The 70,473-nt window shown below is 33.8% G+C and overlaps 7 protein-coding genes across 15 annotated transcripts; 6 read left to right on the plus strand and 1 right to left on the minus strand.

Annotated features, from left to right (window-relative positions):
• Window positions 15,145–18,240, plus strand: LOC18613073 (homeobox-leucine zipper protein MERISTEM L1). The gene is made up of 9 exons (XM_018117951.1): window positions 15,145–15,159; window positions 15,311–15,706; window positions 16,125–16,241; window positions 16,420–16,623; window positions 16,789–16,960; window positions 17,047–17,285; window positions 17,432–17,512; window positions 17,618–17,948; window positions 18,050–18,240. The coding sequence occupies exons 1-9, from the start codon at window positions 15,145–15,147 to the stop codon at window positions 18,082–18,084; spliced, it is 1,590 nt and encodes a 529-aa protein (XP_017973440.1). The 3' UTR covers window positions 18,085–18,240.
• On the plus strand, window positions 20,298–22,907 carry LOC18613074 (homeobox-leucine zipper protein MERISTEM L1). The gene is made up of 8 exons (XM_018117958.1): window positions 20,298–20,747; window positions 21,050–21,163; window positions 21,373–21,498; window positions 21,661–21,835; window positions 21,933–22,168; window positions 22,280–22,378; window positions 22,461–22,788; window positions 22,888–22,907. The coding sequence occupies exons 1-8, from the start codon at window positions 20,298–20,300 to the stop codon at window positions 22,905–22,907; spliced, it is 1,548 nt and encodes a 515-aa protein (XP_017973447.1).
• LOC18613075 (probable inactive histone-lysine N-methyltransferase SUVR2) lies at window positions 23,595–32,663 on the plus strand. 6 transcript variants are annotated; one of them, XM_018125758.1, is made up of 11 exons: window positions 23,595–23,724; window positions 24,962–25,174; window positions 25,260–25,292; window positions 25,397–26,009; window positions 27,081–27,289; window positions 27,494–28,207; window positions 28,360–28,610; window positions 29,077–29,143; window positions 29,243–29,293; window positions 31,220–31,316; window positions 32,159–32,663. In XM_018125758.1, the coding sequence occupies exons 2-11, from the start codon at window positions 24,992–24,994 to the stop codon at window positions 32,185–32,187; spliced, it is 2,247 nt and encodes a 748-aa protein (XP_017981247.1). In that variant the 5' UTR covers window positions 23,595–23,724; window positions 24,962–24,991; the 3' UTR covers window positions 32,188–32,663. The 6 variants fall into 6 exon arrangements, with proteins under 6 accessions (XP_017981247.1, XP_017981231.1, XP_017981241.1 ...); XM_018125742.1 differs by having other exon boundaries at window positions 27,081–28,207; XM_018125752.1 differs by lacking the exon at window positions 32,159–32,663 and adding an exon at window positions 31,468–31,719 and having other exon boundaries at window positions 27,081–28,207.
• Window positions 33,153–35,246, minus strand: LOC18613076 (glutathionyl-hydroquinone reductase YqjG). The gene is made up of 3 exons (XM_007050121.2): window positions 34,393–35,246; window positions 34,048–34,297; window positions 33,153–33,443 (listed from the first exon to the last, which is right to left on the minus strand). The coding sequence occupies exons 1-3, from the start codon at window positions 35,181–35,183 to the stop codon at window positions 33,255–33,257; spliced, it is 1,230 nt and encodes a 409-aa protein (XP_007050183.2). The 5' UTR covers window positions 35,184–35,246; the 3' UTR covers window positions 33,153–33,254.
• LOC18613077 (60S ribosomal protein L23) lies at window positions 35,373–37,005 on the plus strand. The gene is made up of 4 exons (XM_007050122.2): window positions 35,373–35,545; window positions 35,650–35,934; window positions 36,222–36,263; window positions 36,802–37,005. Exons 1-4 carry the CDS (start codon window positions 35,533–35,535, stop codon window positions 36,882–36,884), a joined length of 423 nt encoding a protein of 140 aa, XP_007050184.1. The 5' UTR covers window positions 35,373–35,532; the 3' UTR covers window positions 36,885–37,005.
• LOC18613078 lies at window positions 51,756–58,611 on the plus strand. Of its 4 annotated transcripts, none has more exons than XM_018129992.1 (10): window positions 51,756–52,224; window positions 52,390–52,488; window positions 52,583–53,040; window positions 53,353–53,554; window positions 54,414–54,584; window positions 55,694–55,794; window positions 56,178–56,246; window positions 56,355–56,395; window positions 57,191–57,306; window positions 58,143–58,611. In XM_018129992.1, exons 1-9 carry the CDS (start codon window positions 52,057–52,059, stop codon window positions 57,271–57,273), a joined length of 1,392 nt encoding a protein of 463 aa, XP_017985481.1. In that variant the 5' UTR covers window positions 51,756–52,056; the 3' UTR covers window positions 57,274–57,306; window positions 58,143–58,611. The 4 variants fall into 4 exon arrangements, with proteins under 4 accessions (XP_017985481.1, XP_007050186.2, XP_017985480.1 ...); XM_007050124.2 differs by having other exon boundaries at window positions 58,394–58,578; XM_018129991.1 differs by having other exon boundaries at window positions 57,191–58,611.
• Window positions 60,550–62,080, plus strand: LOC18613080 (acid phosphatase 1). The gene is made up of 3 exons (XM_007050126.2): window positions 60,550–60,978; window positions 61,266–61,475; window positions 61,717–62,080. The coding sequence occupies exons 1-3, from the start codon at window positions 60,599–60,601 to the stop codon at window positions 61,892–61,894; spliced, it is 768 nt and encodes a 255-aa protein (XP_007050188.2). The 5' UTR covers window positions 60,550–60,598; the 3' UTR covers window positions 61,895–62,080.

Below are 70,473 nucleotides of genomic sequence, written 5' to 3' on the forward strand. Positions count from 1 at the left end.
CATTCCATAATGATGTGATGGCGCATCAAATAGTTTATATGGTCTATGAAATGAATGTTTGTTGCTTTGCACGATTGTACGGTTTATGTGTGAATGTAAAAAGCTTGCTTAGGTTTAGCGGGCTATACCCGTCTAGGTCCTTATGTCGATCATAAACCCTAGAAATGGATCATGACACTTTATGAGGAGAATGAAAGTAATAAAGTGAAGGTAATATGTACACTTTTTCTTATAAAATATCATTGAGAAATGCATTATTAACATTCATTTGAAGAAACGTTGAACATTTGAAAACAACAAGGGCTAAACAACTGCGTACATAGGTTATATGGGCAGCAGAAGCAAAGGTTTGTTCATAATCTATTCCAAACTCTTGGGTATAACCTTTGACCACTGAGCAAGCTTTACAATGTTCAACACAGCCATCTGAGCTGGTTTTGATTTTATAAACCATCTATAACCAATAGATCTTACTTGGAATGAGATTGACTTAATCCCAAATATGGTTTTTCTCTAAAGCTTCCAGTTGGTCTTCCATAACTTGTAGCTAATGAGGGTTAGTACTAGCCTCATGATAAGATAGAGGCACATGCAAGGCTACAATAACAAAAAAATAATAATAGTCACTAAGATGATAATGAGTTTTTCTTACCGGAGTAAAATGATGATGGTTAGGAATAGATACAGAATCAATAGTAGGAGTAGATTCTGTAAGAGTAAGAACAAGGGTAGGAATATAAGGAAACCTATCAAAAGTCTTTGGAATGGAAAAATAACTCAAGATGGGTTTGTATAAACTGATAAAAACTACAAAAGGAAGATTGAAATTTTGATAAAGAATAAAACACTTAGTCTTCCCAAAATGTGACATATTTAAAGCTACATAACTTATTTGAAATAGGATCCCAACAATGATGACTTTTGTGTTCGATCCTATAACCAAAGAACAACAAAGTTAGGCATGTGGTTGCAATTTGATATGTTCATGTGGTTAGAGCATAACAAAAAATAGACACATCAAAAAGGTTTAAGAATAGAATAATCAAGAATCTTAACAAATAGATATCCAAAAGGACAAAGGTTATTAAGGGTTAAAGTAGGAGTATGATTTATTATATATATGCCAATTAATGCAACTTCACCTTAAAACATTTTGAGACACGAGGAAGAAAGGAGTAGGGCACAAATCGTATCAAGAACATGACAATATTTATATTCAGCTCTACCATTTTGCTGAGATGTACTAGGATAAAAACGATGAAAGATAATGCCCTATTGATCAAGGAATTGAAAAAGTGAAAAATCTTGGTATTACATTACATTATCAATTTGAAGGATTTTAAATGTGTGAGAAAATTAAGTTTTGATCATCGTGGCATACTTAATATAAATTTAAGATAACTCAGATCTTTGTTTAAAAAAATAAATTCAAGTAAAATGAGAATAATTATCAATAAAAATAAAAAAATATTGATAATGATTCATAAAAGAAACAAGAAAAATGCCTTAAAGTCAGAGTGAACAAGCCTAAAAAGGGAATTAGACATGGAAGTACTATTATTAGACAACAAAGCTAGTTGTTTAGCAAGTTGACAGTGCTTTGAAACCCCGCTTTTCACTTAAGGTTGAAATGTATCTTAACCTGGTGAGTTGGTAATTTCACACTTTTGAACTTGATTTATGAGCCCTAATAACTTAGAAAATGTCTGCTTTGATGGCCAAATAAGATACTTGAAAGTTTGGACCATTAAAGGGTCAAAAGAATTGGTTTTAATCTTAAAAGCTGCATTCTGGAGCAAAGGTATCGATACTTGTTTATGAAGTATAGATACTTGAAACCCAAAAATGCCTCTTGATGAACATGTATTGATACTTGTTCCTAGAATATCGATGCCATTAACTAGAAACCAAAAGAATTAATACTTATCCAAAAGTATCAATACCTACGTTGCAGATTTGAAAAAAATAAAGGTATACTTTTCCCCATTTGGCTAAAAACGTTTATTCTTCAAAACCAAACTACATTTTCCTTTTTTTTCTCTTTAAACACACTTTCATCCTTGCAAATCATTTCAAAGCTTCAAGTTTTAGATTTGAAGTCAAATTTTAATTCTAAGTTCATCTAGAGGCAACGTTTAACCATTTCCAAACAACTAATCTTGGTTTATGATTTCTAAAAATTTTGGTTTATTAAAAATTTATTTATTTTCCTTAAAAATCTAGGTTTTGGATTTTTTTTGGTACATTAAAGCTCACCAAGGTAAAGTTATTCTAAACCTTTTTAATTTGAAGTTTAATATCCTAGTTAGGGTTAGATTTTGGTGTTAATTTTGGATTGAAGATTAGGTTAAGAAGTTTATGAAAGGATAATTGGTTATTGTTAAGGATAGAGTTAGGGAACAAGTTATTAACAATAAAAATTGGATGTTAGGTGTTGATGAAGAAGTTGGCATTTTTGGAGAAGTCGAGCTTTCGATGAAAGATGCTAAGAGGAAAGGCATGCTTCAACGAGGTAGGTAAATACGACATTTTTAAAGTATTTTGACATAATTAAGCATGCCTATTCTACAATCTCACATAAAAATGTATTTTTGATAAAACATGAGTTCTATAAAGGTTGTGTTATGGACTATGGTTTTCTATGTATGTTTTGATGAAAGCTATATATACTATTTGCCTATTATGTATTTATTTTTGTGCATGGGGAACAAGCACCTTTAATGTTTTGATACCTTAAAGCCTTGATTATTTGTCTATGGATTGATTGATTGTGTTACTTCAATATTCAAAATGAAAAATAAAATTTCTTTGAATGGACCATAGCATTGGGTCATTTTGTCTTTGAGATATTTGGTTATGAAAAATAGAATATTCTTGTCACGGCTTCTTTGGTTTTGTTAGTGAATGAATTCACTCTTTTGTTTTTCAATGAACTTTGGTTAATCTTTAAACTTGGAAAACGTTTTAGTGGAGCCTATTAAATTAAGGACTTATAGTTAGTGATAGTAGATGTTCGCCATTATGCTTAAGGCTTTGTATCCTTTGCGATCGGTGACAATAGGTACCAAACCACCCTAGTGCTATGCCACAACTTTGTCTTGGTAGTTGATGCAATCTTACCCTCTTTGTTATTAGTCAATGGTTATATGCTCGGGACTCACTTTATTATTAGTTCTTCTTATTGGTGCTCCAAAACTTAATTTAATTTGATTTTGATATGTGAATTTTGATGGCTTTGAATAGAAATGATTATTGGTCTTATTTGAGAACTTAGAACTGTGTTTTATGTGAGAAATTTTGATTGTGTGAAGAAAGTATGGAGACTTCAAGGTGACGTATCAATACTTTCTCCTTGAAAATTCTCAAAATTGCATTATGTTTGAAAAATATCGATAATTTGTAAATTTAAGAGTTATTTGGGCATAATTTTGATATTATTTTAGCTTAATTCTTGCAATAATGCATAGAAATTAGTAGGTTTTAGTTAAATTATTTTAAATTAATTAATTTAGGTGAGTCAATCTAATCTTATTTAATTTTATACTTAATTTGGTGTTAATGTGATTAAGATAAGCTGTTTTTTATTTATTCATGCTTTTGTAGGTGTTTAATGAAGGAAGAATTTTAATGGAAGAAGGGAAGCAGTTTCAAGGTGTAAACCTCCACTACATATGTTTTTGTATTTCAACCATAACTCTTTTTAGAGATCTCCAAATGAGATCATTCTTAGACCATTGGAAATTTAAGAGCAAAATCTACAACTTTCATGTTTAGCACTTCACTTAGTTCACCCGGGAAGTTGGTTAAAAATCTTGTCGAAGATGAAACACTATAGTAGTCCTAGAGCATTTACAATTTCTGCTAATTAATAGGTCAAGGCGATGGCTCACGTAGTCTAATGAGGAAATTCTGATTGAAATTGAATTCTTTCTTCACCCAACTTGTCCTAACTTCAAAACCCTATAAAAACAACCTTTTAGATGACTTTTAATGGAAGAAAAAGAAAAACACCAAATTGACAACTGAGAATTAAGCCACAAAGTCATTGAAGCTAAGAAGACTTTGTAGTATTGAAGAAGAAGATTTGGAAGATCAAGGTTATCATTCTTGAGTTTTATCTTTTTATTGTTTTTTTTATTTTTCTTAGTTTGATGTTATTGTTTAAACTTTATTTGATGATGATGTGTGACTTGATAGTGAACTAAATTATTAATCTAAGATTATGATTGAACTCAATACGTAGTTTGATTTATTTATCTCTCTTTTGCTTATGTTTGATGGATTTAAGTTGCTTATATCATTACAACAAGAAGAGTTTAGGAGCCAAGATGAATTATCTGAAGTAATAGAAAAAGTACTGTGGAAAAAAGAACTGGAAAATACAACCTGTTTTAGTAAGATCTCTATTTCACTTATAATGAGAGTGGTATTTCCTTTGATGTAGCAGCAACATGGTTAAAGATCCAAATTTTAAGAAACTTTTGTTAGATTTAGAGGTTCTACTTTTAGATCTTGGTGTATGCATAAGACATTGTCTAATAGATTTCCCAACCTTATGACAATACTTGCATTCAATCGTGGCGCAATCAAAAAATATTGTGACCTTGTTGTTAACAATTCATATAGAAATTGACTCTAGCTTGCTAGGTCGATGGCTTAGTATTTGTAGTAGAAAGATCAGTATCAGTTTGTGGAGATTTATTTACACCAAGACATGTCTCTTTAAAATAATTTCTTGAATAATAGTATCTAATGTTGAAAGTGAACTTCGATGTAGTAATGAAGCCTTGACAATTTCATATTCTAATTAAAGAGTCAAAAGAACTTGAATAAGATGAAGATGATCTTCACTAATTCTAACTTGAGTTAGCTGGTTCCAAATAGGTTGAGCTTGGGTCAAAAATCATTCACGAATATCTAGATTCCTATTTTAGATTGCGAAGAGTGTCCACAATTAATAACAGTGAGCAATCCTAGAAATTTTATACCTGGTGGTAAGAAAATCCTAGATCTTTTGTGTTGTCTCAATATCAACAATCTTCAAGTTGTTCTACAAACTAGTCATTAATCTCATCAACCCTATGAGTAAGTTGAACAATGTCTCGAGTGATAATACACTAAAGTTCATGAAATTAGAAAACCTTTCAAAAAAAAGTTTTAATTAAGTTAAAAATTTCATATTACTCCATCTGGAAGTTAAAATTAGTATATATTGATGTCATAATTGAAACTATGAGATCAAAACTAAAAAGAAAAAAAAATAATCCCCTTACAAAAATGATGACATGGTAGATAGATGATGTGGCATATGACATGGCAAGACATATGAAAAAATAGATTATATAATGGACAACATGGTAGATGACATGGAAGAACACACAATGATTAGATGACATAGTGGAACAAATGACAAATGACAAGACAGGACACACCATATATAGATGACTAGTAGAACACGTGACAGATGACGTGGTATTATACTTGGATTACTTGTGTACCTACTTAATTTCTTAACAACAAATGTTATATCTGGTCTTGTGCACACCATTGTAGGTATTATGCACTCAATTACTTTTTCATATTACAATTAATCAGCCACTCTACCAACATTAGGCATTAATTTAATTTGAAAATCTATTGGTGTAGATGCTATAGTAGAATCATTAAGATTAAAGTTTTGGAACACTTTTTCAATGTAGTGTAATTGTGACAAAATTAAGCCATTTTCTCATTCATTGTAAAATTATTTGACAAATATTTCTTTGTCTTTTCAACTTGTTCCAAATCTATGCCAATTATCAGCATGTCATCCACATATAAGCAAATTAACTTATTTACCATTTTAGAGTTGGCTATATATACACTTATCAAACTCATTTATTTTATAGCTATTGGCTAAAAGAATTTCAACAAATTTTTTATGCCATTGTGTTGGTGCTTGTTTAAGTTCATATAGTGATTTGACAAGCTTAAAAACGCTATTCTTTTTCTTGAAATAATAAACCGTTCTGGTTGTTCCATGTAGACTTTCTCTTTTAATTCATCATTTAAAAATGTTGTCTTGACATTTATTTGGTGAATTATTAACTTATAAATTGATGTAAGTGAAATTTGAAGTGTAATTGTAGCAATTTTAGCTATTGGAGCATAAGTATCAAAGTAGTCAATTCTTTGCTTTTATGTAAAGCCTTTGGCTATTAACTTTATTTTAAACCTATCTATGGTTCCATCCACCTTCATTTTCATTTTGAAAATCCATTTACAACCTATTAATTTGGAACTTGGTGGAAGATCAACCAACATCGAAGTGATATTTCCTATTATTGAGCTCATTTTATCATTAATTGCTTCCTTTCAAACCTTTTAAAATGTAAAGTCTTGAAACTTTATTGTCTTGAAACTTCATTTTGTTATATTTAACAAACTCTAATTCCAAATTAAAATAATAAAGAATTTTATCGTTTATATTTTCTCACATCTTTATCATAAGGAATATGTAGAGATCTAGTCTAAAGTTTGTTGCCTTTCTAACCCATTTGTTTTTCCTTATTTCCAGTCAAGATTCATCATTATTTTCTATTTGTTCTAATGGAATATGATTTAATTGAATTGATTGTGGGGCTGTAGTTGTCTTGAAATAGATTTTTATCAAAAATTGCATTTCTTAATTCAAAAATAGTGTTAATTGAAATTGAATCATTTGGCTCAATTATATACTTCATTATGTTGTGCATATCTTATGAATGTACATTTTATGCCTCATTCACCCAATTTCTTTCTTTATAGTTCTAAAACTTTAACTACAACTTTGCATCTCAAACCTTCAAATAATTAAGATTTGGTCTTTTTTCCTTCCTCATATGAGGTAATCTTATTTTCTTTTTTAATAACTCTATTTGATATGTGACAAGCTGTTAATAAAATTTCATCCCAAAAACCTTGTCAAAGATTGGAATCTGATCATATTGCATTACCATTTTAGTCAAGATCCTATTTTTCTTTTCTACCTCCATTATGTTGTGGTATGTAAGGTGCTGAAATTTGATGGATTATCTTGGTGGAGTCAACATAACTTGGTTTATAATGTTCACCACCTTGATCGAGTTTAAGCACCTGGTAAAATATTCACAATGTAAGTCAACTTTTGACTTACAAATTTTAAATCTATCAAGTATTTTATCTTTAGAATTTAATGAATATACCAAATAGAATCTTGAGTAATCATTAATAAATATATATTTTTTTGAAAGATCGTAATCATTAATAAATATATCATAATATCTCTTTCCTCATATTACAAGTAAGCTTTGTAAATCACATTCAATATTATGCACCAATTAAAGTATTTAGAACAATTTCGATATTAGAAATGAATTTATAATGATCACAATAAGCAAGCAAGTTTTATGATATTATATAATTTTATCAATATTTGGAATCAATTCCATATTAGACATAGCAAGCATTTTTTTTTAATTAACGTCTCATAAACTAAGATGCTAGCTTTATTCTTATTTTTAACATAACAAAATTGATAGAACTTAATGAGTTTTGAAAGTGAAAAATATTTTTAAGTATGAAGAAAATCCTCAAAGGATTGTTAAAGTTGAATTTAAAGGAAAAACTTATTGAAAAGCTTTGATTGTTTGAACATAATTTTAATATGGATGATCATACTCTTAATTTTTTCAATAGTTTGTGGTTTTCAAAATTAAATCTGCCAACCTACGAATCAAGTTTTCAAAAGAAATGACTTGATTCTTAAATGAAAAGGAAGCAAAATATATTTCTTTGGTTATATGAAGAATCAATTCTGGGGAAGAAGAAGTTAGTTCTCAAACAAAAATCAACAGGGAAGAATTGATTTTGAGAAAAAAAAATGTCGATTCTTAAAAGATAGAAGAATCAAAATTTATAAGGAATCAACACCTTAAAGACAAAGAATTGATTATCAAGAGACAGAATGCAGAAGGAGAAAACAAGGAAGAAAGAATCAATTCTACATAGAAAAGAAGTTAGTTTTTAAAGCGCTAAAGGTACAACTCAAAAACTTGGTGACCAAGAAAGGCATAGCACAATTGGACAAAAGTGGAGTGGCAAAGATTAAGTTTGAATTCAAATTTTGGTGCCAAACCACAGTGAAGAACCGACACCTTGAGGTAAAATGATTGATTCCTCAAGATTACAAAGGTGTCACCTTCAAGCCCAGTTGTAGAAAAACTGATACCTCAAAATAAAAGAATCGATTTTTCAAAAACAAAAAGCTACAGACTTTGCGAAGAACTAACAACTCAACTACAAAAAGTCGATTCTACAGAAGCGATAGATTTTGCAAGCTAACTGGAACGTACAGAAATAATTCAAAACCTCAAAACTCACTCCAACGGGCAAAAAATCTCAAAGGCTATAAATATCCATATTGAGGACGTTAAAGAAAGAAGAGAAGAAGATTTGAACATTTTGAATCATCTTTGAAGAAGAAAAGAGCAAAAAACCAAGAAAAATAGTTGTGACCAAAAGTTCCCATCTTTAAACAAGCAAAGAGCCTAATGTTCACATCTTTAATCTTTAGCTGATCCTTCTTGAGCTTAGACTTGAAGGGAATTCAAACCATGCTAAGACAAATCATACATAGTGGAATATTAAAATTTTAATCCCCTAAGCCATGAGTCACTTTAATTGAAATTAATCTAGAAAAACCACAAGAGAAAGATTTTGACATACCTAAAAATTTGATGTGTGCTTTCTTTGGTGGAGTCCTCCTTGGGTTTCATTTTTTTTTTTTTTTGAGTTTAGTACATTAACTAAGACTTATCAAACCATAATAGCACAATTGTCCTACCTCTAATAATGATCCATATAGTGATTTGCTGAAATCTCTTCATTAAGAGTGTGTGAATCCTTAAGCCAAAATTTGTACTAGTAAACTCTCAACTTTGAGCTCCCTTGTGTTTCTCTCATTTTGGCTGCCATCCTATCTCAATACATGAGAAAATAAAAATAGAACTCTTTTGTACATTCACTAGGCGGTTAAAGGATTCTTTTATAGAGTGAATTGACCTACTTCATATCCAACAAGGATTAGAAAATGTCTTGCGCTACTTGGGCTTTTGTTTAATACTCCATCAAATCATATTTGATTTAACCCAATATTTAATCAGATTAAGCCTCTATAAAATCAATTAGATCACATCCAATTGAACTCAAATTAATTTCAACAATTCACTTTATGTATATGACCCATTAGGTGCCCAACATGTTGACAATAAATATAAATTAATTTAATTAAAATTTTATATTTATATTTATAAATCACGAGCAGCATTTAACAATACATGTTGCTTGACTCAGTTTCTACTTTTTAACTTATCTATGTTAGTCCTGTAGCTTCCATATGTTGGTCTCAAAGAGCTTGCTAGAAAGTAGGTGAATAGCACTTTTCAAATTACACAAAAATTCTTTCCAAGTAAAGAGCTTATTGAGGGAATTTGATAATGGAAGTTTAAGGCTTGTTGGAGGAGTGATTTAAGAGTTAAGAATAAATGAAAAATAAGAAAAAGTAAATAAAGCGCAATTATTTATAGTAGTTCGGTTCCTTTGACTTACATCTACTACCCTAATCTCTCAATTAAGGATTTATAAACCAATTCAATAAAATCAGTGGAATTTCCAAGCGTTTACAATAGCTTTTCACAAGCTCAACCACAACTTTTAACTATGGTTTTTCTCGAGATCAACTAAAACCCAAACTAACTTTTCTAAAACTAAGTTAAAACCTACAACAACAACCAAGCTAACCCAAGCTTGATCAACCTCATAGAGTGTCTCGCATACTCTAAGTAATCAAGAAATGAAGAAAAGATGGAGTACAATTGATCATCAACCTGATCTACGATGTACAAAGTTAAGCTCAACACTTTTACAAAGGATGGGAGTGAAATATAAGTGTAAAGAGAACGTTTTTGGTCTTTTAAGCTCAAAATCACTTTGGATAGCTTCTCTCTATAATTTTTTACTATAGAAGAAGCTTTAAATACTTGAAAAATCACTTCTGACCGTTGGAGATAGAAATTAGCCATTTTTGGCCATTATTTTGTCTTTCTGTGCTTAAATTCAAATGTGCAGACATCGCTTCATTAATAGGTTAAAGGCAAGCTTTAACCGATTAAGTATTCTCTGACTTGCACACAGCTTTTCTGCATTAACTAATTAACGACAACTTTAACTGATTAATAACTTTATGTTTCAAGCACCTTCAAGCATTATTTTTGACAAATGTCTTTTCAACAGATTAATACTCCCTTTAACAGATTGAAGCTTCTCTCTATTCATCCTTAATTGATTAAAATGGGTTCCAACCAATTACGAATTCTTCAACTTTAACTATCTTGTTTTAGTGCTTTAAACGGTCATCAATATTTTGAATTTGAATTTTGGCACTTTAACTTTGACCTTTAACCAATTAACTCATTTCCTTTAATCAATTAAAAAGCTTTTGTTTTGCATCCAACAGCCACTTAATTGATTAAACCTCGTGTAATCAATTAAGACCTTTCTGTCTGTCCTTAGTGTAGCATCCATAATTGCTTTAATTGATTAAGGATTTGTGTTAATCAGTTAAGACTAATCTATCTTCTTCAAAGCTCTTTCTTCTTTGCTTGTTTAACTAATTAACCCATCTTGTAACTGAACAAGTATCTTGACTTGCTTTCAAATACCAAATATATAAATGAATTTAAGCTTTTGTCTGCACACTAAATAATATAATTAGACACTAATGAATGAGAATGTTTTGTTATCATAAAAAATGCACGAAATCAGCATTTTCTCTCTCTTATTTTTTTATGATGACAAAACACTCTTAGATTAAGAGTGCAATGTCTATGTTCACTATAAATGCTTCAAATCTTTATGCATAATGAGTTGTTCCTCCTTAGTTAATGCATCTAGTTTTCTTTAAAATTTTGAAATAAAATATTTATAATATCCACAATATCTAAACAAGATATACAATATCTATAATAGGAAAGCAAGATAAATTGAATATCCATAATAACTAGCACATAATATTCAACAAAACCATAACTAAGCATCACACACATAAATTAAACATAAAGACCTATCAAAATCTATTTAACTTAGTCTTTTTTCTCTTATTTTTTGTCATCATTAAAAAAGATATTCAAAACTCCTCCTTAATGAACGCATCTAGATTTTCCTTTAATCTTTAAATCAGACTTTAATTCATGTGAATTGTAAGAACCCATACACCTAAGTCATACAAGCTCATAGATACAATTCAAATGTATGAGAGTTAAATCATTTCAAGAACTTGTCAATGATCACTCAAATAATGTTCAAACAAATTTGATCATTCTATCATAATCAAAACTATAATAATTTTAAAACCAACACCATATTGACCTATCAAGATTGCCTTAGCCAAGGACTATTAGTCAATATAAGCCAAGAGCAAATGAGATATGTCCCCTTTAAATCACCTGGGGTGATGAATCAACTCTAGTCTACTCATTCATCTTTGCATGCTTCATGCCACACCCAAAAGCATCCTGTTTAGACATCTAGTCACCTTCAGACCCGTAGAAGTGAAATCAAAGCATGACAATTCACATACAAGATGATCTAGTATCGCAAGTCTAAGGATTACTTACACTACTGACGCGTGAGAGTATTTCCATAGACACTTGAGTGAAATACCAAATGAAACTCTCATAGCTGGTCATGTTCAGTGAACTTGTTTCTTAACAAGCACTCACATATTATCCCCAAGTATCTCACATACTTCAACGTATGAAATTGGTTATTTACTTCCAAAGTAAGGAGGTTTAACATGTATTAGTCTTTGAGTAATGTCAATGTCCTTATTCTTAACAATACAAGGACCAAGAACATATTTAAAAATAAGGCTTTGATGCATAAGAATCTCATACTTATAACCTTTATAATTTCTTTGCAAGGTTATTATGTTCCAAGGACTTTATCTACATAAGTCTTTTATAACTCTTTATAAATAAACTCATGGATAAAGGAATACCTCATACATTATATAAAATATCCACAATATATTTAACATGAAATATGGCTAATTAATGTAGTGTTTTACAAGCATAAAATCGATTAGCTTAATAAGACCTGCCTTGATTATCCTTATCTTGGTGAAAGCTCTCACCTTTCTAAACCTAAACTTCTTTATCAACCTTGTTAGAGGTTTTTAGTTGGTGGTTCACTTGAATCAACTGTTGTATTGGTTATACCTTTAAGCAAAAGTTAGAAGGGTTTTGTTTGATCCTTTAAAAGGCTTCATCTTATGTTAAAGTTGTGCTTTAACCTAAAAAAGGTAGTGTCTTGGCATTGGTTATGTCGAATCTATAAAAGGTAAGATGTACAAGTTACGCTTGATCTTGCAAAAAAGATATTATAAATGTTACGCCTGATCTTGTTGAAAAGGCAAACTAATAGTGAATTCAAACTCCTTATGATATCAAGGGAAAGGACATAGGTATTGAAAACCCGAACCTCTATAAAAATCCTATTGAGTCCTTTTTACTTTTCTGCTCTTTACACATTAAGTTCATAATTTGTTTTATTGTTTCATTATTTCATATTTGAACTGATTATCGAAAAAGGGGAAATTTTTACTTAACATTCAATTCAGCCCCCTCTTAATAGTTTTACTTTAAATTTATCTTTCTAACATATGATGCCATAAATCAAGAAAATTATATAATAAAAAATAATCATTCTATTCTTTTAATTACTAATAAAATGATCATGAAGATACTTTTATTCATATAACCATTTCTTCTTGAAAATGTAACAATCTTTCTTCAAGACACCTTATTTTTCATAATGGAAACATGCATCATTTTCTTTCTTAAATTTTTAGGCATTAACAGAAAGTTCTTTCTTCTTTTGTGAATTTGTAGGACTATCCTTTCTCCATTTCATAAACATTTGACACATGAGTCTTTCTCATGTTCTTTGCACTACTGCTTTTCAATTTGAAGATGACTCATAAATTCTTCAAGAGACAAATCTTCTTTTGATGTATTAAGGTGTTCTCTTGAAGTCTTTCCATGATGATGACAATTTACCAAAGTTTAATAACATAACAATAGATTCATGCATATTCATTTTATAAGGTTTGAAGTTGTTAAGAATCTTTTAAATTTTAGTAAATTTATAAATTATAGGTTCATTATCAACTATCTTACACTTAATAGATACATGATTGAAACCACGTAACTTTATTAAACTATGTAATAATCAAGAATTTAAACAATTCATGCAAATCAATTTAATTAAGAAAAAAAAACTGATATGGTAATCTAGTGAAAAATCATTTTACCATTTTTTTCTATCAACATCAAATTGGTCTAATTTCACCAAGTCAAAAATCAATTATCTTAATGTTCTACTTGCAGCAACCATTATTAAACCAAATAAAAACTTAAGATTGTTAGAACCAAGGATTAGAAAATCGAAAATATAAGGGAATAACTTCAAGGCATGTACCTATGTAATTTTCCATAAAATTTTATTCGGCCCAACCTATTATTTATTAAAGTGCATAAAAGGATTACGAGCTATAAACCTTAAAAATACAATAAAGTTTAGTGATTGACTTCGTTTTGCATTGATAAAATCAATCCATTGAGTACTCACTTACGTCTAACAACATTATCAAATTCTTATTAAATTTTTTTAAAGCAAAACATGGAGAAGCAATTTGAGAAGAATTTGGAAAAGGTGGAGAGAATTACTGCAAATTATTTCTGTTGGTCAATTTTCAAAAAATCAAAGAGTATAAATGAAGTTATGTCTCTTCATGGAAATATAACCTTTTGAACAAATAAAACTGTTTGAACAAACTTAATTATAAATATAATTTTTTGAACAAACATAATTATTCAAAAGATTTTTTTTTCTTTACTTTCATTCTTTTACTATTATTGGTGAAAATGTCCAACAAACACTTACTCCTACTCCTCCAAATTCAATAGATATTATTTTTAAAAAAAACTTCATTTTCAATAAGCACGAAGCGTATGATTAATAACTGTAATGCAAAAACCTACTTCATTGCTTTAACAAGATGCGAGTCTTACAGATTAAAATTGTTGATTGAAAAGAAATATATTAAAATGGACTTTATTGAAAGAATATGAAAAAAAATTGACAAATTAAAGGCGAACACGTGTCTATTTATACAGCCGCCTTAACCTATTGGAAAGAATCGGCGGGATCGTAACAGAAACCTGAAACGAATCCGTGTCTCCCTATAAAGCCCTCTTCTCTCCTCTCCTCTCTCTCGCTCTCTCCATTGAAGAAAGATAGAGTTTTTCAAGGTGTTTTCTCACTTCGCATCTATCTGTCTCTTTTCCTCAGTTCTCTGTATCTCCATTAAATCCATCTTTTCTTTTCTTACCCAGTTTTCTTGGCCTTTTTCATCGAAGAAAGATAGAGTAGTTTTGTTTTGTGAAGCATCCATCAGAGACCATATTCTTGAAGGTATTTTCTAAGTTCTTAACTATCTTTGAAAAGCTTCTTCATTATCCTCGGCAACTCTGCTAACCCTTTTTTCTATCCGCTTCATATACGTTAGCATTTCTAGATAGAAGTTCTGTATTACATTAGTATTCTTTTCTTTTTTTTGATAAGCTAGAAAGAATTTTATTCATTCTTGAAAGAGAACATCAAGATATCAAGGAATGGCATTCTGCCATTTCCACATCATGCTAAACATCCAGCATAAGCAACCATGCTCCAGACCGTAGAGAGCAGTGCATGCTCCGCTCCCTTTTACATTGCACCTATCCTATTTAATGCAGACTCCCGATAAATAAGTATTCTTATAGGTTAAGTCCTGCTTTTCTTGTCTCTATTCAGTATTCTTGGCCCATTCTGTAAACCTTTCGTAGCTCTCATCTGGTTTCAATTAGTGTATTTTATCTTTGGACGGCTAATCTTATTCAGTTTCCTTTTTCATTGAGTTTGACAAGCATATTTCACATTGGAGAGCGAATAAGAAACTTTGGAAACTGTGTTTTTATAAAGTTTAACTTTCGTTCTGATATATTGTGTCCTACTACAGGCTTGGAGCCAAGGTGTTCAAAATCTCATATGGACTGTAGAGCGGTATGGTAGTCTTTCCACTTCTCTTTCTGAAACAATTCAAAGATAACTTTTGTCTTTGATTGTGATAAGAGAATTTACGGTGATAGTTCAATTTTTTATTGCCAAAAGTTTACAGCTTAACAAATTTATCTACTTTGGGGTTGTGCTGCAGTTTCCTGGACCCTCCAGTATTAAAATAGAAGATCTCGGTAAAGACATTCCACTTGAAGCTTCTCCGCATCAAGAAGAAAATAAACCTTCTGCAGATAAAGGCAAAGCCATAGCAGCCTCTTCAGTTAGGTTGAAAACGTATCAACGACGCGTCAGTGAGTACCAAAAATTACAATGTGCAAACAATTACTTTAAGGCAGCTTACCAGGAGGTTATGAGAATGGCAGAGGAAGCAGGCACTTGGGTTCGCATGAAGCCTGGGTTGGGTAGTCTGGATGATATTGTAAACGAGTTTCAAACTCCTGCTCTTCCTGGAAAGAAGTTAGAATCCTCCGTTGCAACTGCAGTTATTCCAAATGTCCGTGCATCTGAAATGGTCACTATGATGATGAATGTGGTGAGCATTTTATATATTTCGTAGACTCCTTTTTTGTTGAGAGTTGGAATGGATATGTGATATGCAAGTGTGGGGTATCAACGCCAAATCAGTAGTTCGTAATTGAATGGATTCACTGAGCAGTTCAGACATTTAGGAATGCCACTTTTTTATACGCTATATATGGAGATGTTGTCAGTGCTTGCTTTCTTATATTACTTCAAAATCTTTAATTTTTAACTACTTTCTTATTGGCAACTTTGATTAGCCATGAATAGTTGAACTTGCTTTTAAGTATATATAATATGCAGGCATAAGATATAACTTTTTGCTGATGCGCTGTCTCCTTATATTTTGTTTTCTTCATCTCCTGACTTACTGAACTTCTTGTTGTACTCTAGTCGTCCTTCTTATGCTCTTGTTGTATATATGTTCCCAGAACAAAAATTGGTCTAAATCACTGTTTCCTATCGTCAACTATGGAGAGGAATACACTCCCAGGCGCATTCTTCAGCATTTGAGAAATACTGATACTGCCATCAAGGGTGTAGTACAGGTAAACTGATCGTTAGGCACTTCCCACATGGAGATCACTTGCCATTTGTCATCCATCAACCCATAAATGTTTGTCAATTGAAACAGCAAGCAAGATTATTTTATTAACGGATATTTCGTCCTCTTTTCCTATACCGCACTTTGATGTGCCATATAATGTTTGTTTATATATGTCACAGGTGTATGCGGAGCTTCAGCTACCAACAACATCTGTACCAACACGATATTTTGATTTTTTCCGCTATGTCAAAGAGATAATGAAGTCAATTTATATAGTTGTTGATATCTCAAGCCATTATTTGGGTGATGGTTCTGCAAACTGCAATAGTCGGAAGAGACCATCAGGGGTAATAATCAGGGAACGTGGACCTCTGGATTGTGAGGTTTGTATTCTTTTATAAACTGCTTTTATAGTACAGTGCAATTCAATCATTGAATACAAAAACTTTTCCAGTTTAGTATTTTTACTGCAGAAAAAATCATAGAAGATCAGCAATCCCTACACTTACTTTTAAGTCCTATGCGTGTGTTTCTCTTAATTTGTATAGATTATATGTGTTGAGAATGTGGAGGTGGATGAACCCAGAGAAAACATGTACTCTTCAAAAACCAGTTCAAACTTTGCATTCTGTGCAAATCATTGGATAAGCACACTGTTGTGGAAGCTGAGGCGTGACAGGAGTACATTTATTGATGTCAAAATCGATTTGCATCATAGCGGTAGTAATTTATTCTCGTTAATTTCAGGTTTTTATTCTTGGACATTAAACCCTTGATGCTATCATTTTGTTCATATTTTGGTGCAGCTGGTGATTATCTCTTGGCTTTAACCCGATCCATGAAGCATTTCTTTATGGAATGTTTTTCTGAACATCCTAACGAGGATCTGCTTTCTGTCTTAACTAATGATGAAGATCCAATCAGGCTTCTGCATAACAAAACACTTGAAGAATTTATTGGTTATGTCGGCCTAAACAGTTTCCATATTCAAGCTAAGCCACTCTCAGTTTTTCAATTTTTAATGAAAAAGGATTTACAGTTGCAGGTATGAAGTTATCCACGCAACTGTTAGTCTGTTACGGGTTATGGTGTATTTCTGATCTGATGAACTACAACATATATATATATATATATATATATATATATATATATGCATTGCAGTTTCGCTCGACTTCAAATTCTGATACTGAGGAGGAGCCTGAAGAATTGTTCAAGTTTATTACTGATGATAAAAGTAATACCATTTCTCTGCATAGGAAGAAGGTGGAAGAGGTTGAAGTTTTCTCACTAATAATATGCCAATTTCCCCCAACAGATTTCATTATCTCTCTACAAGTGTTTGCTTATATTCTTGAATTTCCACATTCAATGTGATAGGAAGCCAGATACTGCTTACAAGAAGCCACGAGGGATGAATATTGTTCCTTTATCCTATCCAAACTAATTAACGAAGATCATGTCAATTTTAACATTGTTTCGGGAGTCCAAAGCATTTATCAGAAAGGTGATGATAGAGTGTTGGACACTGTGACTTCTGGTTTTGCTATAATGCCTGATGGCCCAGGAGGCCTCCAATGCGATGGTTCTCTCGTAACCTTTCTAGTGCAATTGCACTATGATCGTACAGAAGGCCCTGTTACGCTTGATACCGTTAGAGAAGATTTTCTCAGTGATCTGATTGAAATCATCAGGGAGTTGAAAGAAGAGCGTAAGTTTCTTATATATCCTGCACTCATATAGCAGTGGTTTTCTCATAGTCACAATTTTTAAGAGATATCGTCTCACAGATTTCTTACCTTTATCCTGCAGTTGTTGGCGAAAAAGAAGATATGGTTGTCTCATAATTTCAGCAAGGCTTCATTTTGAACCTGGAAATACCATGGATGGAAAAAGAAGATATTGTTTTCTTGTCGAAAGCTAGCTTGTTCTCCTTTTCTCTATTTTATCCCTCATTGCTGATATAGATACAAACAGACCTATTGCACTGTAGGAACTGATCAGCCAAGGTGTCCCCTTGGGGACTTTGAGAATGTATATTCATAATATTCCGCATTAGAATTACAATGTTTTAAAATCTTTTGCGTATTATTATGCTTAACATCAATCAATTTGTAGCACTGATCAATAAATGGATAATCTGTCATGAGTACTAGGATCAATCCTGCTTCCTGTTGGTCTAAAAATGATAATAAAAAGGGTGGAGCTTTTCAACTCCACAATTAGTTTTATCCGATTGGATGAGATCTTGTGTCTTGTTTTTCAAGGTTTGCAATGGATTATATATGTGAATGATGGCAAGTTTTCAACCCTTCAGCTTTTCCTCGTTTGGTTCAGAATTGATGTCAAAATTCGAAAATAAATGTTACAGTATTCCATTAGTTAATTGCGCATTGCAGAGTGAGTTATGCATATAAATGTCCCTTGCCGGCATGATTGCTTGGAGTTTGTTCAACCAGAACAAATGAAGAATATAGCCCATCATCAAATTCCATAAGCTTAAGCATTCAAGTAGCAGAGGCCCGTCATTTCAGAGTTGCAGCTCTGCAACTCTAATTTTATTTGGGTGGGGAATGTATTTATTGCAAAAATCAGGGTCTCCAGCCTTCATACAAGTCGGATATGTCTATTTGAATGCATAAGGAAATTGGATAACCAGTTTATGACTGCCCGGATAGATTCATGACAAAGGGGTATAAGAATAAATTCAATCTAAATTTGACCTATACCAAGCACTTTCAAAAGGGAAGCAAGTAAGGTACGTGGTTGATGCTGATGATAGCTGTCGGATTGGGTGAGAAGGACAATGTCGTGCTAAATATTTTAAAAGAAGTATACAATGTGTTTCTTATGAAATCTTTAAAAATTTATAAACGTAAGTGTTACATATTTTATCTAGACATACATACACTTTGTTGATGACATTTTCATTATGATCCTACAAAATTAACAATCAAATTCTCTTTATGTATAACTCAATCATTAAAAAGAATTTATTGATTGAAAGACAAAAAATTTAGAATGATCTAAATTTTTTTCTTTTTTCCAATGAATTCTGAGTCAAATGGCAACAACATAAGATTAATAGGACTACTATGTAAGATTTTACACTACGGGGGGCAATTCAGTTATTTTACATGTTTCACATTTCACTTAATTCTTGGTTGGCGGGAATCTTAACAGAAAACAGAAAGTAATTCTATCTCTCTTATAGCCCAAACGGAAGAAAGAAACATAGACGACTTCTTCGAGAAAGTTCAGAGAAATACAATCAGCGACTAATAATCTTGTGAAGGTTACATTTCTATTCTTTCAATTCTTAACTTCTGCTTTGCTTTGTACTTCCATTAATAACTTTTTTCTTGAGAAGCAAACTCGTTCTTTCTTAATGATTTTGCCTATGGAAGTCATTTCATTGTTAACCCAAATCCATGGCGTGGAGTTTGAATCCAAATTTATAGATTAGTAAAAGAAAAACCCATGTTGAGAAATCTTTAGTTTCATAACCCCATTTGTTTTCTAGATTTTGTGTGGGTAGTTTTCTCATCTTATCATGCACTCAAAAATCTCTACTTCTGAGTTTGCTTATCTATTCTTGGCAATCTTGTTCTTTTAGTTAGACAAAGACCAGAGCGAGTCTTATTTCTAGTTTTCCACAGATCGTTATTTCTGGGGTTCTTGCCTATGAATCTGCAATTACAGTTATGCCTTATATTATTTTCTCATTCAAGATTTTGATGCTTCATACAGTTCTTTTTACTGCTTTGGTTCTTTAGTACTCTTTGATTGCAAGAGTTTCTGAGTTTATGTGAAGCACTGGAATCAAGGTTGAGACTCAGACTAGTGTTTAACTTTGTTGAAAGAGTTCACTTCACTGAACTCGCCATTCTGAATTTGATGAAAGAACCAAGGCAGAAGCTTCATGTTAGAAATAGTTTATTGCAACCTGAAAAAAGGTTTCTCATTTGAGTTTAACTACTGCAAGGAATGTGCCGCCAGGACCTTCAACAAGCTAATGTGTTTGTGTTGCTGTTCCCAAGGATTTTCTGGTGCGGAAAATATGTACCCTCATCAACCCCTTCCTCATGGGAATGATCAAAAGCAAATTCAAGAATCCAGGGATCAAGATGAGGAAAATGAATCTTCTGAAGATCAAGAGAGAACAAGTGAAGTTTTTTCAGATCAACACAGAGATGTAGAAGCGTACTCAGATCGATCCATTACTGATGCAGTATCCTTAGATAAGTCAGAAGATAGTATTGAGTACCTAGAATTAAGTGCAGAAATTGCAAAGAATGTCTGTAAGGCAGCTTATCATGAATTCATGAGAATCGCTATGAGAGAGAGGAGTTGGTTGCCTGGCAACCCTGCAGAAGGTTTTCTTCCTGGGGATACTGATATTAGCGAGTTCCGAACACGTACACCTGCTGGAAGAAAGACTGAAGTCTCTACTGCAAGTGCAATTATTCCAATTCCTGCATCTGAAATGGCCTCCATGATGATGGATGTGGTCAGTTGTTTTGGTTTTGCTTATCTCGTTGAGATCAGATATGGATGTAATATGCAAGTTCTCCACTAATAATACGTACATACATACCTATATATATATATATATATATATTTGGCATCTGTCATCAGCTATTAAAGGGGTCAACTCGCCTTATAAGTAAACAAGAATTATGTTTTGATAATGTCTCCTTAGATCTGGTTACCTCCTTATTGTGAATTTACGAAATGCTTGAACTTCTTGTGGAGTTGTGGTACTATTTTATTTGCCGCTCGTTCATTCTCTTGTTGTATACATGTTCTCAGAATCAATGGGCTAATTTATTTGTCCAAATTGTCTACTGGGGAGCTGGCTATGACTGCACTCATGTTCTTCAACGTATGAGAGAAGATGATAATTCAATCCAGCGCTTAGTGGAGGTAACTCACTAGCACTTCACAAGGAGATTATTTTCATCTATCAACATATGGATGGCTTGATTTTGATTTGAATTGTAGCAATATACACATACTTTTACAATCTATATCTAATTTTTTTTATATATATATCGTAGGTGCGTGCAATTTATCAATTACCAACGCATTTTGTGCCAAGTCGAGAATTTTTTTTCTTACGATACAAAAAACAGATTACGCCAAGTTCTTATGCCATTATTGATGTTTCAATCTATTATATTGATCCAACTTCGAGAACCGATAGTTTGAGGAAACCATCAGGGGTAGTAATCAGGGAGCATGACCAAGATAGTTGTGAGGTGTGTAATGGATATGAAAGATTTTACAACTTATGGTTGCAGTTGGTAACATTCATAGAAGGATCAATTACGTTACTGTAATAAAATTATATATATATATATATATATTTCTTATTTGGATGTGCTGCTGACTGAAGTAGTCTCTTCTTTGTTAATATATAGATTGTTTGGGTTGAAAATGTGGAGGTGGATGAAGTGAGTGAAAACATCTACTCTTCAGTAATAAACTCAAATTTGGCATTCTGTGCACAGCGTTGGATTAGTACGTTGCTACGGATTTTGCAGCGTGAAAATGGCGTACTTGTTCATGATAGCGATTTGGTTGTGCATGATTCAGGTATTCTCACTTCATTTTTGTCTTGTTTGGATGAACTTTAACTTGAGTACTTCTCATATATAGGTAGATGCCATAACTTGGTAATATATTTGTGCAGGTCATGATTCTGTGTTGGCTTTAACACAATCCATGAAGCGCTTCTTTATGAGATGTGTTGCTGACAGGCTTGATCCAGCTGTTTTAACTGATATTAGTAAAAAGAAGAAACTGAAGATCTTAGTTAACGAAGAATCTCAAGGTAGATATGCTTACATTGGCACAACTAGTTTCCACGTCAAAGCAAAACCACTCTCAGTTTTTCAATTTCTAAAGGGGAGGAATTTACAGTTACAGGTATGCAGTTTTGTGCCTACTTCTTGTGACTGCTCTCTCTTTGAGTGGACGTGGACCAACTAAGAATAATTTATATTTGTATATATATACATATATATGCGTTAATTGCAGTTGCTTCGATTCCCAAATTCTTGGGAGCTTCAGCGGGTGTACCACTTTGTGACAATAGATCGCAGTAATAGCATTACTCTACACAGGACGACCGGAGAGGTTGAAAAAAAACTAACCCCTTTTCCCATCTCCGCAACAAATTTCAGCATGTTTGCTAATTATATTCTTTTGATGCCCACAGCCTCATTATTACTGCTTGCAAGAAGCCACAGTGGACGAATACTGCAGCTTTATCATATCCAGACCAATGAGCCAACAAAAAGTACAGCGTCATATTAGTTCAGGAGTTGATAGTGGTTTTGAAGCAGGGACGAAACTAGATGTCGACGCTTCAGGTTTTGCCATTATGCCTGACGGTCCAGGGGGCCTTGAATCCAATGGTTCTCTTATAACCTTTGTCATGCAACTGCTATATGATCCTGAAAGACCTCGTTTACCCAGTCGATTTGAAATTGAAAACGATGCTTTCCATGAATGGGTTGGCATCATAAATGACATCAGGGAAAACAGTAAGTTTCTTTGTAATCCAACTCCTACTGCACATACCAATGTTTTGCACCCCAATAGACTTTTGTTCTCACAAGTTGCTCACCTTTTTAATTTTGCAGTTGTTAATAGAAATGCCTGAAGAAATTAACGAGAGAAGCTCCCTGCCTGTCATACCTTCTTCATTTCTTGTTCTGTTTTCTTTTTCTTTTTCACTTTACTTTCTCTCCTTATGGTCATATACATAGTGAATATACGACTGTGATGATGTGATGCGATGTGAGGTTCCGAATATGTCAAAGGGTTTTGGGATTCTCAACCATAATGCAGGGTTCGAATTTATAAACATGGTTTGTATTTAAAGGATTTCTGGTGGATTCAAGGAATTAAATTAACTTATTTATTAATACCATAACATAAAGGTAAAAATACAATACTGTCAGTTTATTTGAATTGTTCTGACCACAAGTTGTACAATTAATTCTGGATTATTATTATTATAAATTCTATGACTATGATAAAACTAAACTAATGTGTTTATTGGGTTGTAGTTACATGGATGCCTGTCCTGCATCCGGGAACTTACCCGACCCGCCCAGCCCAATTCTCCACGTAAAACAAAAGTAAAAAACGCCCACGTCATCAGCGCAGCTGACTCCTCACGCCGTTCCCCCTATTCCCGCCACTCCACAACATCCGTGCCTTACCTGCACGCCCCACCGCAGCGTTCCAGTGGGCCCAACACCTCATTGTACTCTCCTCAGCCCTACTGCGTGTGCCACACGCGCTACTCCTAATAAATAGCCGAGTACTCGCTTAAAACGAAACTCTCTCTCAATTTAAAAGGAAAAAAATCATTTCTTTTTCGCGTGTGTATTGAGAAATCAAACATTTGAACGCTGTCTAATATTTGCCCTATGTTTGTCATGTGGGCTTTTTACTCTCACAGAAGAATTGTGGTATGTTGTTGTCTCTGATTCTGGCTTTTTCTTTCTCGTTTCAAAATCACCTGACTTTCACTGCGCTTTTGTTTTTCTCTTTTAGCAAATGGCTCTCCGTTTTCTTTATGAAACGTCTTTGAGTTTGAATCCGAAACGCTTCGTTTTCTCTGTCTCCGATTACTGCATTTGTTTTTCTTTCGGCATTGCACTTGGTTTTGATAATTTCTCGGCTTAAGTTCTGTTTGTCTGCTGAGAAAATGTCCGCTAGAGAATTTTTTTTCGCCTTCATAAGCAAAGTATTGAACTGTACGGAATTTGGTAATTCAGTAAGCTCGGTGAAATAGAGTTGTTTGGTCTCCGAAAGAGTCTGTAAAAAGAAGAAGAAATTACAAAGTCAAGGTTTTTTAGCCTTTAAAGAATAAACCTATCTTCCCCCTCCCCCCTCTTTTGTTTTCGTTTTGTTGGTATAATTATATATATATAGAAGATAACAGATTCAAATGGTAGTATTAGGCTTGCTTAATGTGCTTGTTTGTTTACCGAGGTTGTAGACTTTTTTTTTTTTTGAAGAAAAAAAAAGTAAAATTTTAAATAAAAAAATGTCGGAACAAAAAAGCAACTTTTTTTTTTTGTGTCAAACTAATTCCTGCTATATGTTCTGTTTCTAGGTTTTAAAAAATTGACTTTTTCTTCAAGGGTTTGGGCTCGTAAGGTAAAATGTTAACTGGCTTGTCCTTTTGCATGTAATCATGGTGGCTTTAGATTTTAGGTTTATTTCTTGAACTTGAATTATCTCAAGTATATAAGTGTATTAATTCAAGAATGCGTTGACATATATGCTGATCTTCATCTTTGGATCATCATATAATTATCTTAATGTTGTTGTAGAGTTCAGAAGTTAAAAGAATGTTTGTTGTTTCCCACTTTGATTAAGTTAATTGTTTATTTAGTTAGTATTATTTGCCAATCTTTCATCTTTGGATTATCATTTAATTTTCTCAATTTAGCTGTAGACTTTAGAGTTAGAAAAGAGTGTTTAATTCCTACTCTGATTGAGGTAAGTTAATTATTTGTTTAGTTAGTTCTGTATGCCAATCTTTCATCTTTGGATTTTTTGCTTTTAATACTTTAAAAAAATACAGTATTTGTAATTTCCTGCTGCTACTTATCTACTTTTGTTTCTGGACTGACTGTTGTTGCTTACCTTCTCTCAACAAAATGGGAAAATGTGTGTATAAATAGTTGGTGTTTGCAGGCCTGCAAAACTGATAGCTGAGAAAGCATCATGGCACCAAACCCCAGAGTTGTGCAGGCCTTCCGCTCGATGAAGGAAATAGGAATTACTGAAGAAAAAGTGAAACCAGTGTTAAAGAAACTTCTAAAGGTGTATGATAAAAATTGGGAGCTAATTGCAGCAGAAAATTACAGAGTTCTTGCTGATGCTATCTTTGAAGAGGAGGACAATAAGGTAAATTTCTTTTTATTTTATCTGTTTTGGTTTAGTTTTAAGTCTTATCACTTGATGTGTCTATGATACTGATCTTGCTTTTCAGGTGTCAGAACCTAAAAAAGGCCAGAAATGCGACGTATGTCATTCATCTCTCTAACTTATGCTGGTACTGCATAATTATTTTTTCCTGTTCTCATCTATCATCTTTGTCAACTGATAGTGTTTGATTGTCTTAACTAGGAGGAGGAAGATACTATGGAAGAAGGTGCAGTGCCTGATGAGCTTGTACGCCCTCTGAAAAGAATACGTTTGAAAAACCAAGAAGGTCTGGCATCATCTTCTCATAACAATGGCAGCACTGATGTGGCTGGGCCCTTTTTAAAAAAGCCTAAAGTTGAGGAGGATGAACTACCTCCTGCTTCTTTGCGGCAGCAGTCACTTCAGTGCAATGTTGGAAATATGACAGAATGCCTGCCTGCTTCACCTGGTTGTGTTTCACTGCAGCCTACTGCTCCTGGTCCTGTTTCACCCCATCAGGGTGGTAGGAATAAAGGCAAGCAACCTGTAGCTCCTATGCCTTTGGCAGTACTGGAAGGATATGATCAAAATTTGCATTCAACTCAAATGCATGTTAGCTACAAAGGAAAGGAACCTATGTCACCTCATGTCACTTCCAATGAGAAAGGCCCTGAGAGAGTATCTCTTGCCTTGTGCATTAAAGATCCAGCACCTTGTCCTGGTATTATTACTAAGAAAAGGGTGCCTGATACTCATGCACTGATCATACCCAAGGAAGAGCCATTTACTGATGACATGCCACAGGACGAGGTTCCTATTGCAATTATACATCCAGGTAAGTTATTGTAATTCCCATGTGAATGACGTTTTTTTTTCCTCTTTCCATTTCAAATCAATATTTGATTAGCCCTGTGGCAATTCTCTAGCTTCTAATTTCATTTAGCCATGTTGCATGTTATGAACAATTTTGGAATCTGTATTATCAAGTGGATAGGCTTGTAGTGGATTGTTTATGTGCATCTCGAGTTAAAATTGGGGGCACCATATTTATGGTTTGTCAGCAAGCTTTTCTAATTTACTCAAAAAATTGGCATGAAAGGGCCATAAATTTTTGGCGTAGTATTTAAACCTCTATACTTGTCAACCTGTTAATTGGGCCGAGCATAATCTCTGGGTCTTCCACATTCATGATTTCAGCTGGTATATCCATGTATTAATTGAAACAAATGTGGAATCTGTGACATCTGTCTTTATAAGAGGAAAGAGAAGTAGAGAACCAATGCATATGTATATACATTTTCAGTAGACGAATGAATTTTCAGTCTGTACGTGTCACTGCTTCTTTTTACTTTTTGGTTTTGGTTTGTATCATTGGCAGAAAAGGAATTCAAAATACTTACAATATTTTGAGTTGTATGATTTAATTGTTTGCATTTAGAAATGCCTGTATGTGTTGTTTTCACGATTACGTGTTTGAACTTCAGAAAATTATGAGCCAGTACTCTGAAGTGAAGATCTATTATTTTTTGTTTAATTTATTTTTACATTGCTTCACTTGGCCTTCTGATCTTTAAGCGTAGAGTCTTTCTGCTAGTGATTTCTTCTCAAAAATGCAGCTCGCCACCTTAATATGTAAATTTTGCTAGTCTATATTAAGGAAATATAATACTGTAATGAGGATTTTTTGTCAACCGAAATGTATAACGCTGTGGTTGTTGGTACTTATTCTGTGATTGTTGTAATCTGTTTTGTATAAATCCATCTTTGGGATAGAGAGTATGCTAATTTACATTGTTAGATATTGAAATTGTAAGTGATGCTTTTCTTAAGTTTGTTTCTGTTCTATTTTCTACCATTTTTAATCCTGTGTTCATTTTTTTATTTTACCATAATACTTTTTTAATAGATTCATTAAGCAGAAAAGATTCGCCAATTGGGCATGTTTCAACTGGAAAATCAAATTGGCAGGAACATCCAGAATCTCTGTTTGCAGATGAAAATGTAGGTGCGGGTGCTTCAGCTTCAATGAGTGAGAGGCACATCAGCTGCGAGCTTGCTACTGTTCCTGATGAAATTCCTTCTAGCCTGGAAATTGCCTCATCACCGTTGGGAGAGGTGAAGATTTCTCTAAGCTACAATTCTGCTCTTGGAAGATCGAATTTCCAATTGCCTAGTATAGATGAACTAAGAGAACTGATGGAGCAGAGATGTCTCCGATCATATAAACTCATTGACCCAACTTTTGATGTCATCAAAATTCTGAATGATATGTGTGAGTGCATCTCGGAATTGGCAACTAATTCCTCTAATCAATCGCAGGAAGGTAATGTGATGCCAGCTCTTGATCTTTTGAAGAAATCTCCTGCAAGGGATGCTCTTGATGCTGAGAGCAATAAGGAAAATGGTTGCTTACCAGCCAAGATGTTAAATGGAGCACTCGATGTTCAGTGCTCTTCAAATGGATGTGTTGACAATGTGGAGGGAAAGGAATTGGTGGTTGTTCAGCAGCATCAACTTACATCTAATGAATTAAGGTGGCTTCATGATGCAAGTGACATAACCAAGGGAGAAGAAAAAGTTGAAATTTCATGGGTAAATGAAATTAATAAAGATTTTCCACCACCGTTTCACTATATATCAGAGAATCTGGTGTTTCAAAATGCCTATGTTAAATTCTCTCTTTCTCGGATTGGAGATGAAAGTTGTTGTCCAACATGTTTTGGGGATTGTCTCTTGTCCGAGCAGCCTTGTGCATGTGCTTGTCAAGCTGGGGGAAAATTTGTGTATACTTCGGCAGGTGTTGTCAGGGAGGACTTCTTAGAAGAGTGTATCTCTGTGACTCGTGATCCTCAACGACAATGTTTCCTTAATTGTACAGAGTGCCCCCTTGAGAGATCAAAGAAAGATGACTTTCCAGAACCTTGTAAGGGTCACTTAAAGAGAAAAGTTATCAAAGAATGTTGGAGCAAATGTGGCTGCAATAAGCAGTGTGGCAATCGGGTGGTGCAGAGAGGTGTAAATTACAAATTGCAGGTTTGGCTTCATCCTAGTCTCGTACATACCCTTGTCCTCGTTATGGTTACAAGTTCTTACAATTACGTTGCTTTTCAAATTAAGGCATTAACCTTTGAATTTGAGTTTGTAAACCCCTATGTCTTCCATGACTAATTTACTCTCGATGTTAGGTGTTCTTGACACCTGATGGAAAAGGTTGGGGCCTCAGAACTCTAGAGAAGCTTCCCAAAGGAGCTTTCATTTGTGAGTTTGTTGGCGAAATACTCACCATCTCTGAGTTGTATGCAAGGAACACAGAGAAACATACATGTCCAATCCTGCTGGATGCTTATTGGGGGTTGAAGGGAGTTTCCAAGGATGAAGAAGCCCTCTGTTTGGATGCCACAGGTTATGGAAATGTTGCTAGGTTCATCAATCATAGGTAATTGTATATATATTGTTGTGTATTAGACTTTCTGTGCCCTTAACTTTTTCCAACTGTGTTCTTCAAAATTTATGATTGCTTGTGCATCTCGATATATGTTGTGTGTGTTTTTTTTTTATCTTTTTTGTGACATTAGTAGTACATTTTGATGGCTTTAATCAAGGTTCCATATGTTTTGTAAGTTGGGACATCATTTGAGATATTAGCATTAGGAGATATGTAAAGGTTACCTGAAACATTGATTTAATTTCATTATTGAGGTTTTGTTTAATTACTTTTATAAGTTAAGTTATATGACTTGAGATGCAATCCATTGTTTTTACATCTTTAAGCCAAATGTTAGAAGTTAGCATTCTCAATGGAATATGCAAATGCATGATGGCAAAGTCATTTTAAGAAGTATCTTGAGTGCCTTGAATGAATTGAGATTTAGAATTTCTAGCTTTTTTTCTTTTGTTGCTAGATGCTTAGATGCGAACTTAATTGAAATTCCTGTTGAAGTGGAGACTCCAGATCTTCATTACTATCATGTAAGAAATTCTGATTTCATCCACCTTCCTAGTCCTATTTGTGTTGCTGGCTTCAATTCTTTTTAATAGCAAGTCTAATAGAGCATTTACCGTGTGCAGCTAGCCTTCTTCACAACAAGAGAAATTGATGCACTTGAAGAGCTGACTTGGGTGAGTGAGTGATTATTTATAGTTATTTAATTCTGAAGCATGTATCAGGTTAAAAAAGAAAAGAAAAAAGACAATGATAAGATTGTTGACTTTGCATGAGAAGGGATGTTCTTGTACTGTTTTTTATCTTATCAGATTCAATCAGTTACTCTAACCTAACCTTGCCTGTTCCACATCCATTTGTGATATCAAGCCTCCTTATTCACAAGGGAGTGAGCTTGGGGATTTGACCCTAGAATGTTTCTATAAGAACTTTGACTCAGAGTGATTACTGAACCTCTGTTGACTTTTAGTGTTTTTTTTCTCCTTTCCTCTCTTTGACATGGGTTTGTACTTTTGGATGAGTAAATTGGGGTCACACTATTATATATTGGCATTTGGATGTCAAAATGAGTTGTGGCTGGATTAAAATTCCTTTTAGGTCCCTTAAGTTATAATGAGTTGCAAAATTCTGCACCATTGACAGGTTTTTTTTTCTGTGAACAACAGTACCTTTGTTTGTTTGTCAGGCGCACCATAGATATAGTATAAAAGAATGTCTCATTTTATTTTAAGGCCTTTAATAAACACATCCACTTAAACATGTTCAAGTATGACTTCTCATTTAGCCTTAATTGGCAATCTTATCTAGTAATTGTTTTATGATGTGAAATTTTGCAATACTTTATTGCAATATTGGAGGAATAAGTAAAAGCAGTGAGTTTGGAAGGTTAGTTTCCTTTCCTACTGGGACTACTTTCAGCTATTCTTGAACCGTGCATGATGAAATTAATAGTCTATATTTGTTGTATTTTGTAAATGAATGCATGATATATAGGAAGTGATGCATATTTATACTTATTGAGGGCAAATTTATCAAATAATATTTGTTTATATTATTTTATTTAAAAACTATTATAACATAAAACCGATTTTCATTTAAAAAATATGTAAGATACTTATATAAATATCAAACATAATAAAAGTTATATTTAAAAAATTAAATAAAGTATAAAAAGTCATTTTAATAAAAACCAACACTCTCTACAGGAGGGGTTGTTTTTTTTTTCATAATTGAAGAATTTCTTTTGATCCAAGGTTCAAAGGAATATTATTGTCCAAGTGTTGTAATTAAATAAATTAACTCTAGAACAGTAAGAAAATGTATCACATAACTTTCAAGAATAAAAAACATTTCACATAACTTCACCATTAAAATTAATCTAAATCTAAGAACTTAAACAAAAAAAAAAAGAATCAAATTATCAAATAAAGCTTACTTGATCAAGTTAAGATGGAAAAAATGTCAACAGGTGTATATTTAGTTTTTCTTGGCTGAATCTTATGTAGGTATTTACACTGAATGAATAGCATTTCCTTTTCTACTGTTTTGTTTTTCCCTTTTTCTTTTTCCTAGTTGTTTGGTTCTTGTCAGCTAGTTCTCTTACTTTTTATTTTTACAATTTTCTTTCTCTTTGGTGCCTTTTAACTTTTTGAATTTGTTTTTACGAATTAATGTCAAAAGACATTACTATTAGCTTCCAATAATAATTTTACTCACATTTTGAACCATTGAGTAAATTACCCTTTTTTTATTTTTTTATTACATCCATATACATTATAAAAGACCCATTACTTTCAACGTATCTCACAGTTTAGTTGGGAAAAAAAACAAAAATTTAGAAATTTTATGTCTGCTACTAATAGTCTCACTTGTTTTCATAAACTTCAGTGGGGGCAACAAACAAGAATTGCTAAAATTTTGGGTCTATTTCTAATAAAAACATTTGTTTTCAGGATTCCAGTTGGGGCAGCTGCCCCCACCCTAAATCTGTCCCTGTATATATGAGAGCAGTTTGTTGTTCTTCGTATGTGGCTTGAGAGGAGAACTTGGTACTCATATTATTTTGTTTGTCCCTATTAAGAGGCTATGTATTCTGCATGCAGGATTATGGTATTGACTTTGATGACCTTGATCATCCTGTTAAGGCATTCCGGTGCAGATGTGGCAGTAAGTTTTGCAGGAACATGAAACGTTCAACTAGTAAGTGATTGTCATGTAGAATTTGTAGACAACATTTTCATTTCTTCTCATGGTGAATGACAATGTGCCTTTGTTAGATTGCACTGGTGTTCTTTTGAGTTTATTAGTATGTAAGATGTGAAGTCTTCTTATACTCTGTTAAATTATCTAGGTTGAAATATGATAATCTCCTAGCGGTTAGAGTGGAATTTTCATTAGCGTGGAAGTCATTGTTACAGAAGTGAAGTTATGTGACAGCCACAATTTGCTTTTTTTTTTGTAAGAGCCAAATATATATTGATGTGAGCCCAATTGGCCTCATAAAAGTCTAATTATTTGAAAGTAAACTTTTTGACAAGTTAAACATTTTATCAACCCTTTGAAATTGTAACAACAATATCTATACACTAAAATTTGAAATTTATCTTCCATTTGCTAGCCTCTATCCCTGGAATATTATTCCGTGAAAGCTTTGATGCTAAAGTCTTCATCCTTTTAATTTGTCTAAGAACTGGGGATGCCATTTACAGGCTAATGCTCTTGTAGAGGTAATTATAATTGTCTGTGCAATAGGAAGTGAGTAGCTGGAATGTTAATAAAGACATTAGCTAGCAATGAAACAGCCTGCATGAGCCTCTTTCAAGAACATTATATTGTTTCTGATTTTTTTTTTTNTCTTATGAATTTTTCTGATTTTTTTTTTTTTGGCGGGGGGGGTGTTGTTATTTCTATCATGGGTTTAGCTGTTCAGCGTCATTTATATTAAATTTCATTGTTATAGTCTGATCAAAAGTTGGTGATCTTGTGTTCTTGGTTGTTTTTTCTATAACCACTGGTGCTAAGGATCTCCTTTTACGGTGCAGGGTATAAATCTGCAATAATCACCAGATGAAGTGATTCTTGGTCATGGAAATATTTTTGCTATTTTTAATTTACTTGGCCAAACATAGGTTTTATGGGTAGTTCAAGGCAGTATTTTGGGATGCTTTTGCATGGTTTAGATTGACTGAGGTCTGTGGGCACTTTGGCAGTTGCACTTGCTGCAAAAATGAAAGCTAGTTGCCTTTGATTAAATCTCTCGGTCAACCCTTCAGCATGTTCACTAACAAGCTCATGGGCTTACCTGGGTTTCTCCGCTGTTTGCGAATGTGAATTGTGAACATAGCTTCTTAGCTTCTGTTGTCTGATGATACTTGGCATAGTTAGGGCTGTCCAACAACAGCAGGGGTTGAATACCGGGACCAAAATGTCTGAACAATGAAATCTAGTGGCAATACATACATTGCTCTTTTGGTATCACCTTCTTTTGAATTGCCTTCGGCGACTAATTCTGTCTATATGTTTAAATTGACTTCCCTTCTGCCTAAAGATCTTGATTGTGAGCACTAAATTGCAAATGATTCCATCCTGATGTTTCGTGTTAGGCCTGGAACCAGAACCACAGCAGGCAGCCGTGACTGATTGACCCTTTTTTCTATTATTCATTCAATCATTAATTATTTCCCTCTCATTCTTGTAATGTCGACTAATAAGCATTTAAGCGACTAGAGTATTTCTTTGCTCGTTTTGCAACTTAGTTGCTGGGGTGCTGCTAATTACAATGACTAATCATCTGGCATTCTGAACTAACGTAATTAGATTTTTCTTGTCTATCTTATGGCAATGTTACTTCTGAAATGCTCTCAAAAGTAAATGCTGGTATCGGTAGAGCTTCATATGCTACAAAGTACCATAAGGAAAACAATACTATTGAATTGACAATTCCTATGCATTTTTCTTTAACAAGTATGGTGATGATTATTATTTACTTGTCATATGCAACCTGGTAATGAAAGAAACAGACGGATATTGGGAGCATATTGTAGATTTCACATAATTTCTTAATTGATGAAAAGATTTTTAGGGTTAACATTTTATACAAACGTAGCTTATACAACCGTACATGTGTTGGGAGGCAACTCATAAAACATACTGCACACTTTTACCTACTGAAGACATCGATTCCCTATTGTGAGGCCTTGAGAGGAATTTGTGCTCACATCCTATGGGCATAACAGGTCGAATGCTGCCAGGATTTAATGGAAAAAGTATCTGGTAATAACCATCCATGATCACCGGAAAATTGCAAGTGGCAGCAACCTTTGGAATCTGATAAGAAGTAAAACATTTAGAATTCAGCATGCTGCACATTTGAAGTCACAACAGTTTAACAAAGACAAGAACCATAATCATTGCTATTCTTCGCTCCTAAAAACAGAGTAGCTTGAGTAAAGGGGAATATACAACGTTTGCAGTCTAAAGGTGATACACGATGCTGTATACATTAATTCATTCCCCAAATGTGCAGAACAGCAAGCAACAAAGTTTAGCAAGGCCTTAGGGCCAACTTGAGCTCATGCAGTAGCAGAAATGAGGTGATCCATCATAACTCAGGACTCTTTAAACTGCCAGACTACATAAAAAATCAACTAATTCTTTTATATCAACAGCAAACAGCCACTTAGGCTTAGCTTGAGTGACTAAGGTGTAGTGAGATTTGGTTGTAGATACTAGAATCGAGCCTTAATGCTCTCTCTTGCACCAAAAAACTGCAATGGACACAGATATCAATCAAGTTAAAACTTCCCCTAATTGCCTCTCAAAAATCTAGCCAGCACTTGTATTTGAGACATAGGCTTATGTTTTCCTGAATACCAATTTACAGCAATTATCTGAACAAATGATAACAGTCAGTCAGTTAACGGATTGGTACCTGATAAATATCACGCATGTAAGCATGAAGATTGGTAAACTCAAGCAGCTTCTTCTTGGTGCATTTGAACAAAACATTATAGACAAGATCAAACCTAATCAATGTAGTAAACAAGCAAATATCCGCAAGAGTCAATCTGTCTCCACACAAGTACCGCGAACCACCCAAGTGATCATCAATCCTATCCAATGTACTAAACAAACCATTCACTGCAACATCATATGCCTCTTGACTTTGAGCAAATCCACATCTACAATGTATTAACACCATTCAAAAATGCTATCAACAACAAGTTCAAGTTTTAACTTTTAAGTAATTTTTCACAATCAAGTTTTTACTTTTTACCTGTAAACCCCATTATTCACATTGGGGTAAATTGCCCGATTCCACTCTTCAATCTTCCCCTTCAGCTCCACCGGCGAGAGATCCAAACCAGGGTTCTGGGCCAGCCCGTTTAGACCCGAATTGAAAAACTCAATAATATCGTAGCTCTCATTGCAGACCACCTCTTTCTTGTCCACATCCCACAGCAATGGCACCGTGGCCCGCCCATTATAGCCGCCTTTTCTCAGCCTATAAACCTCCTTCAAATTCTGGCACCCGTTAACTTTATCCCTACTTGGAACAAGGATATCCTTGTCCCTACTTTTATCCTTGTCGGGGATATCTTTAAACTCCCATGAGCCGTCGAGGCCCGGGGCTGCGACGGAGACGGGAACGGCTTCTTCGAGGCCCTTGATTGCCCGGACGATTAGGGTCCGGTGGGCCCATGGGCAGGGGAGGCCCACGTAGAGATGGAGTTTGGTGGTTGAGGCGGTTGGGTTTTGGTGGGAGAGGCGGAACTTTGAGGGAGGCCTAGTGTAACCGCCGGAGGGATCGGAGGGAGCCAGTTGGGACATCATGATCTGCCACGTGGAGGTCCAAACCGTACGGACGGTGGAGATTAGGAGGCCTGGAGGGAGGGATGGACCCCAGAGGAGCTTGGAGATGTTGTTAATTATATTGAAACCATTGCTTCTGCTGTTATTGTTGTTGTCGAGGGACATTCTAGGGACAACGTGGCATGTCAATTTAAAGGTAGTTTTGGGTGGAGAGGGCAACGGGTGGTGAGAGCTGGGGAGCGAAATGCAGTGCATCGCTTTGTTCTTTTTTATGTTCTGTTATAGTGTTACTAAGCGTTATCTCTTTCTTTCTTTCTTTTATTTTTTCATTTTTGTAATATATCTCTTTAGAGGAAGAAGGAAGGGATAATTTGGTAAAATGGCACCTTTGGTTACATTTAAATAAAACGCTGCGTTTCGTGTTGGGAAAAGTGAAAACCCGAATAGGCAGCGGGTGGCAGCGTAGCCAAACAGTCCAAAACTCTCCAACAAAACCCTAGTAGGAAAGAAAGGGCAGGGCAGCACATACATATATATAGAAGCAATCCTCGCTCAAGGTAACGAGGCATAGACAAACGGAGGAGCAGGGCGGAGCCAATCCAGAATGTCGAAGCGAGGTAAAATTTTCGTTCATTTTCCAACCCACTTTCCCTCACTTTCCGACTCAGCAAACAAAAGCCACGGTGATCTCAGCCTTTTTGTTTCTTTTAATTTGCAATAGGAAGGGGAGGTAGTGCGGGGAACAAGTTCAGGATGTCGCTCGGTTTACCAGTGGCGGCAACGGTGAACTGTGCGGACAACACGGGAGCCAAGAACCTCTACATCATTTCAGTGAAAGGAATCAAAGGGCGTCTCAACAGGCTACCATCGGCTTGCGTCGGCGACATGGTCATGGCCACCGTCAAGAAAGGAAAGCCCGATTTGAGGAAGAAGGTGTTGCCGGCTGTCATCGTCCGACAACGCAAACCTTGGCGTAGAAAGGACGGCGTCTACATGTACTTCGAAGGTCCAAAGCATTCTTCTTCCTTTCTTTCTTTTTCTTTTGCAATCTTTTTATCTGTGACTTGTTTTTGTTGCTTCTTTTTGATAATGGGGTAACTGATTTTTGTTGTTGGTTACTCTTAATGGGAAGCATAGAGTAATAGGAATTCGCCAGTTTTAAACAGCATGATGCTGTTGTTTATCTATTGCATTGTGTTACCTGTCTGCTGGTATATTTGATTTAGTTAGTTAGTACTGGAATTTATTTGTTTTTGTTTGAAACTTAGTTTGGGTTTATTTATCTGTTTGCAGATAATGCTGGTGTCATTGTCAACCCCAAGGGAGAAATGAAAGGTAGACCAACTTATCTCTTCATTCTATTTTGATATTTTCAATTACATAATAGTGCTTGTTTTGAATTATGAAGTCAAATGCAAAAATTCTGCTCTGCTGCTTATGTTGTTTTGGGTGGGTTTTAGATGAAGTTCATTTAATGGTTCGATTCTCTTGCTCTTGTGATGTCAAATGTGAAATCAAGTCAATACTGTAGAAATTTTCCTGAAAATTTGTTGCTGCCGAATCTAAATTATGAAAAGGAGACCATTCACTGATTTTGTAAAGATTTTCTTTTCTATTCTTCCTATTCTTCCAAGTTATCATAGAACCTGAGAAATATCAGTTATCCTTTTTAGAAGTATGGTTTCCCAAACATGTCTTGAGAGATTATTTTTTGTCTGTGATTGTTGCTGCCTTTGGTGTAGTGGAATTACCTTTTGTTAGGCTATTTATGTCAATGCCTTTATTATCGATTTGCGGTTCACTAGCATAAATTGATATGTTGTTGGATTTGATATTTGAAACTTATTTGGGTTCATTGATTTGGTATTCTCAGGATCTGCTATCACTGGTCCCATTGGAAAGGAGTGTGCCGATCTGTGGCCTAGAATTGCAAGTGCTGCCAATGCTATTGTCTGAAAGAGTTAATGGTTTTGTTTGTGATTGTAGTTTTAATGTTATCTTTCTATTATTTTCCTTATAACATGTTTTGAGAGACTTTGATCAAACAATAGTAAGATTTGCAACCTATTTTCGTATATCTAGTAGTCTAAAACTTATTTTAGAAAATTTACATCGGTTTTAACATGCTTTCATGGTCTTTTCCTTGTGTAGAAGCAACAAATCCCTCTCAATGTGATGCCTTGCAACACGTCAAAGTTTCACCTTGAAGTTCCTTGCCATGCCAATTCGCATATTAACAACGATTTTCTCATCTAACTGGCCTAAGAATTTGGGACCTTAGTAGTTGATTTATGCCGTCATCCGTGATATGACTCCTAGTGATCTTGTTGCATTCTTGAGAAGCATCTGGTATGGAGTGATGAGCTCACTCAAGCATTTGGTTTCTCATTTGGTATGGAGTGATGAGCTCACTCCAGCTTTTGGTATGGAGTGATGGTGCTTGCTCTAGATCATTGCATGATTATGCTCGATCCAGGTGGTGCGCGCTCTAGATCATTGCATGATTGAGCTCTTTGATCGAGGATTAGATGGGTGAGAACAAAATAAGTTTATTATTAGCTAGCTAATGCCAATTCCAAAAAGCAGCTAGAGGCAGACTCTGCCAATTTATAGGCGATTATCATCTGGAAAGATAATATCCATTACGCAATGATCTCAAATCTCTATTTTTCCTTGCATATAATTCTATCTTAGGTCCTCCTTATTTAAAATGAAAATTGAGTATATAGGGGATTTGTAAATGCAATGAGTTTCATCTTGTAGAAAGAATACAGAAGTGTTGTTTTATTACACTTTACCAAAATCAAATTAAACTCTGTTGACATTGAAAAATTGACCTTTCTGTTGGTAAATTAATAGTTGAAAAAGGGGAATAGGTACTAACTATAGCCAGATCCGTCTCAGTTCGTTCGTATCAAAAGAAACATCCTCTCAGAATCCTCAACGTCTTTAGCGGAAGTTAGAAAATTATTTTCATACTCATGAGATAAAAAAAACAATATTGAAACGTGTCTTTTGGAATTAGATTACACGATTTAACCTATTTAGGTTTCTTTTTAATTTTCTTTAGTCATAAAAAATTGAAGTTCATTTAGCTAAGGTTTTTTAGATTTATACATTAATTAATCGATTAATCATTCATTAAACATCCAAAAACTCAATAAATTCAAGCCCAAATCGATTACCTTGACACAAAAATAATATTTTTGAAACTCTAAACACTTTTTTGAAATTGGAACTAATTACAAAAGAAAATCAAGGAAAAGAGACAATGTTTTCATATTAGATGTTGGTGTGCATCAATTTACCTAAGAAAGTTTCATCAATTTCATAATCCATGGTAAGTGAAACTTTAACCCTAACCTTAACCTTAAGTTGGGGTTTTCAACCCCTAGTATGAAAGTTTTGGTATTTTCAATTAAAAGTAGATTATTGTCAAGAGTTTTTAGGGTTAGCGTTAGGGTTGTAGCCCTAAACTATAACTTTAATCCAATACAATTTGGGGTTTTGAAACCCTAGTTGCAAATTTTTCTATTTGCAATGCAAAATTAGTTTGTTGTACATTTTGAAACTCCAACCAATTATTTTGTTGTAACAACTGTTGATGGCTAGTGACATTTCATATGATATGGTGGTTTACTGCAACAGTGATCTGTTCAATGTAGGGATGGTGACCATGATAGATACTTTTTTATAAAATTGACAAATAACATCTTCAAAGGTATTGTAGATGATTCCATTATTGGCAAAAGAATGAGTATAGCCATTAATGCATGATATCCAAAGTCCAAGAAATATTTAAGTTGCAAAGTGATGAGCATGTGCTGAAGTTGTTCAAAATGAATCAAGGTTCCAAGAAAATCCACCTATACTTAGTGTTCATACCTGCAATTGCTCTGCAAATAATGAACCATGTATAGAGTAACTCTTTTATCAATGTTAATAATGTTAATATGCTTGATATTGATATTGATGTTGTTGGAAATGGTAACAGTAAAAGGAAAGGTAATGTAGTTGTTGGTAGTTCAACTACTAGTTTAGGGAGAAAGAATCTTAGTTTAGCTAGTGATAGAGGCAAAAAACATGTTGGCGTAGCTACTGGTTGTAGTCAAGATAGAGGAATAGTTAATGGAGCTAGTGGCAGAGGTAAAGGGATTGTTGGTGTTGGTATAGGGAGAGACAATGTTGGTGTTGGTGCATGTAGCTTATCTACTAGTAAAGGTAGAGATATTGTTGGTGTCAATGCCAGTAGTGTAGTTAGTGATAGAGGTAACGGTAAAAAGAATGTTGATTTTAGTGCTAATAGTTCACTTAATGGTAATGGTAAAGACAATATAGAGGCAAGTAATTCTTATGTAAATATGAGTGAAAGTGATTTTAGTAGTGTTTAAATGGACACTAATAAGGAAGAAGGAATTGATACGTCTAGTGAGATTGTTGATTAGATGCTTGAGACTGAGAGTGATGATTAACAAAGTCAGTCAAAAGGCAATGGTGCTAAGAATTTAGATAATGAGGATAGGGCACTTAATAATGATTGTCACGACCCAATCCAAAGCTATGGCCGACACAATAGCCCAATAGGTAAAGCCCACTGAGCTCGAGCAAGCCTTATAGTGTTGACACATCTCGTATAGCAATATTCCATCATATTCATATAAAATTCATATCCAAACACCTAACATATTTTGAGTGTGCCTTAACTCAATATTAAAATATTAAGTGTTGACATTATCTTTATATATTCTCTATCATAAGTATTTGACACAATGGCTACATCAAAACTATTAGACTTCTATCAAGTACAAAATTAAGCATGACAAGACAGTGGAGTGATATGGGTTGGTGGAGCCTAATGAATGCTAGAGGAACATATGCCACTCTTACGGATAAGGGTAGAACTACTTCATTACGATTCAGCTAACTTTTGTTTAGAAAACCAAAAACATGAATTTTAAAATATAAGTATAAAACTTCAACGAAAGACATAAGAAGGGAACAAGAATATTAGTGGAGGAGTATTTTATAAATCTATGCCATTTTTCTTTAAGACTATACAATTTGTTTTTGGAACCAAAACTACGAATGCAATTCTCAGTTCCTAAATCATTTTGAAACACTTAGCCATTTTCCCCCAAGACATATTCAATCTACATATAAGAACTTACACTTTAAACACTTTTCATATATCACGAGGTAATATAAACTAGCTTGGAAACACATTTTAAAACTCAATTCGTTAATTGCACATAAACATTACATCTGAAAAATATATCATTCGGTGGAGTTAGCTTAAGTAGCATTAGTGTAGTGATAGTGGTATTTCGTCGTCCCATTATATAGGTCATTTGTGATAATGGTATTTTGTTGCCCCACTATGAAGGCCATCCACAAGGTAGCTAACCTTTACATGTGCATATGTAACAATAGTCCACTACTTATAGTTAGTGACCTCATAACATTGCTTGTGTCATTCTCGACCACAAGGCTAGCATCATTTCGTCCATTCATGTTTGTATATCTTTAAGTCCTCAACACTCAAAGTTTCACATAAAACCAATCAAATTTTTTTTTTCAAAACATGAAATCCATAACTCATAAAACTAACATTCCTTATTTAAAATCTAGCACATTCCTTTAAAACCAACATTTATGAAACTAACATTATCATCACATTAAAAGTCTAGCACATTTATTTAAAATCTGTAACTCATAAAACTAGCAATATCATCACATTGACAATTTATATATTTCAAAAGCTTATTCCTGTAACACCTCCAAACTTTGATATGGATTATGTGTGATGTTGGCTAAGTTATTTGATGAGTTAATTTGAACCTTAATGTGTATGCTTGTATACTTATGATTATGCTTATGTCTATAGAGAATGACTTTGAATTTTGGTATGTTGAGGTTATTAATGGATGTTGTGTATGAGGTAAGTTTATGGAAGTATGAGTTATGATACTCAGGCAAAATGTTGAAATATGTTTGATGAACATATGAGATTTTAAGCTTAATTGGAACTTTGGAGTTGTTGCTTGAATGTAAGCATTAAACTTATGAGTTATATGGTTGCTTTGAGGTGTAGATTAAAGTAGGGAATGGTTTTGGACTTTTGGATTTGGACTAAGTTAGAGGTGTTGAAAATTTACATTCTGGAGGAAATGTATCAATACATTAACTAATGTATTGATACATTTTTGGCAAAAAGAACAGGGGACGCATTTTGCAGGATTTCTATCGATACATTCAAGAATGTATCGATAGATTTGAACTAGGGGACATTTTGCATAATTTTTATCGATAGATCGTCCAAATATATCAATAGATTTGTGAAGGGGGACTTTCTGTGAAAAATGTATTAATAGATTCTCCAATTTATTGATAAATTTTAGGTAAAGAGCATTCTGTTTGATTTCTATTGACACATTGCCTAATGTATCGATAGATATGAATGAAATTGGAATGAATGTATTGATACATTTAATAATGTATCAATACATGCATGTGGAAAGGCAAAAAAATATTAGGCATTAAGCAGTCCGCCCATATGAAACCAAAAGAGAAATAAAAGCTCTTTCCTTTGCTGGCACTCATTTGAGGCATTTTAGAGCTTAGAAAACCATTATAGACGTAAAATTAAGCCTCCTAACCTTTTGAGTTGCGTTTTTATCAAGATATAACTTTAAATTTTGTTTTTATTTAGTGGAGATTCCCTCCCTTTAATTTGGCCGATTGGTGAGCTTGAGAGTGGTTTGAATGGGCGTTTGAGGTGACTATTTAAGCATTTTAAAACTTAGAATGCAAAGTGGATGGAAGTTAGGCTAAGTTTAGTGCTGGAAGAATATTTGAATGCCAAGAAATAATTGATTATATTTTGTGAGAAGGGGAAACTAGAGTTTAAGCATTGTTGTTGGACATAGAAAGATCATTGCTAAATTTGGAAGCTTGTTGATGAGCAGAGACATTCAGATTTGGTTGTTGGAAATAATTATTGAGTTTAGAACTTGTTGGTGAGCAAGAAAAATCTCAAGTTGCTGTAGGATTGCTTAAATTGTCACAGTGACTGGGGATTTAATTTTAAAACTAAGCGCTATATCACACACACACACACACACACACACACACACACACACACACACATATATATATATACAAATGCATGAATGCTCATCTTAAAGGTAAAATTGNACACACACACACACACACACACACACACACACACACACACATATATATATATACAAATGCATGAATGCTCATCTTAAAGGTAAAATTGTTGTGTTTGCCTAAAAGAATTGTGCCTATGCTAGTGTTGACCATGAATTATAAATTTTGCCTTTGATTGGATATTGTTTCGATTTTCTGAAATGCCTTATAAAAGTCGTATGAATACGATTTGGAAATGGGAAACAAGCCTCTCTGAACTGTCTGCCCTTAAATGAATTGTGTATGTGCTGTTTGTTTTGTTATGAGCTACAAAATGACGAATATATTATGTTGCTCTTTGAATTCCCAACATTGAGAATTGTTGTCTCCGACTTTGTGAATGATGAGTTGCCTATCTAAGCACCGTTACAGACTATTGGGTTGCCATATATTCATTCACATGAGGTTGTATTCGATACATGGGTGCAATTGTAGATGATAAATGAATTAGCAAAGATTCATCATATGTTGATACATTTGATGAATAGAGGTATATGGAATAAATGTTTAGGTTAGCTATGCATGTGAGAAAATGATTTAATGTTTTCGAGGTAATGTTTATGTGTTCCTTCTAATGGTTATAAATTTCGGATGTTGATTTAATTGTGGTTGAGTGACACTCTTTCCCTATGACATATGATTCTTTGTCGGTTGCTTCAACACTGTGCATGATTTGATTTTTTGTCAGTTGCTTTGACATCGTGTGTAATTTGATTGTCCATCGATTGCTTCAGTACCGTGTGTGATTTGACTTCCTACTAGTTATTTCGGTACTATGTGTGATTTGATTCTGTTGGCTAGTTATCCTATGTTGACTTTGATTACATCCAAAAAGTACCATTCAATGATTATGCTTTGAATATAATGAAACGATTTTCATAATAGCATGTTATACCTCTTGAGTAATGATTTTTGATCTGTGTATGAGGTGCGACCAAGCATTTGTTTAGGGATCTTTGAGGTAAGTTCAAATTAGACTTGTATTAAGTTTGATCATGAAATGAACTAGTTAAGGTTGGTAGAAGTACTGTTTGAATGAAAATTTCAATAAATCTTAGTAAGTACCCTACAAGGATGATTTCTGCATACCTTACTTTTTGGAAATGTTATGTAGATAGCTCTGTTTGCATCGTGAATGCATTTTTTTAAAAAGTGTTATTTTTATTAAACTAGTTACCAACCTGTTACTTCAAGTCTTAAGTCCTCGTTGACTAAAACTCTTGATGGCCATAATAGTTGCCTTAGCTGTATGAAGATTGTACAATAACAACTTGTGAGAGTTGCCCATAAAAAACTAGCTGCATAACTCGAACACAAAGAAAACACTTAAGCAAAATATCATCTTAGATCTTATGACTCTTTAAAACAAAAAGCCTTGGGCCAAAACAAGAGCATCACAAAACAGCAAAGCAGAAATAGGCAACTCAATGTTAACATACTAATTATCGATGAAGCAAAACCAATGAGTCGGAAGGTGAACAAGGATGCTAAATCCGCCCACAGTACTAGTCAATTGATACTTGCTAGAGCAATAAACTTGAGCATAGTCTATGACATGGATGAGATGTCTTATATACAGTTCATATGTCATGAAGGCTTCAGTGGATCATTTATAGCACATTTAATTGATGCAAAATCTAACAATTGCTCATCGTTGCTTCCTAGATTTGGTTATAATGCACGTAACTATCTATCAATGTAGCTTACCATGACAAGTGGCTAACCACAAACCATAAGTATTTTCCATGGAAAAGTCACCAATGTAGATCCTCGATCTGTGTACAATGCTACCATTAAGGCTCCCCAAAGAGTGGAATTCACAGTTAGGCTTACGAGTCTCTTATTCACTTGTCCTTTACAGAAGCGAAGTTTCAAGGTTGTTGTGAAGGCAAAACTCGTGGCACGGTGCTATTATCTTCATTTGGATGGAAAAGTATTCATCAAGGTTGTTGTGAATGCATTTTAATACATGTCTCTGCACAATCTATATTAGATTTCTTTTTGCTTCCACTCACCGAGTTATAGATGACTCACCCCAATCATTTGTTACATTATGTAGATAAATAAACTACAAGATTCAGGTGGTTAGTATCGTCTTTTAGACAAATGCTTTTGGCATCTATTAGGCATTTACCATTTGAAGAGTCCATTCTACTGAATTTGAGTTTGTGTCAGTTTTCGTTTTCGATTTTGATTTTTTTTTTCATCTATGTTATACTTCGGATTATGTAGGCACTGTGTTGCTATTTATTTGGTTTAGTTGTTGTATGGGACGAACCCATTATGCTAGCCCATGTATGGCTTGCGAATATTGTGAAACACTATTATGTCCATTGTGCCAAGGAGCAATGTTTATAAACTTTGAAGTTATGTTATTAAATGAACATTTGTTAGCTACGTAAACCTATGGATATATGCATTGTGCTTGAATTGATTTGTTATCTCGCAAACTTCGTTTGCTAAAGTCGTGCGCCGTTCATGACCCTTTAGTTTGAGTTGTGATAGTTTCGTGCAAGTTTGTATAATAAAATGTGCATATATTTTATATAGTCTTACATATATATATATATAAACATATGTACCTATGAACATATTAATAAAACAATCCCGAAACATTTATAGGCACAATATTTCAAAAAGTTTCATGCATTTTCCAACAAAACAGTTTGAATGCAAGTCCATTCACATTTTAATACCATCTTACAAAACCAACACCACTAACACCTCGATCCAAGTTGAGTTTTGAAATACCAATAGAACCTATAATTACTAATAAATAATAATTATCCCAAATATATCATAAAAATTCAAAATTAATAATTTTAATAAATATACACTAGCTAAATTACTCCTAACCTAAAATTTAAATTAGAATTCTAGTATAATTTACAAACCCATTAAGCTAACTACTCAAATTTAAGGTTTCCTTACCTTGGTGAGCTCAGAGATGTAAAATTCAACAAAACCTAATATTTTTAAGGAAAAAATTATGAAAAATTAGAAATCAATTTTTTTGAAAAATAAAACCATAAAATTTGGAGTTTTTGTGGGTTGAAATCTCACATTTACTTACTTAAAATTGATTAAAGTTTACAATCTTGGTATATTTGAAAGTGGTAGTGTAGAGAAAAACTAGGATGAAGAGAAATTTTTCTTTCTCTTTTTTATGTTCAGCTATCAAGGGAATAAATGGTGTTAGAAGCTATTGATTTAGTGAGCAAGAAGGAAGAATGAAGGTTTAAAGTAGAAGAATGAAAGGACAAAGAAAAAGAAAGAAAATCATGGCTTTCTTGTTGGAGGAAATGTGGTCTTGAGTTGAAAAAAATAAACAAGGGAGAAAACGCTTTTGGAGAATGATGGGCGGCTATAAAGAAAGACGTAAAGCTTCCTAAAGAAGCTTGGCCACAATTTTTTTAAAAAGTCAAACATGTTTTTGTGTTATTTAAGAGTAACTAACTTCTTTATGTTATTTCGAGGTAAATAAACAAATTACTTTCTTTTTATTATTTATGGGTAATCAACCGGAATGTCTTACTTCTATTATTTAGGAGTAATTAATCGGATTGCCTTTTTTTTATTATTTAGGGTAATAAATTGAAATGCCATCTTTTCATTATTTAAGGGTAATTAAACATAATGCCTTCTTTTCATTATTTAGAGATAATTAATCGAAATGCCCTCTTTCTATTACTTAGGGGTAATTAACGATAATTCCTTCTTTCTATTATTTACTCTTTAAACCTTTTTCATAAAATTTAAAATACATCTCCAAAAGCATAAACCTTAAATATTTTGGTTACCAAAATATTTAATAACACTTACTAAGGAAAGGACGAAATTCCTCCTAGTCCACATCATTGTTCCTACACCTAGTTACGCATTTATAAAAGTTAGGGTTTTACAGTAATGTTAATGGTTTATCTAATCTTAGAAGTTATGTTGAATAGTGAAATAATGGAAGTTTTGATTCTAATAAAAAGGACAAATTAATTGATAGGCCTATAACAAGTACTCTTTATGCACATGATGAGTTTAGAAAAGTAAAGCTTGTCAAGAATATGTTATTTAACAGTATTGATCACTTTAAAGAATTCATGAATGATTATGTAATTCAAGAAGAATTAGAGATATATAAGACTAAAAATGACAAAAAGTATACAACATATTATAAGGGGAATGTTTGTAATTGGAGGATTCATGTAACATTTATTCTAGATAGGAAGGCATTCAAGATAAAAATACTAGAAGGTGAACACACTTGTAAAGGAGTCAACAATAACCATGTTGCCGCAACAAGTGTTAGATAGTAAAAAAGCTTGGCTTTCAATTATATTTTAAACCAAACATGTCTTACAAATTAGTGTAGCATGAACTGATTAAGAAGTATGGTGTGATAGTGAATCTAAAGAAGCTATATAAGGCTAAGATAATAGCAAGAGAGGAACCTAAAGGACTCATACTAGGTCATACAAATTGTTGCATTTATATGCTCGATGGTGAAAAATACTAAACTTGGTAGTATTACCATGCAATTAAAAAGGCCATAAATTAGTGTGAACCCTACTTTTAAAAGTTTTTTTTTCCTATTTTTTGAAGTCATGAAAAAAAGGTTTAGTAATGGATGAAGGTTTTTTGTTGGTGTTGATGGATGCCACTTAAAATGGCCTTATGAAGTAGCTTTGTTATCAGTTATGGTCATCGATAGAAATTATGGATTGTTTCCTATTGTTGTTGATGTTGTGGAACTTGAAAATGAAGATGCATGAGCATGGTTTTTGCAACTATTGAGTATTTTCATTAATGAATTTAATAGATTATTAACATTGATGAGTGATGACCAAAAGATAAACTGATTTCATTATTGATTTCATTTATTGATTTGATTAATTAATTTATTCAATTTTGTTATGTGGTAAGGGTTAAATGAAATCATCACAAAAGTCATGCCACATGCAACTCAAAGAAAGTGTGTTAGATACTTATTTAATAATTTCAGATAAATGTTTGTGGGTTTAGATTTCAAAGTCAACTTATGAAAAGTTGTGAAAGCATGTAATCAATGGGAATAAAATTAAGCAATGATGAAGATCAAGATAGAATATAGTGATGCATACTAATGGTTGATGGAAAAACCATTAATCTTCTGCACAAAGCTAACCTTTGTTCCTAATGTGAAGAGTGATCATGTCATAAACAACATGGTCGAGAGCTTCGATAAATGGATTGGTTGTGTTTGAAGCAAGCTATTCTTAACTATATTAAAGGATTTAGAGTGAAGTTGATGAAACAGTCACATGATAGATATGAGAAGGCATGTACATGGTGTCATGACACGAGATTTCAACCCAAGCATTCATTGGGTCGGCAACGAATGGGGTTGCTGTTGCAAAGGACACCTATAGAGTTAGGTCGTACACACAAGGTGCAAAGATATGGGCCATGTGGAGTAGTGCAAAGCGACGGGTTAGGCATGCGAGGCCTGCACATAAGAAAGGTGCATGCATATGAAGGTTGTTTATAAAGGTTAGAATTCTTGTGTAATGTTGATAGGGAATGGCAACTAGGGTTCAATTAGTTGTGTTCTATTAAGAATATGACACTTTTTTTGTTTATGTTATCCTTATTTACTTTGCTTGCAACTCAAATAAGATTAAGATTTCACTTAGGGTTAAGAGGGGTTATCATATAAATAAACCCCTTAGGGTCTTTTTATAAGGCACCAAGTTGCCAACTAAGCAATTAGCATAAGTCATAGGTATTTTGTTTGCCTATAAGGAATAATACAATTACTGTTTCTTTAAATTTTCTTCTTCATTATTTTTGCTTCCACATTATGTTAAGAGTTAGGCTTATTTAGCCTTCACGTACGAGCTTAAAGCCTCACAGTTCTAAGCTAAAGTTCCAAGTCTGTGACGCATGGGATATGGTAATTACTCTAGCAATTAAGAAAAAACTTGATGGAGTTAAGCACAGTGGTTAGTTTTGCAAAATGGTGCCTACTAGTGAGAGTGAGTTTAATGTCTTTGAAAGTGGAAGGAGTTTTGTGGTGAACTTGCAAATAGGAGTTTGGAGTTTTCCATTTAAGGTTTGGCAAATTTCAAGCTTGCCTTGTAAGCATGCAACAACATGTGATATTGATAATAGAAGTAGATGAGGCTTTAAACATGATTATTTGATGATGAAGAAGATTTAGGATAAAAAAGAAAAACATCCTGAGGGCGTTACAACTTTGATACCATCAAAAAAAACAGGTGAGGCAAAAAATTTGAGAGAGAAGACATAAATGCCATTTTTTTTTTTGTGATATTTGATCTTACATCATATTTGAATGTGACTGTTGAAAGCCAATATAAGTGCATACGTCAATCATTACTAGCAACTTGAGCTTAAGCTTTTAAAGATCGTGTGATTTAGACTCAAAAAATTGTTGGACCAATGGTACTTGGACCCAATATGTTGCAATTGGTATTTAAACATGTATTAGCCCAATGTGGACATTCACATTGCACTAGTGAGATCTCTATTCTATGCAATGGGCCTTTATTATGGTTGTGATATGTGACCTTAATGAAGATATAAAAGAATTGAGTGGATAAGATGTGATGCCTCAACTCATATCATATGAGAATATGATTATTAAAGATTTATATAAAGGTATAAGTCAATAATTATTAGCAACTTTAACTTAAACTTTTGAAAGCAATGTGATTTAGATACAAAATGTTATTGAATCAATAGTGCTTAGACCTAAATCGTTACACTTTTCATAATCTATTTATAATATACAAGTTGCTAAGAGTTTACAAAATAAACTACAACTAAGATTACAAGATAAATATAATAAGTTCAAATATTGCATTAACTTACTTTGATATTTTTATTGTGGGCTTGCCTTTTTGTTAGTTTGTTATGTTGGTTGTACCCTTGTAATAACAATCCAAAAGTTGGGCTCATGTCTTGTATAGTTGCAAGGAACTCTCAATTCCAATTTTATTTATGAATAATTTAATTTTTCAAAAAAGAAATATTACATTGACCAAGATGGATGTTTACTATGAACTTTATTTGAAAAAAATTTAAAATCTTGTTTCTTTTCAAAATCTATTACTCAAACATGTAGTTTATAATGACCACACACATATTTAGATTAGGGTCTGAGTCACATGTTTTGTCATGAAAAAATTACTAAAGTCAATAACATTTTTTTTTAAAAAAAATAAGCGATTAGATAAAGAGATGTGCCCATTTTGCTCTTCATTTAAGATAATTTTGATAATAGGATAAAAATCAATAAAGAAGGAAAAAAGTGTTAATGCACAAATTAAGTCACTAACTAAAAAATATAGTTAAATCTAACCATTATACAATAAAAAAATTATCCATTGTTTTTCCAAAATAAAACCTAAAACTAATATACTTGTTTCATGAGAAAAAGAAAGATAGTACACTATTTTCTTTGTTTTTAATTCCTTAACATTTTTTATTGAAAAAAAATGCTTAATAGAGGCCACATTCAGTAAGGTTGAAATCTTTTTTTAATAAAATTTTGGTTAAATTATGTAATTTGTTTTTGTACTTTTAAAAAATATAAATTTAGTTTTTATACAATAATTTGTATAAACTAAGTCTTTGTACTTTGTCAATTTATTAATTTCAATCTTTAAATCTAATACAGTTAAATTTAGCCGATAAATATACTAATACGATATCTTAATCAAGTTGATGTGACACTTTTATTGATGTGACATTGATTATGTGTTGATGCAATATGAACACGACACTTTCTTGATGAATGCTTTAATGGCTGCTATTCCATCCTCTTAGCCTTTTTAGCAATCCTCAAATGCAACATTTTGAGTATCAAGGTGTAGAAGGAACAACATCAAACCCTCAAGCATTGGAATCTATAACAATTCTTTTGATTCGGCATCTAGCCGGTGTTATTCCTCATTACATGCTTTCGTGGCTTTTCTCTCACCATGACGTGTCCTCTATTCATCCTTGCTCTAGTGGAAAGTAATAAAGTTGAAACATATGGTGGTTCCTTATTAATTCCATTCAATTTACTATTAGCTCTCTAAAGTCTTGTAGGTCTTCTCTTTTATCATACACATCAAATTATCCTTCTTTTGTTATGTAGGTTAATAAGCATTTGTAGATTTAAAAAATGAAGCATTCACTACCCAAGCGCAGCATCAATTAAATGGGTAAATTTCTAGCTTATGCCTATTCATTGTTCTCTCTTGTTAGGTACATGGTTTGATCGAATATATGATATATTTTTCTTACTAGTATTAGATAGTAATCCTATATTATTTGTTGTACTTGAATATTTGGTTCATTGGTTAGTGCATGATTTTCTATTTAAAAAGTAAGATTCAAATCCTTCTCCTATAATTCTAAAAAAAAAAATTATATTATTTTTTAGGTTTAGTGTTTTAAAATTAAATATGTTTTAATTCATTAATGTTGATACAATGTCATAGTAGAAATAGTTATCTAACTATCTAATTATGGCTAAAGACCTAAATAAAGGTTTAAGATTCGATTGATACCTATTAGTGAACAAATACCTACAAGAAATCTAAGTAATACCACATCAGTAAATAGTCAATGCCACATCAATAAGAAGTATCATGTCAATTTGATCAAAATGTTATGTTGACATAATTAACAATTAAATTTAATAGTGTTACAGTTAGAGATTGAAATTAACAAATTAACAAAATATAATGATCTAATTTATACAAATTATTGTATATGGACTATTTACATTTTTTTAGAGTACAAGGACTAATTGCATAATTTAATTAAAATTTTTTAATCTCTTTCCTCCATTTAAAAGGAGGAAAAAATTTTACAAATATAAAATGTTTTGCAGATAACGGAAAACTTACATTGACTTACAAAAAATATCTTATACTTGCGAATAGTGTAAGACATTTTCTATCTATCTTCCCTCCTCTCTAAGATTGATATAATAAATCTTAAGATCAATCTCACTTGTAAAATATTACCCTTCCCTCCTTGTATGATTGATCTCACAAAACAATAAAGCATCATTATATTTTTTTCTTTTGTTTAGTTATTAATTTTTTTTCAACAAAACATGATTAATTATTTCTATTCAATCATTTCATAATGATCATATCACTATAATTAGTTTTTCTAAGATACTAAAATTTTTAGTATAATACAAAATAATTAAGATCAATTAAATTTTTTTTTATTAAATATTAAACAAAATTTTCACACAAGAAAATCTCTAATTTTTTTAATTTCTAATTTATGATTGATTTACTTAACAAACCAACATAACAATATGATGAAAAATATATAAATAAATAAATAAAAAGAGTTAAATATTATTTATATATAATATTCTTAATATTAAAAAAATGTTTTGGATGTATTGCATAATTAATAAATGTTTATATTTTATAGTATGATGGCAGAAAGTTATTGAAGATGGAAAATTTTATAATTCAAAAAAATATTTATGATAATTTATCTAACAATAAAAAAATATTAAATTTTTTAATAAAATGTATTTTATACAAATAAAATTTTCCATTACCAAACTGAGAAGAAAAATATTCAAATTTCATTTTCTTTTTTCATTTTTAGGCTTTAGCCTTTTGAGAGTCGATCAGTTGGGGGCGGGAAAACTGAAAATCCCCAACTCAGAGCGTTGGCGGTCTTCTCTCCAGAGTGTCGGAGTCTCGACCTTCTTTCTTCTGTTCTATTTTTCTCTCTTTCACTTCCGTGAAAAGTCCATTGCCCGTCTTTAAACACTTAACCAGGTGCGACCCAAACCGAGCTTGGCTTCAAACCTCTTCCCAATTTGGTATCTCGTTTCGGAATCGGCATAGTTGAGAGCAGAAATTAAGAGAACCAAAGAAAAAGAAAAAACAGAATGGGATGGAATTACCCAGACATATCGTTGGAAGAAATGATGAAACTGATAAAAGGGTTTGTAGATATACTCATTTTAGCATCTGGGTATCAATCATCTGGTCTTCTTGCCCACTGGGACTCCGACAACATCAAGCGAGCCTTTCATTGGGCTCTCTTCTTTGAAAACGTCGGTACCCTCTCTTTCTTCTCTAAAACCTATTGATTGGCTTATTCCATTCGATTTAACAAATTTAAGATCCTTTAATAAAAAATTAAAAGAAATTCCTTTTCATATCTTTGTTGGGGAAATGCAAATTATATTAATTGAAATTTCTTTTATCATATTGCTTAGGTCTTTAGGCGTTTGAGAAGCTTGGATGTTTACCGAGAGTCTTTAGAGGAACTTGATGCAGCGCTATTCGAAATGGCATCCCATCCTTCCTTCCCTCAGGTGGTGGTCTTTATACATCTTGTTTTGTGATATGCTAATTGAAATTCTATGTGATTGAATTGTTATTAGTATCAATCTTTTTTAATGGTGGCAGGGTCTTGCACATTTATCATCTGCTACTCTTAGAAGGGCAAGAGGTTATATGTTGGAACACTTACTCCATAATTTACCATTGAGGGATTCACATCTTAAAGCAATCTTGACATCAACCATCGAGATGGACCTTAGTGCACTTTCAGAGACAGAACATGACTGTCTCAATGCGTATTTGAATAAGTTGACACTGCAAAATAGACTTTGTATGGGGAATTTGTTTACTTCATCTCTAGATGTAACTCCAACCATGGAAACTGAAGACTCTGGCAGTGATAATTTTACTAAACTTGCTGTTCAAGAACTCTTCAGGAGGCAATCTGCAGTGTCATGCATATCAACTATTGAGGAAGGAGTGAATATTCTTTCTAATGCTGTAAGACAGAGCAGCTGGACTGAATCTGACTGTAGCTTATTTAGAGAAAAAATGAAGCATGAAAGTCTTCCAGCTTTACTGCAGTATGTACTGATTTTTCTTGCTAGTAATTCCATGTTGAAAACATGATAGCTTAGAAATTTAATACATTAGTGAAAGCTTAGTTCTAGAAAGGTAGTGAAATCTGTTTGTTGTCTTAACATAACCATCTGACTCTTTCTAGAAGACTACCTTTCATTCTCTTTGAAATCATGGATATCCCTTGTTAGTATGTCAACTCACAATTTTCTGGTGCATTAATTACAATCTGTGAGTTACATTCGATGGATCAATTACTTCTAGTCTGCATCACTTTTCTTGAATGTCTAAGCCAAAATATTTATCTTTGTACTTAGAAGTGCAGATGCATCAGTTGCTGTGTTCACATGGAACCAGTGGAAGTCAAGGGCTTTGTCATATTTTCTTGATAAGAGAACTATTAGATTGGTTTCTGGTGCCAGTTTAATATTTTCAGGCACTAAGGTACAATGGGGGAAAGTGTTTGGACAGCTGAACTTTTCTGAAAAAGATAGCAACTGTGATATACATGAGGCAATTGTAAGTTTGTTCTACTTGATATAATTGATAGTGATGTAAGGTTGTGTGAACTTTTTATTAAAGCGTGCTTGACCATGGTTGATGTGTATCCTAGCTATGAGTGTCACTTGCTTGGTCATGTCTATACTTGTCTAGTTCTTGCTCTTATGCTTGTGCTATGTTTTTGGCTGTCATGTCATTATGTCCATCTACATGTTGCAAGTGGCAGCTATGCTAGTTTGGGAGGCTGGGGATGTAAGAAATTTTGGCAGAAAGACACCAATTTTATGTTACCAGTAAATATGCTATCCTCAGCAATTGTTTGCCATTTGTTTATTTGGACTTTGAATGAGTGATTGACGTTCCAAGATATTTTTATTTATGATCATGAGTAAAAGAAAAGCATATGTGTTTCTCTTTTTTACTGTTTGTTGTTGCATGATGTTTATGATAGATGACTTATCACTGCAGTTCTATGAAAGTAAAAGGACTTGAAAGCTTGTTTTAACTCTTGGGAAAAGGACAGTGGTTTTTACTTGCAATCAGTTCGGGACACTTTTAGCCACAGTAAACGTTAAACTCTGTCTTTTATCTGCAACTTGACTGCAGCAGAATTTCATTTTGTTTCTTGTTTACAAGAGAATAGTTTCAGTTTTCATCATTGATACCAACTGGTTGTGATCAATTAATTGCACCTAAATCTTAGTGTGAACACTAATATCTTTGCTTAGCCAAGATTGGTTTTGGTCATATATAGATGTGGGGTCTATTCAAGTTTTTAATGTGGGGATTTATCTTATGTGAGTCTTTTTCCAGAGGGTATTTATTTTCATTTTAAGCTCTAATTCATCTTTTTCCCCCTTCTTGTCTCTTGGAACAGGAGCTTTTATTACTTGGATGCATTGCAAGCAGATGGAATTACATAATTGAACACTTAACTTCAGTATCTTATGATTCTGTTACCATCTCAAAGCAATATCACATGCTTGCTAACTCAGACTTTGGAAAGTCTCAAACTTTTAATCAAAAAGAGGATATAATGAAATCAAAGGTATCTTTTAAGGGTGAATTGTAGAGATCAAAGAATGTTCCATATGCCTGTTTTGTTGGAGTACAACCATCTTTAGTGTACTTGTGTTTATGTTTGTGCATATGTATGTATACATGTAAATGTCTGTGTGCATGTATGTGTCTATGCATGTAGGCATGTTTGTATGTAAGTATGTATTTATCTATGTAGGCATGTATTGGAGGAGCTTAATTGTGTTTGATCTTATCTAAGCATTAATTATTGTTTTTGTTAAGTTCATTATTTCAACTTTCTTTGTTATTCTAGGGTTTTTTGTTAATAAGAGTAAAGGTGGTTTTACTCTTTTATTATTGTATTATAAGGAGGTTGATGATTTACAGTCCATGGTTCAATGATTGAGCCCCAGATGCTGCAGAAGTCATTGGTTCTTGTGCCTGCAGCCATGCTGATCTCAGAATCTCAAGAGATTTTCCATATGCTCCGAGTTCTTAAAACCCTTGATTTTCATTGGAATGGTCCTGACTTTTAAATTATCATGTAGAATATAGATCCTAAGCTCCATGATATAGTTTAACTGCATTTCTGACTCCCTGTTTTCTTATTCAAAGTCACTCGACTATCCTGTCACACTTATGGTAATCCTGCCATTTTTACCACTTCTTTAGCCAAGAACCTATCATCACTGGACAGATGCACAAAAAACATTTGGAAATTTTTGGCTTGATTGGTGCTGAAAAGCAGAGAGGAACCTATTAGCCTTATTCTTGTAGTTAGCTTTTATCTTTTTTCCTTATCTACTGCATAAAAATTATTGCTTTGTGAAGACCAAATCGTTGTAGTTCTATTTCTGTCACATTGGACTCTTTTTGAGTACGCTATGCAACTTTTGCAATAGACAAAAAATATCAAAAATGAGTTGAAAGACGGTATTTTGCCCCTGAGTCCAAGTAGTGTGCTTTACATCTTTAATTGTAGTGCAAATTTGTTCTGTGAGTTGTTCTGTATTTTGTCTGTTTTTGAAGCATGGGAATGTTGTTATATTGGACTCTAGCTCCAAACCAGTTTTGTTCTTGCTTTTAATCTTCTAGTTTGGCTCACTATTTATAGTTTATTTTGGTTGTCTAAATTAGGAAGCTGGCATTCTCGATTTTCTGATGGGACTCTTGGGTGGTCAAGTTCATCTGTTGTGGAAATCATCCCCTGCCCTTACAGCAATTTCACTTCCATCCTGGTATTATTGATCTCTGTGTGTGGCTTTGGATAATTTGAGTCAGCTCACTTTGTTGGAATAGATAATTAGGAAATTACAGACATGTTAGACTGTGAACAATAAAACTTCGTCTTTTATGCTTGTTTAAAATTTAGTAGATAACACAATTTTAATATGAATTTTAATATAAGGCCTATTGCATATACCTACCAAGGCAGAAATTAGTTAATACGAATTAGGAACTCATATTTAAATAAATTGATGATGATTGAATATCTCTATATTACCATGGAATGGTTCAATTTCCATTTGATTTTAATTTTAATACTGACCTGTGGACATATCTAAGAGTGCTTGCAGTTTGCCTGCTCCATGATTTAAGATGACTGTAAATGGTATTGCAGGTCACCCTTATTTAGACTTTACCTGAGTGAAATAGATACTCAATTCAAAGGAAATCCTTCCACCATGAGGTTTGGCATCTGTAAATCAAATTTTAATTCTTCATTATAATATGACTCATTGTTTCGATCCTTCCATGACAGCATTTTCATCTTCAATTCCTATATTTTGTCTTGTAGATGCTGCAGTTGTATTCAAGATTGGAATGAGCATAAAGACTGTGAGTATATTCAGCTCTCCATCTTCATATTCTTTTCATGCATGCTTTTATACAGCATCACGATGTGCAATGTAAATTTTACGTGCCTTGCTGAAACTATATACCAAATGCCATAAGGTTTAACTAGCTATTAGGCTGGTGGCCTTATGATCTTGTTCCAAGCAGACCTTGAGAAATTAATTTGTTGAAGTACAAGCCTAAAACTTAGAGAGTTACTTTTCTGCATACGCATGGTACACATGCAATTTCGTCATTTTTGTCAGTCAACTCTCAGTGTCAACAATTATGATCTCCGAATCTGTTTATAATTGCTTTACTTGTTCCCTGCAGGTGAAAATTAAGAAATAAGTAATCAAGGTTTTTGTTTAATATTTAGGTAGCTTTCACAGAAGCAGTTATTGACTGTATTTATGACTAAAGCAAGGCTAGTGTTTTCTACTCGAATGCACATTGCCTAGCTGTTGGCATAAGATGGCCTGTGCTTATGGAGATCTCTTTAATAGATTATAGTGCCAATGGCATACCAGAACTTGAATCATGTTTATGTGATAAAAGCCACAAGTATAACTTCAGCAAATGACATAGGTCTGTTAGCTACATGAAGAGTGAAATCCTGGATGCAAACAAACCTTACATCCAGTGTATGGGTAATCAACATAGGGACAACAGGAACTTATTATTATTTCCAGCTATCTGTTTCTTCTTTATTGAGGATTCTATGCTTTATGCCAACAGAAATAGATCACTCTAATTTTTGTTTGGATATTGGACATCAAATACATGATGTCTTCCCAGGTGAACTTGCTGAGAGAATTTGGTGTCTCTACATCTTTCATGTTTGTGGTGCTCAAATGATACATGGCACATGTGGTGCTTGATAGCTGAAAATTGTCAGGCTGGTCTTCAATAAGGTTCCCTCTTTCTACATCTATTGCTGAAAATGGCATTTCATTTGCATATACTTGTAGCGGGAGGTATTTTTTTTTTATCTAAATTTTTGTTGTTACATATCACATTTGGTGTTAACTGTATGTAAAACATAGGCCAGGTTTTTTAAATAGACATTTGAGTTGAATCTTAGTATTTCAAAGATTCACAATGCCTAAATGTGATTGTCCCACTTTGTTATAATCAAGCAGAAAGAGAAAGGTTGATTTGGGTATGGTAAGAAGGTATGGAACTTGATTAGGAATTGATATGATCACGTATTTATCACTGTCCCCCTCCCCTCTTCTTTTCTAGGGAAGTGGTAAGAAATGGGAAGATTGTAAGGCTTTAAGACAGGTTCATTGTAATCTATGAAACAAAGGATAAATTCATATTTGGTAAGCAAAATCCACTTGTCCAGAGAGAAATTTCAACCAATAAAATATAGGGAGAAATACAAAATTATAGATGTAAAATACTAGATTGGCTATTGAAACGGTTTTCTGTAAGTAAGAAGTTAGCCTAGGCCAGTAGCTGAAATCATGGCAAATCTTTTGGGTTCAATTCCTAATTATTTGTGGAAGAAAAATGTTGTAAATGGTAAATTCTCTCTTTCCTCACACGTTCCTGCTTTTGAGATGCAATCATTTTGCATGTAAAAGACTACAAGGAGTTAAGTCTGAGTGGAACATTTTCCTTGAAATGCTTCTAGGTGTTATCTTTATCATTCATATCAAACTGAACTATGTAGGTGGGTGCGTCAACTTTATCTCTTCTTTTTGTACAATGAAAGGGTGATGAAACTTATTGTTGCATACAGTGATTGGTGGTGCCTGTTTTTGTTACAAGTTGCTTTTACTAAGCATCTGTTTGTCAGCCCCACAAAACTATTTTCACATCTTTGTGGGCCTTCCTCCAGATCAAGTGACACCGAACCTTTTGATAATTAGGGCACTCTTTTTCTCTCTTTTCCCCTCCTCCTTTCGGCACTAGAAGAGTCAGATTTAGGCATGGACGGCATAACTTTTAGTCACAGCAAACCTAATCTTGGCCTCTCTCTATCTCCTGTAGATGCTTGCCAGAAAGTTCGCTGTGAGTAAACCAGAAGCAAAACCACAAATGATAAACACTAGCAACCTTTTTCAAGGCTAGACAATTTAAAAAGGTGCTCATTACAGACATCACATCACTGGCAACTAATCTTTAGACAAGGATGACCTAGGAATGATGGCAAAGCAAAGTGGAAAGAACTATGGGTGATAATGATTCCGATTTCAGACAAATGGCAAAGTGCCATCTAACATCTTAGACAGTGATGTCTTCTGGTGGGAATTAGATGCATGAAAGGCTCAATTCATGCCTTCTTTGAAACTCTATATCTTATTGTTCTTGTTGCTTTTAGCCTTGCAATCTTCTCCTTTAAGTGGATACATACTGAGAAGTTAGTTAGGAGTCAGCACTGAAAATTCTGAAAATGCAAGGCTTGAAGAGAATCCAGTTCTTGAAGTGGGAAAAGAAAATAGCAAACGATGGATATGCAGTCAAACTTATCAGTGTTCAGAGTAGGCCAACTTTGTGTTGTCGCTTAAAATCGTATGTGTTGAAGCAGTTTGTGTGGAAGCTCAAGTCACAGTGGAGGCAAGCCTTGAGGTTGCAAAGAAGCAGCATGCAGTTCAGTTATGACCTGCACAGCTATTCTCTGAACTTTGATGATGGGTTTACCCATGAACATATCATACTGAATTCAATACGCTGAATTCTTGGCTCTTTTCTTCCAATAAGTCATGCTGATTGTTTTCAGTCGTTTTTGGGGGGCAATTTGATGCATAAATAAAGAAGGTTTTGCCATTTTATGTGTTTATTCGATTTTCTGTTGGCTTGACTGTTGTCAGCTGTCTCCCTACTTGATTTTCTATGATAACAGCTGTAATTAGTATCATACAAGAGGACAGAGACCATGTATTTCTTTTCTGTAAACATGAATTTTCAGGCATTGTGCAATATTCCTGATCCATTCACAGTTTTCTCCTTACCTTGGTTGCCAAAAGGCGTTATCTGGGTTTGAACGTTTGGGATGGTTGCAGGCTTTCTTTTCCCTGATTCTTTTCTCCATTTGTTTCTTTCTATCAGCAACTAAACCAAAGAAATGATATCATGAAATGTGATTTCCATGGGATAATTTACAGCTTTATTAAACCCTCTTCTTCCCCCAAGAAAGAGTAGTAGTTACGAGATGATGGTCCAGATTTAAAATCTCCTGCATTGTTACTCCATTTTTTGGAGCAAATTTAAGAATTCTCTGAGCTTAAGCGACGGTGTTGGCTACATGTGTAATCGTCAAGGAGTTATGAAGCCGGAATCCGTAACTTCAATAATTCCAGGCATAAGCATATTTAATTGCGTTTGCATCCAAGCTCTTTTTTGGAAGGAAAAAGAAAAAAGAAAACTGGCCCATTCACCAACCATGGATTCTACTTCAACTCCCCCACTTCAGCTCTCAAAAAGATAAAATAGACAGGTCCTTGAGCGACGCGTTTAATAGTTTCCTTGGGGCCCCTCCACCAGCCACTATCCACTGCTTTTCCTCTTTTTGTCAGCACCGAAAACAAGACATAAATCATCTAATCTAGTATTCCACTATTGCTTGTCATCAATTGAAATGCTCAAAACTAAAAAACTAGACATTTGTGTCTTTGTCTCAACTACAAACATGGAATATCAATGTCTCTTCCTTTCAAATTAATCATCTTTGCTCTTGGCATCCAATTAGTATTTTCTAAATTTCAACAACGTAGCAAACTCATGAAGCACCAAACACAGTTCTAATTCTACCCAAAACACAAAAGGCTAAAAGCAAGGCAAATCCGTTCTACTCCGTGTTATATGGCAAGAATTACGGCATAATTGGGAAATTTTTTTAATAATAGCTGGCATAGCATCAGACGCAGAGGGATCCAAGGCTGAAAGAAGCTGTGCGGCTGCGCCTTCTAACGGTACATCATGCCAGGTTAATCCAAATGGCATGGGGGGAACAACATGAGCTGGGCAGCATCATTTTACTTAGCCTTTGGTTTGTCCATACATTCAATAACCCTCAATTCATTTACTATCTTCCATTTTAATAAATCATCATTCCATGTGATCTTCCGAAGCCAGAACATGATTGCAGACCCCACCTCCCCCATGTGCCCCCTTTATGTGCCCCATTAACGTTCCTAATCCATCAGTATTCAGTCAGCATCTGCCCCCCCCTCCCCTCTCCCCCTCTCTCTGCGAATGGCAAGAAAAACCCTGCTCATTTTGGCATTGGCAAACCTCTTAATTGGCCTAGCTGCTGCAGACTGGAACATTTTGAACCAAAAATGGAAAAATGCAAGAGGAGATAGCTTGAAAAACTACTGTGAAAGTTGGAGGATCAATGTTGAGCTACACAACATAAGGGAGTTCGAAGTAGTGCCCCAAGAATGCGTACATTACATCAAGAAGTACATGACTTCATCTCAGTACAAGGCTGACTCTGAGAGGGCAATCGAGGAAGTGACACTATACTTGAGCAGCTGTTGCTCTTTGGGAGGTGACGGTCAAGATGCGTGGATTTTTGATGTTGATGACACGCTCATTTCTACCATTCCCTACTTCAAGAAACATGGTTTTGGGTAAGATCGATCCTGCTTAATGCTGTTTTTGGATATTGTCTAGTATTTGAGATGGTCCACTGTGTTTAAAGAAAGCATATCACATGGTTCATTTGCTTTCTCATTTTTCTTCAGACAATGGGGCTGGTACTGTTCATTAATATTGAAACTCCTAATGGATCTACATAGTAGGTTAGGAATTATTGTACCTGAGTTATGGTACCACAGTAGCATAAAATATTGTCAAGTAATTTGGTTACATACGAATTTGCTGAACAAAATCCGATTGCTGATTGAAATGAAACCAGGGGAGAGAAGCTGAATTCAACTTCTTTGGAGGCATGGATGAAAGAAAGCAAGGCACCAGCTCTAGACCACACACTCAAGCTCTTCCACCAGATCAAAGATAATGGGGTTAAAATCTTTCTAATCTCTTCAAGAAGTGAAACCCTTAGATCTTCTACTGTTGATAACCTCATCAAGGTTGGATACCACGGATGGGCTAGTCTCATCTTAAGGTAAGCAGCCCACCCAACTCCATCATTTCGCTGTGTTGAAGATCAAATTTTACCTCAAAAAGCCTCTGGAAACTGCAGTTGTAACTATAGTGATGGTTCAACTGCCATTTCAGAGAGGACATGGTTAAAAGTACTTCGTCAACCTAGTCGTGTTTCTCCTTTGGCAGTTATGTTTTGATTGACTTTGATTTCTTAATTTCCTGGCGATCTATCTGAGAGATTTGTTAAACTCTGACTGAAGGGGTCTTGACGATGAATACATGCAAGTGCAAGAATACAAGTCCCAGGTGAGAAAAAAATTAGTGGATCAAGGGTACCGCATATGGGGCATCATTGGAGATCAATGGAGCAGTTTAAAGGGCCTCCCAGATGCAAAGAGAACATTCAAGCTACCAAATTCCATTTACTACCTGTCTTGAAACTTGACCTGAAATTCTGCTGAATCAATTATAAGCATGCCTAAACTTTTACAATCTACAGCTTTGTACTCGACTTAATCAAAATTAAACATCGGTTATTGTTGTCCTTGAGCTTTGTATTTGCTTGTGGTTGTTCAGTAATAAATATATTTATATATTTCAATCGCAGAGCAGTCGGTTGCATAACTTGTTACCATAGATGCTATAGCACCTATGAATTCCCAACTCTCAATTTCAATTAACATTCACTATCTACAGCCAGATAGAAATTACAGTGTTTTATGTTCTATACGAAGCGGTTTATTCTGAAGCCCCTTGCTCAGCAAGGTGGTGCGGTGCGGTTGAGTGCCCTTCCAACCGCGCTCACCGCACAGAGGGCACTGCACCCAGGGCTGGCCCTAGGGTGAAGCCACCCAAGCAAGGGCTTTAGGCCTCTAATTTGGGGAGGCCTTAATTTTAAAGAAAATTTATAATTTTATAATAATTATAATATAATTAATTATATTAAAAAATATAAAAATAAAAAATAATTCATCAAATTATTTGTTCTTTTATTTTTTTAATTATGTGCTTAATAAATCTCAATTGTCTATTATTTCTTTATTTCTAGAATATTATTAATTCACAACTATATTCTTTTATTTTCAATAAAATAACAGTTACATGTATTTAATCATTTTCAACAGCTATTTTTTTTCTCACTTATTTCTCTTATTTTCAATTAACACATTTAATAATTTCCAACAACTATTTTTTTTCTTATATATAAAACTAATTATTGTTTTTAATATATGATATCTACTTTTGAAATCTTTCTTTCTCATTTGCTCTTTTTTCCTTTAACTTCAATTTTTCTCTAAAGAATACACAAGAAGTTTGTTCTTTTATTATATTCATAAAGCTGTGAGCCTCATTTGCAATTTGCAATAAGCATTTAACAATTAGGTACTATTGTTCTAATCTTTATAGATTTTTTTACTTTAATTTAGATTTATATTATATTGTTATATTATTTTATTTTATGTGATAGTTGATTTATTTGAATTAAAAATTTTGATTGTTGATTTTATATTAGCCATTTAAAAAATATAAGATAATTATAATAGTTAAATACTTTTAAAATAATGTTAACAATTTCAGTAAGTGTTTCTTCAGGAGAAAAAAGTTTTTTCAAATTAAAATTAATAAAACCTTATTTAAGATCAACAATATTTCAAGAAAGATTAAATGGATTGATTATATTATCAATTGAAAAAGAAGTATTAGAAGAACTTGATTATAAAAGTTTAATTAAAAATTTTACATTTCAAAAAGCTAGAAGGATAAAATTTTAATAATTTTGTTTAATTTCAATAAAAAAAAGCCTCATTTGAATATTTCGCTTTAGGCTTTTGAATTTATTGGGCTGTCCCTGACTGCACCCTTTCTCTCTCCGTCCCATTTACCCCATTGACATTTTTTCCTCTCTTTCTTTGCCATTGATTGCATATAAACATACGAAAATGCCCTTGCTTCATGTTCCTTTTATTTACTTATTTATTTATGTTTTGTTGATTTTACATTATAAATTTAGTACTCAAGTCATTTTAATGCATGAAACAAGTGCATAATATTTAATAAATAAATATGTAACCATATTATCAAATAAATTAGAAAGTACATAAATATAAACATATTCATAGTTAATTAACGAAATAAAATCAATTCATGCATTCATAATTAAGTATATAAATAGTAATGTAATATATTAAAAAATTAATTTTTTGCCACTTACACATTTTTTTTTGATAAACCAATAGGGCAAAATTCATAAAAGGGGAAAAAAGAGTACTCATCCTAGTATACACCTATATTGCCCCCATTTACCAAGACAGGATATTACAATGACTCTTGATCCTGACTCACAACACGGCCTATACAATAAGGCAATTGCATGCTTTCTTTCCATAACAGTATACCTTCCTGTGTAAATTTTGCATGCTGTGCTATTGTATGAGCCACCTTATTTTCCTCCCTTGAGCAATGACGGGCTTGTGTACACCAAGTTTTCTTCAATAACATGATGCAGTCTTCCACTATGTGTCCCAATCCTCCTTGCTACACTTGTCTTTCAACCATTTGACCAGTTGCAGACAATCTATCTCTACCTCATCAATTCGTAGCTACTGTTGATCACAAATAGATAATGCCCAACTCAATGCTTTGATCTCCGCCTCTACAATGGACACCTCTTTTTTATATGTATTTAATCTAGCAAGCAGAACTTCTCCATGATTATTATGAACAATGAAACCCGCACCTACTTTTACCTCACCATTTAATTTGAAGATAGTAGCATCAACATTAGCTTTGGACCCCAATGGTGTTCTCCATTTATTCTCCTCACTTCTCGCACTAGTTTCAGATATACGATGGGAAATAATGGCCATTCTATATTGTCGCACCATGTTTAATCCTAACTCCAAAACCTTTTTAGGGTACGAATGTTCCTGTTTAAATATTAAATTATTTCTAGCCTTCCATATTGACCATAGAATGCATACAATCTCCTCTACATCCATTTGCTCCACCTTATCTAACAACAACTGGAGCCATTCTGTGACAGACGAACACTGACTTTAAATATCCTTGAAGCCCCACCTTGAAGCTAGCCAGATAGCCCATGCAAAGCTACAAGTACATAAGTAATGAAACGCAGTTTCCTCCTTAGCTCCACATAAAGGACACACCAATTCTACATTAATTTTCCTCTTGCTAAGCTCCACCCTTGTAGGCAAAATACTCGTAACTCCCCTTCAAGCAAACAACAGTATCTTTCTTGGGATGGCCAAGCCCTATAATTTTTTTCCAGAAAGTGGTATTGCTTTGAGATGTCCCCACGCCGTTAGGACCCATGCTCCCTAAACATAATATTCTATAACCCGATTTAACAGAATATTCCCCATTAGGACTATCCAACCAAATTAAAAAATCATTCGATTTTTTAAAACTCAAAAGGATAGATTTAATCTGTTCATATTCATATGGAGGAAACAATCTCTTAATTTTGTAATCATTCCAGGACATTGTTTCCAAATCAATTAATTCTCTAACCAACATGAATTCACTAACTGAGTCATCACGTACATCTATGGAATCCAATTATCCTTCTTCACAAATATATCCCTCCCATCTCCAACTTTGCAAAAAGATCCCCTTTTTACTAAATCTTGGCTTTCTCGAATGCTTCTCCATACATAACTTGGATTTGTTCCTAATATTGCATTTACAAAATCCACTCTTGGAAAATAATGAGCCTTGAGAACTTTATAAGCTAATGAAGGCACTTTCTTTTGAAGTCTCCAGCCTTGTTTAGCTAACATAGCTACTTTAAAATTCTGTCTTTAAATCCCATTCCTCTTGAATGTTTTGAATTGCACATAATTTTCCACACCTTGCAATGTAACTTAAATTTCTTGTCACTGCCTCCTCACTAGAATTTTGCTATAAAAGAGTCAATATCATGGCAAATTGAATCTAGTAATTTAAAGCAACTCATTATATAAGTTGGTATGGATTGAACCACAGCCTTGATCAAAACTTCCCTGCCAGCTAAAGATAAAAATTTGTTTTTCCAATTTAAAATTCGTCTTTGCACCTTCTCGATGACATATATAAAAATTTGTTGTTTTGAGCCCCCACAGATAATCGGCATACCCAAGTGTTTTCCTCCCCAATTGTCTCTATTAACTCCTAAAATTCGACATACATTGTCAGCCTCCATGGCATCAACATTTTTACTAAACAAAATGGCTGATTTCTCAAAATTGATTTTTCGACTTGACGCATGTTCATACCAATCCAAGATATTTTTAATTGCTCAAATCTCCTGTGTCCCTGTTCTCCTAAATATTAAACTATCGTCAGCAAAGAATAAATGGGTAACATTAGGACCACCTCTACATACCTCCACACTCGAAATACTTTTGTTACCTTTAGCCACTGCCAACATATTGGATAGAGCTTCTGTTACGAGAACAAATAGAAAAGGGGACAAAGGATCTCCTTGATGAAGACCTCTCGATGGAATAATCCTTTCTCCTGGAATACTATTGAGAAGCACTAAATATGTAACTGACGAAATACATCTCATAACCATGCAAAAAAATTTCTCATCAAAACCCAATTTCCTTAATATGCCTTCCACAAAAGCCCACTCCACCCTATCATATGCCTTACTCATGTTCAATTTAAGAGCAAAATTACCCACTTGCCCTTGTCTATTGTTACTAAGATAGTGAGTAATCTCATACCTACGATCACATTATCTGAGATTAACTGTCCAGGTACAAACGCTCTTTGATTCTCAGATACAATATGTGGAAGTATTATTATTATTATTATTATTATTATTATTATTATTATATCATTGAATTCTATCAAATATTGTAAAATTATAAATACCAAATTTTTTCATAATGCCTTAATGGTCATTTTTTCTTCTCAATTCTCAACACACTACTACCATTATTTTTATGGAACACATTTTGTCCTAACATTGGTTTTTGTTGGTCCCGATAATATGTGTTAGAGGGGGGGTGAATAGCACAATTTGGCTCTTAACAATATTGAAAACTAATTTCCAGAACTTAAGAAAATAAAAATAGAGTGCAAGATGCACAACAATTTAGAGTGGTTCAGTCCAAGACCTACATCCACTACCTTGATTATCCAACCAAGGATTTTCCTGACAAAGCCACTAAGATTCAGTGAAATTCACAAGCTTTCACCAAGCTTTACAATGGCTTTTCAAGGCTCAGCTAAAACCTTTTACACTAGTTTTTCATGGGCTCAACTAAAACCCAAAGTGGTTTTCCAAGGCTTAACCACAACCTACAACAATCAAGCTATCCCAAGCTTGAATAACCCTTTAGAGTGACTTCCTCACTCTAAGAATACAAGAAGAGTAGTAACAGAAAGTACCTATGATAACTGGTTGATCAGATTGGTACAAGATTGAGTGCAAAATACAAATGCAAAGAGTAGGCGTTTAAGTGCAGACAAGTGCAGTGAAGATTTTCTAATTTTTCAACTCTCTATAGCTCAAATCTCATTCAAGGCTTCTAAAAAACTTGTTTCTAATTGTTTGAAGACCTTTTATACTTGAAGATGCAACTTTGATGGCAGTTTGGCAGTTTTATATCCGTTGGAAATAGTTGAGGATGAGTTCTAGCTGTTAATCTATCTTGTAGTACTCTGGTTCAAATTGTAGACAGAGAGCACTTAGTCGACTGACTTGATCAACCAAGTTGGTTCTGTTTCAGGTTACAGATTCTGGCAGAGAGTAGTTAGTCGACTGACTTGGTTGACTACGTTGGTTCTATTTCTGAAACTCTTCAGCCCGCCATTCCTCCAATTTGAAACTTGGTCAACCAACATTCTTCTTTGTTTCACCAATAAGCTTCCTCCTTATTAGTCAGTTGCATCTTGTTATTTTTATCCCTCTTTTTCTTTTGATATACTCTTTGAAGAGTTGATTAATTAATTTCATATATTTATTTTCTTGCACACTTAAGTAAAGGTATTAGACACAAATAAATGAGAATGTTTTATTATCATCAAAAACTAATGGAGCCAACAATCTCTCCTTTTTTGATGATGACAAAACATTCCTTGATTAACATCATAGTGTTTTTTTTACTCTTTTTAGTTTTTTGTAGAAAATGAGAATTGCTTCCCCTAAGTATATGCTCCCCCTGAGTGTGTGCATATTTTGCTTACTTTATTCCAGCAAATTTTATTCTTGTCATATAGAGAGAATGACATTATACACTTAGATTATATATGTGTATATACATGTGCAAAAATCTGGAATGATTTACAGCAATGAATGTTGACAGATTTTCATAAAGAATTCAGCAGAGTTCTGTCAATAGCATACAGTCATCATATTTTATCTATTCCCTTCATGATTCTATTGACATTCTATACATAGCATCTATATCTATTTATAAACAGAAGTTATTCTCAATGCCATATTGAAAATCATTTGTCAACGTGTAAATCAATATCAGCATAGCATTAGCAAATTTTGTTCATGATAGTAAAAATACCAAGATAACAAAATTTCAGCAGACTTCAATTTGTAGCAATTAAACAACATAGACATTTCAGCATTCATTTTTCACACACAACCATATAAACAACAGAATTAAACTTAAATGTTCAAGTGCCACCATGGCACAAATAGCAGTTAATAAAAAAGTATTTTGAAATTGCCCTTGGACTATTTTGCTTCCTATCTCTTATTTTTCTAAGTTCCGCTCCTGATGCTGCTTTCTTTTCTTTCCTAGGTTCTTGGTTCCTCCACCCTAATATATATTTTTTTAATTTGTTCATTGTTCCTGCATCCCTGGTTCCTGCACCCCTAGCTTTGCCATCCTATTCCCCTTTTTTGTCAGCATCAAAGGAAGGGGCTTATATTCATATGATGTGTCAGAGGGTGAGGATTCAGTGCCATAGAAAGGGTTTAGAGGAAAAAGAGAGGGCTCTCGGAGAGGTGATGACTTTCTAGGGGAAGGTTCTGGCGAGGACTTGTTTGAGACAAGGATTGGACTCTGAGGAGAAGAGGCTGAAATTGGTCTAGATCTTTTTGCCAACCTGGAAGACTTTTTTCTCTTGAGAAAAACTGTCTTGGTGGCCATAGTCTTTTTTCCTTTGGTTGGTGGTTTTGCCTCAGTTGGTGTTGTTGCAGTGGCTTTTGCTTTCTCGAATTTTACCTTTACTTTGGGAACTGATGCAGGTTTCTTTCCTTTTCCTACATCTCCACCATCTTTTTGAGTTTCTGTCCTGACAGTGTCTTTTTCAACTTGTTCCTCCTTAACCATTTGGTGTAAGACATTCATAATGGAAACTTCTTCTGAATTTGAAGGAGAGGCCTGGTGTTTCTTTGTTTCTGAACCAATCACTTCAGTCCCTTGTTCTGATTCATTTTTGCTTTGAAGTTTATGAGAGGGTGTCTTGGCTGGCTGATCATCCCCTTGGTGAGAGTCTTCAGTCTAATGAACAAGACTAGCAGATTTGTAGGTGAAACCTTCAGCTTGAATGCCATAACTTCTAACTTGAGGAACAGATTTTTCTGTTGGCTTAGCTGAACCTTCAGCACCTTGCTGTGCTGGTGCAGTGTTAGATGTTGCAAAGTTGTCTGCAGCCACAGGTTTAGATGGTATGTTTTCCTTCTCCTTTAGCTTGTTTTCCAACTCAGTGATTTTCTCTTTAATTTTCTATAGCTTTTCTCCTTGGTCAGTGAGCTTTTCATAAATCCTCATGAGCAAATTAAAAATTACTTCATTTGAGAATCTGGAAGAGGCTCCTTCAGGTTGAGCAGGTAAGCTGTGTTCTTTTCTTGGACTAGTCTTAGAGGTCTTAATGAACCTTTCCCCATTGAGCACATACCCCATTTTAACCAAGCTGCCATAATAAATAGCTTGATCTCTGGTTTTTACCAAGTCCATATCATACCTCTTTGTCCATATTCCCTTCTTCTGTACAAGGGATGTAATGACATTCCCATATGGCAGATTAACCTTATCAAGTTTGTAGGCACTTTTTATTTTTTCAATCATATATCTTCCCAGATTTAGAGATACCCCGTTGAAGGCATGTTCCATCAGCCAAAGGTCCTGGAGGCTGATGTAGCTAAGGCTTCCACTTCTACCCTGAATGTTTGCTGCTATGAAATAGTGTAAAATCCTAATATGAGGGCTGATTATCACACTTAAATTGCTCTTTAAAGAATATTTTTTCTTCCTCCCGGTGATGATCTCCCATAATGAGGATGGATCATATTTTTCAGGGAGCTCATACTCACCTTCTTTACGTTCTATTTTTAGCAGGTTTCCTAAATCTTTAGCAGTCACAACAAATTCTTTTCCATTCAAATATACATTTAAACCATCTTCGACATAATTATCAGAATCTACTAATTCTTTTCCTTTCAAAGCAATGCCAGAATAGAACTCTTTAACCAGACTTGGACTATAAGACTTATTCTTAAAGGTGTTGTAACCTTTTAGTTTCAGTTCATTAAAGTACTCAGATAAACTAGTCTGGATTTTTACATTTTCATCAAAACTCTTCCAATCAATAAATTTACCACAGGAGATTGGTGCATTCTCAATATTTTTGAACCTATATTCATGCAACTTATTCCTGAACTTCGAAAAAGAAGAACTAGTACCTTTGTGGAGTGAGGATTTTGAATATTTCTTCTTGTCAGTTTTCTGCTTCTTTTCTCTTAGTTTCTTGGATATTTCTTTCACTGAAGCAGGCATGATTTTCTATTTCTTCTTCAAACTTTTCGTTCCTGTTCCTTCCTCCATTGGCCTTTTCCCTTTCTTTTTTTTTGAAATCTCTTTACTCTGAGATGTTCTTGCCATTTTGATTTTAGAAATTTTTAATGGTTAGGGTTTAAGTCAGTTTCAGAGGCAAACAGGAAGATTTGGGTTTTTGTTTTTAGAGCAATGGGGTTTTAGGGGAGAGAAAAGGATAGGTTGTCAACAGTTATTTCTTAGAAAAACTGCTCACATTCCCTTAAGTAC

Source organism: Theobroma cacao, chromosome 1, assembly GCF_000208745.1.
Source record: "Theobroma cacao cultivar B97-61/B2 chromosome 1, Criollo_cocoa_genome_V2, whole genome shotgun sequence".
Classification (NCBI taxonomy): Eukaryota; Viridiplantae; Streptophyta; class Magnoliopsida; order Malvales; family Malvaceae; genus Theobroma; species Theobroma cacao.

What these genes read in the sequence shown, in the direction of transcription:
- LOC18613073 (XM_018117951.1), top strand. An exon ending in ATAGGAAGAAGGTGGAAGAG is followed by an intron (nt 17,513 to 17,617) that starts GTTGAAGTTTTC and finishes TCAATGTGATAG; the next exon opens with GAAGCCAGATACTGCTTACA. An exon ending in CAGGGAGTTGAAAGAAGAGC is followed by an intron (nt 17,949 to 18,049) that starts GTAAGTTTCTTA and finishes TTTATCCTGCAG; the next exon opens with TTGTTGGCGAAAAAGAAGAT.
- LOC18613074 (XM_018117958.1), top strand. Translation starts at nt 20,298, where the DNA reads ATGTACCCTCATCAACCCCTTCCTCATGGGAATGATCAAAAGCAAATT. An exon ending in CCTCCATGATGATGGATGTG is followed by an intron (nt 20,748 to 21,049) that starts GTCAGTTGTTTT and finishes ACATGTTCTCAG; the next exon opens with AATCAATGGGCTAATTTATT. An exon ending in GGAGGAATTTACAGTTACAG is followed by an intron (nt 22,169 to 22,279) that starts GTATGCAGTTTT and finishes CGTTAATTGCAG; the next exon opens with TTGCTTCGATTCCCAAATTC.
- LOC18613075 (XM_018125742.1), top strand. Translation starts at nt 24,992, where the DNA reads ATGGCACCAAACCCCAGAGTTGTGCAGGCCTTCCGCTCGATGAAGGAA. An exon ending in CACTTGAAGAGCTGACTTGG is followed by an intron (nt 29,294 to 31,219) that starts GTGAGTGAGTGA and finishes TTCTGCATGCAG; the next exon opens with GATTATGGTATTGACTTTGA. An exon ending in GAACATGAAACGTTCAACTA is followed by an intron (nt 31,317 to 32,158) that starts GTAAGTGATTGT and finishes TTTACGGTGCAG; the next exon opens with GGTATAAATCTGCAATAATC.
- LOC18613076 (XM_007050121.2), bottom strand. Translation starts at nt 35,183, where the DNA reads ATGCACTGCATTTCGCTCCCCAGCTCTCACCACCCGTTGCCCTCTCCA. An exon ending in GTGAATAATGGGGTTTACAG is followed by an intron (nt 34,298 to 34,392) that starts GTAAAAAGTAAA and finishes AATACATTGTAG; the next exon opens with ATGTGGATTTGCTCAAAGTC. An exon ending in ACATGCGTGATATTTATCAG is followed by an intron (nt 33,444 to 34,047) that starts GTACCAATCCGT and finishes ACTTCTTATCAG; the next exon opens with ATTCCAAAGGTTGCTGCCAC.
- LOC18613077 (XM_007050122.2), top strand. An exon ending in CGTCTACATGTACTTCGAAG is followed by an intron (nt 35,935 to 36,221) that starts GTCCAAAGCATT and finishes ATCTGTTTGCAG; the next exon opens with ATAATGCTGGTGTCATTGTC. An exon ending in CCCCAAGGGAGAAATGAAAG is followed by an intron (nt 36,264 to 36,801) that starts GTAGACCAACTT and finishes TGGTATTCTCAG; the next exon opens with GATCTGCTATCACTGGTCCC.
- LOC18613078 (XM_018129991.1), top strand. Translation starts at nt 52,057, where the DNA reads ATGGGATGGAATTACCCAGACATATCGTTGGAAGAAATGATGAAACTG. An exon ending in GCAATTTCACTTCCATCCTG is followed by an intron (nt 55,795 to 56,177) that starts GTATTATTGATC and finishes ATGGTATTGCAG; the next exon opens with GTCACCCTTATTTAGACTTT. An exon ending in GGAAATCCTTCCACCATGAG is followed by an intron (nt 56,247 to 56,354) that starts GTTTGGCATCTG and finishes TTTGTCTTGTAG; the next exon opens with ATGCTGCAGTTGTATTCAAG.
- LOC18613080 (XM_007050126.2), top strand. Translation starts at nt 60,599, where the DNA reads ATGGCAAGAAAAACCCTGCTCATTTTGGCATTGGCAAACCTCTTAATT. An exon ending in TTCAAGAAACATGGTTTTGG is followed by an intron (nt 60,979 to 61,265) that starts GTAAGATCGATC and finishes AAATGAAACCAG; the next exon opens with GGGAGAGAAGCTGAATTCAA. An exon ending in TGGGCTAGTCTCATCTTAAG is followed by an intron (nt 61,476 to 61,716) that starts GTAAGCAGCCCA and finishes CTCTGACTGAAG; the next exon opens with GGGTCTTGACGATGAATACA.